The 61,416-nt window shown below is 45.7% G+C and overlaps 2 protein-coding genes across 2 annotated transcripts; one reads left to right on the plus strand and one right to left on the minus strand.

The window, feature by feature from the left end:
- Positions 1–25,924: 25,924 nt before the first annotated feature.
- Positions 25,925–26,329, minus strand: LOC138370805 (uncharacterized PPE family protein PPE62-like). The gene has a single exon (XM_069335411.1). It carries the CDS (start codon positions 26,327–26,329, stop codon positions 25,925–25,927), a length of 405 nt encoding a protein of 134 aa, XP_069191512.1.
- Positions 26,330–34,256: 7,927 nt separating this feature from the next.
- Positions 34,257–51,813, plus strand: LOC138370809 (collagen alpha-1(I) chain-like). The gene is made up of 3 exons (XM_069335416.1): positions 34,257–34,356; positions 49,334–50,865; positions 51,004–51,813. The coding sequence occupies exons 1-3, from the start codon at positions 34,257–34,259 to the stop codon at positions 51,811–51,813; spliced, it is 2,442 nt and encodes an 813-aa protein (XP_069191517.1).
- Positions 51,814–61,416: the final 9,603 nt, after the last annotated feature.

Raw genomic sequence — 61,416 nt, forward strand, 5'->3', positions numbered from 1 at the left:
CTTTATGCGGGATATTCAAACCCCCTGTAAATATAACTGATATAAACACGAGCGCACTAAATTTTGAAAAAGAAATTGAAAACATGCCCATGCACTCGGCCCCAGGTCCAGACTTATGGAATTCAATATTTATAAAGAAATGCAAAGTGCCGGTAGCACAGGCACTCAGTATAGTGTGGAGGAAGAGCTTGGACACGGGGGAGATACCAGATGCACTTAAAGTAGCAGACATAGCCCCTCTACACAAGGGAGGGAGCAAAGCATTGGCAAAAAATTATAGACCAGTTGCACTAACATCGCACATCATAAAAGTATTTGAGAGAGTGATTAGGAGTCAGGTCACCAATTTCATGGAGACCAATGACCTTCATAACCCAGGCCAACATGGATTTCGAGCGGGAAGATCGTGCCTCTCACAGCTACTTGAGCACTACGACAAAGTCACTGAGGCATTAGAAGAGAAACAGAATGCTGATGTGATATACACGGACTTCGCAAAGGCTTTCGATAAATGTGACCATGGCGTGATAGCACACAAAATGAAGTCAATGGGAATAACCGGTAAAGTAGGACGCTGGATACTCAGTTTTCTGTCAAACAGGACTCAGCGAGTAACTGTCAACCATATAAAATCTAGTCCAAGTGCAGTGAAAAGCTCTGTACCTCAGGGTACAGTCCTTGCACCACTGCTTTTCCTTATTCTCATATCAGATATAGACAAAAATACAAGTCACAGCTTCGTATCATCCTTTGCAGATGACACAAAAATCAGTATGAAAATTACCTCGGCTGAGGACATTGAAAAACTTCAAGCTGATATTAATAAAGTTTTCGACTGGGCATCAGAAAATAACATGATGTTTAACAGTGATAAATTCCAGGTACTCAGGTACGGTAAAAATGAGGACCTTAAACATAATACAGAGTACAAAACACAATCAAATGTACTCATAGTAGGAAAACAGCATGTAAAGGATTTGGGAATAATAATGTCTGACGACCTAACGTTTAAGGAGCATAACCAAGCAAATATTGCGACAGCCAGAAAAATGATAGGATGGATTACGAGAACTTTCAAATCCAGGGATCCCATCACAATGGTTGTACTCTTCAAGGCACTTGTGTTGTCCCGTCTTGAGTACTGCTCAGTACTCACTTCCCCCTTCAAAGCAGGAGAGATTGCTGAAATAGAGGGAATACAGAGAACATATACGGCACGCATAGACGCAATAAAGCACCTAAATTATTGGGATCGTCTCAAAGCCCTCCAAATGTACTCACTAGAAAGAAGACGAGAGAGATATCAAATAATATACACCTGGAAGATACTGGAGGGCCAAGTACCAAATCTACACAGTAAAATAACAACATACTGGAGTGAACGACATGGAAGAAAATGTAGAATAGAACCAATGAAGAGCAGAGGTGCCATAGGCACAATCAGAGAACACTGTATAAACATCAGAGGTCCGCGGTTGTTCAACGTCCTCCCAGCTAGCATAAGAAATATTGCCGGAACAACCGTGGACATTTTCAAGAGGAAACTAGATTTATTCCTCCAAGGAGTGCCGGACCAACCGGGCTGTGGTGGGTATGTGGGCCTGCGGGCCGCTCCAAGCAACAGCCTGGTGGACCAAACTCTCACAAGTCGAGCCTGGCCTCGGGCCGGGCTTGGGGAGTAGAAGAACTCCCAGAACCCCATCAACCAGGTAACCAGGTAGCCAGTCAACAGTAGGTCGCCTTATGTCTCCCAACATCAACTTCCTGGGTAACATAATTGAGGTGGGATCACTGGATTGTTTCCAGCGTAGATTAAACATGTTTATGAGCTTGGGAGGATATAAATCAGAGCTGCCTCGTATGGGCCAATAGGCTCTCTGCAGTTTCCTTCATTCTTAAGTTATAACTAGACTTATTGAATTCAACGTCAATCTCACCTTCTTAAATGATTGCATGTATAAGAAAGTTCATTATTTGAACACATATTAATATGAAATAGACGTATGGTCAGAGTGTGATATATATATATATATATATATATATATATATATATATATATATATATATATATATATATATATATATATATATATATATATATATATATTTCATTGAATATGACCGCATATTCTGTATTTATTATTTTCTGGTTTAGGGCTTCTATCCCTCTAACTATTTTCTTAGCATCAGGGCTTAATTGAAATAGGAGTTCTCCAAAACTCATTTTCGTACTTTTAAGGTGAAGAAAAGAAGTGATTTACTATAGAGTGTATTACACTTATTTGTATAATTTGCACGACGTTTCGAACCTCCATGGTTCATTCTCAAGTGAACAGATCTTACAATACTAGTTGATTTTATACCCGCATTAGGTCAGGTGATAATACAATGAAGGTGAAAACATGGGGGGATACATAAGTAAACAAAACAATTACAGCAATCAACGCAAAGAAAGGTAGTGTGCATTTCAATAAACTTCAAGGCGACTATGGCTTAGGATATGCCTACGGCAATGTTAAGACGCATAAACCAGGTAACCCACTACGCCCTATAATCAGCCAAATACCAACCCCAACTTATCACCTGGCAAAGAAACTCAATGAACTCCTAACTCCATACACTCCAAGTAAGTTTAGTCTACAATCATCAGCAGATTTCCTAGAATTGATCAAATCTACCCAGCCCGATGGAATCATCGCTTCCCTGGACGTTGAATCCCTTTTTACCAACGTCCCAGTCGACACAACCATAGGAATGATACTGGACAGAGTATACAGAGACGAGAGCACCCCCAAATTAGACATACCTGAGCCACACTTGAAACGTCTTCTTGAAGCATGTACAAAGGAAGCCCATTTCATCAGTCCACAAGGAGACATGTATTTACAAATAGACGGAGTAGCAATGGGCTCCCCCTTAGGAGTTTTATTTGCTAATTTTTATATGGGAACCATCGAAGATAGGGTCTTCAGTAGCAGACAAAAACCAACTGTATACTGCCGTTATGTAGATGACATATTCGTAATAGTAAAAGACTCAGATGAACTAATTGACCTAAAAAGACACCTAGAGAGAGAGTCAGTACTCCGATTTACACATGAAAATAGTGAAAATAACAGTCTGCCATTCTTGGATGTACTAATAACAAAAACAGGAACCTCTTTAAGCACCAACGTATATACCAAGCCCACCAACATAGGATTATGCCTGAACGGTAGAAGTGAGTGCCCCCAAAGATACAAAGCCAGTGTTCTCAATGCTTATATTCGTCGAGCGCTTACCCACTGCTCTGAATGGAGCAACGTGAGTAGACAGTTTGAAAGAGTAACTCAGGTATTGGTGAACAACGGATATAGCAACGCGGAAATAAACGCTGCTATAAGAAGACACTTGGACCGTTGGTATAATTCAGAACCTAGAACAGAAACCACAACACCCCCAATAAAATTATATTACAAATCAACCATGCACAGTGAACATATAAAAGAGGAAAGAATAATGAAAGAAATAATCCGTAAAGGAGTAAAAAGCACTACTCTTAACCAAAACATAAACCTGATAATATTCTACAAAACCAAGAAGACTTCCGAACTCCTTATCAAAAACAGCCCGAAGCCGACGGAGAACCCTCTACAGCAGTCAAGCGTTGTATACATGTACACTTGCCCCCACGAAGGATGTAACCTTCAATGTAAGTACATAGGTATGACGTCGACCAAGTTGACGAGGCGTTTGACATGCCATCTTCAATCTGGTGCCCCTAGGAATCACATGAGACAAGCCTATGACATTACTCTAACAAGAGAAATGTTGAACAAGAATACTTGCATAATAGACAAAACCCAAGATTCAAGAAGATTACAAATTCTTGAGGCAATTCACATAAGAATAGAGCGACCTACCATGAACACCCAAATCACGGAACTATTTACTCTACCCACCATGAGAGTAAGGACAAGACAAGAACATATCGATGCCAACACAGAAGACAATGTCCAACATAACAGGCCAATTATACTGGATTAATCTTTGTGTTTAGATAGGAGATGCCTCGTATGGGCCAATAAGCCTTCTGCAGCCCCTATGTTTATCCCTTATGTATCCCCCCATGTTTTCACCTTCATTGTATTATCACCTGACCTAATGCGGGTATAAAATCAACTAGTATTGTAAGATCTGTTCACTTGAGAATGAACCATGGAGGTTCGAAACGTCGTGCAAATTATACAAATAAGTGTAATACACTCTATAGTAAATCACTTCTTTTCTTCACCTTAAAAGTACGAAAATGAGTTTTGGAGTACTCCTATTTCAATTAAGCCCTGATGCTAAGAAAATAGTTAGAGGGATAGAAGCCCTAAACCAGAAAATAATAAATACAGAATATGCGGTCATATTCAATGAAACATGTTTGAAAGAAAACCTGCTGCCAGTATACACCAATATATATATATATATATATATATATATATATATATATATATATATATATATATATATATATATATATATATATATATATATATATATATATATATTCGTGATATACACACACACACACACACACACACACATATATATATATATATATATATATATATATATATATATATATATATATATATATATATGTCGTACCTAGTAGCCAGAACTCACTTCTCAGCCTACTATTCAAGGCCCGATTTGCCTAATAAGCCAAGTTTTCCTGAATTAATATATTTACTATAATTTTTTTCTTATGAAATGATAAAGCAACCCTTTTCTCTATGTATGAGGTCAATTTTTTTTTATTGGAGTTAAAATTAACGTAGATATATGACCGAACCTAACCAACCCTACCTAACCTAACCTAACCTATATTTATAGGTAAGGTTAGGTTAGGTAGCCAAAAAAAGCTAGGTTAGGTTAGGTTAGGTAGGTTAGGTAGACGAAAAAACATTAATTCATGAAAACTTGGCTTATTAGGCAAATCGGGCCTTGAATAGTAGGCTGAGAAGTGCGTTCTGGCTATTAGGTACGACATATATATATATATATATATATATATATATATATATGTCGTACCTAGCAGCCAGAACGCACTTCTCAGCCTACTATGCAAGGCCCGATTTGCCTAATAAGCCAAGTTTTCATGAATTAATTGTTTTTCGACTACCTAACCTACCTAACCTAACCTAACCTAACTTTTTCAGCTACCTAATCTAACCTAACATATTAAGATAGGTTAGGTTAGGTTAGGTAGGGTTGGTTAGGTTCGGTCATATATCTACGTTAATTTTAACTCCAATAAAAAAAATTGAGCTCATACATAATGAAATGTGTAGCTTTATCATTTCATAAGAAAAAAAATAGAGAAAATATATTAATTCATGAAAACTTGGCTCATTAGGCAAATCGGGCCTTGCATAGTAGGCTGAGAAGTGAGTTCTGGCTATTAGGTACGACATATATATATATATATATATATATATATATATATATATATATATATATATATATATATATATATATATATATATATATTTTACGTCTAATAGTAAATCCTGGCATAGAATTATTAAACAATTATATATGTGTCCTTGCGCAGGTCCTGTGGTTCTTCTAGACCAAGTAAGTCACGCCGCCAGGGACCACTACACTGTTCTTCATCTTCACAGGTAAGTGGCGCAGTGTTGTATAGGACCTGCCACTCCCGGTGAGTGGAGACGGACGGGGCCAGGCCTTGGACATTGTTGGCAACCCGCAAATAGTCTCACGCTCTAAGTCCTGTCGAGCATAAGAGTTAATAAATATTAAACAGGACAAGACGTCCTGTTTAATGTTTAATAAGGACAGGACATTTGATTAAACAGGACGTCTAGCATGGCCTGTAGCGTAGACCACTGTTGTGTGAGATGGAAGAGGCATTGTTTGAAGCAGTTTTGTGTCACTGACTCCAAATGGACAGGAGAAATTGACGACGGCGTGGGAATTTCCTCAATGAAGGAGTTCGATGATGTCATCAGTGACCAATGAGGGCGTGACGTGACGTGAGCAAAAGCTCTGTGATTGGTGGAAGACGTCACTTGCAAGTGTGAGGTCGGAGAGGTCACACGCAGCTCGTCGCTACTCAGGGAAAGGCACAGTTCTAGTGTCTTGGTGAAGGAAGTACCGTGAACTGTGACAGAGACAAGTCCTGGCAGGCAGAAGAGGGCGGTTACGGTGTCAGCCTCGAGGTATTAGGAGCGACAACAAGACACAAGTGAGGGCGAGTGGGCCTCGTAAACTTAGTTGTAAACCTTAAAGAAGTTTGTCGTATGTGAGGACCCGGTGACAGGTGAACCACGGTGGGCGCCTGTGTCTGAACCTCACACTCAAGTCAGGAAAGGAAAAATTCGACAGTGGCAGTCGAGAGAAGATTTATGGGCGACCTGTAAGATGGTAAACATCATGCGCCATCTTGTTTTCTAGAGACACGCGACATGGCAAAGTTTTGCGCTAAGTCTTTGGTTTGTTGTGTACAGTGAAAAGTGCTCAGTAATTTATAGTGATGCTTAGAGACCTTAATTAGTCATGTATATAGTGATTATGAAGTAATAATTGAGAATTGAGAGATAATAACATCATAGAGGTGAGAGCGACGTATGCTCACTCGGTGGTGGTTGGTGCTCAACTGATTGAGCCTGACTGTGGGAAGGAGGAATTGAATGTGGCCTCGCCCGGAAGCGGGGAAGTCCACTTCGCAGTTGGCGGGGACTGCCAGATACCGCCAGCAGAGACGTGTGGAGACGTTATAAAAGAGCTTTATTGAAGTTATTTTCTAGTTATTTGTGGTGGAAAATTATTTTTGTTATGTGTAGAATTGTGGAAGTTGAGAAGAGTTAATGGTTCAACTGCTGACCTGTAAGAGAATAATTCGCTAGGGGGCTGGAGATTTACCTGATTAAAAGGAGGATTAATCCGCAGTTGATCCACACGGATCGTTGGACATCTTTGATTGGTTGTTTGAAGATTCCATTATAATTGTATATAGGTGACACAGTGAATGGAGATGAGTGTTTACTTGTTCTTATTTATATGTATATAAAGGTTTGATGTTGATGATAATTACATGATCCACGGCCGGCAAGATTACTCAAGACGAGAGCAGCAACTTAGTGGGAGGATCCAAGGATGAATAACGAATGTGGAAGCAGTGATTCATAGAACTGTTATTATACCATGCTCTGAGATCATTGTTTAATTATTTATTGGATGAGTTATGTATGTTCATGGTTGGTAATGATTACAATGAGCAGAAGTTCGTAGTACTGGAGTAGGGAATTGGTTGTGTTAACTTGATATTTATATGTATGTGCTAAGATAATCCAAGTTATTGTGTGATTGACGTTGATGAGCCAGTTGTCTTGGCGACGTGGGGAGAGATGGCGACCTCGTCCGAGGCTCCGTTTGTTATTTATTGTTCCTTGTTTGTAGCTAATGTTTGTTAGAAGACCTTGTTTCCACTTGTCCCCTGTGAGGGCCTTATTGGGGGAAAGAGCGTTGATGACCTCAAGCTTCTGGTAACAAAGAGAGATTACTGGGGGACTCATTAGTAAAGTGAGGGGAAGAGTGAGTCACTTGTCGCTCATTTAAAGGGAATGAGCATGTGAGTAACCTGTGAGTAACTGAGCCAGTACCCTGGAAACACAAACCAAAACTGTCTCTATTTTCCGCTGGTTACAACTTGTAATAAAGTTGTTACATCTTGGCTTAACGTGTTTATTACGTATTAGTAAATTGTTACAACTTGGTATATTGGTTGTTATAACTGATTAGGAGGTGATAAAACTTGTTCGAACGTTGTACAATCGTCGTAGCTTCGGTGTGTTTCGCGGGTAGGACCCACCCTGGTGGCGTGATGCTTCTTCCCCATAGTTTGATGTCCGTCAGGGCGGTTCCCCATTGAGTTTGGTGGCAGAGTTGTGGTGTCAGAGGAGGTGGCAGAATGGTGGGTGTCTGCTAGTTTGTTTATTAATTATCAACCTTCTGAATAGTGTGGAAATATAGGGAAGAAGGAGCTGGAACAGGGAAGATCAAGTGGGCACCAATCATGACCTGATCGCCCCTATTAATCCAGCAGTAATTGGGGATTGGCAGGTCGTGTCACCTTCCTCTACCGTCACCTTCCTCTACCGTCACCCTCCTCTACCGTCACCCTCCTCTACCGTCACTATCCTCTACCGTCACCTTCCTCTACCGTCACCTTCCTCTACCGTCACCTTCCTCTACCGTCACCTTCCTCTACCGTCACCCTCCTCTACCGTCACCTTCCTCTACCGTCACCCTCCTCTACCGTCACCTTCCTCTACCGTCACCCTCCTCTACCGTCACCCTCCTCTACCGTCACCTTCCTCTACCGTCACCTTCCTCTACCGTCACCTTCCTCTACCGTCACCCTCCTCTACCGTCACCTTCCTCTACCGTCACCCTCCTCTACCGTCACCATTTTCTACCGTCACCCTCCTCTTCCATCACCTTCGTCTACCGTCACCCTCCTCTACCGTCACCTTCCACTACCGTCACCTTCCTCTACCGTCACCTTCCTCTACCGTCACCTTCCTCTACCGTCACCTTCCTCTACCGTCACCATTCTCTACCGTCACCCTCCTCTTCCATCACCTTCGTCTACCGTCACCCTCCTCTACCGTCACCCTCCTCTACCGTCACCCTCCTCTACCGTCACCTTCCTCTACCGTCACCCTCCTCTACCGTCACCTTCCTCTACCGTCACCTTCCTCTACCGTCACCTTCCTCTACCGTCACCATTCTCTACCGTCACCTTCCTCTACCGTCACCTTCCTCTACCGTCACCTTCCTCTACCGTCACCTTCCTCTACCGTCACCTTCCTCTACCGTCACCCTCCTCTTCCATCACCTTCGTCTACCGTCACCTTCCTCTACCGTCACCTTCCTCTACCGTCACCATTCTCTACCGTCACCTTCCTCTACCGTCACCATTCTCTACCGTCACCTTCCTCTACCGTCACCTTCCTCTACCGTCACCTTCCTCTACCGTCACCCTCCTCTACCGTCACCTTCCTCTACCGTCACCATTCTCTACCGTCACCCTCCTCTTCCATCACCTTCGTCTACCGTCACCCTCCTCTACCGTCACCCTCCTCTACCGTCACCTTCCTCTACCGTCACCTTCCTCTACCGTCACCTTCCTCTACCGTCACCTTCCTCTACCGTCACCTTCCTCTACCGTCACCTTCCTCTACCGTCACCCTCCTCTACCGTCACCTTCCTCTACCGTCACCTTCCTCTTCCGTCACCTTCCTCTACCGTCACCCTCCTCTACCGTCACCCTCCTCTACCGTCACCATTCTCTACCGTCACCTTCCTCTACCGTCACCTTCCTCTACCGTCACCTTCCTCTACCGTCACCTTCCTCTACCGTCACCTTCCTCTACCGTCACCTTCCTCTACCGTCACCTTCCTCTACCGTCACCCTCCTCTACCGTCACCCTCCTCTACCGTCACCATTCTCTACCGTCACCCTCCTCTTCCATCACCTTCGTCTACCGTCACCCTCCTCTACCGTCACCTTCCTCTACTGTCACCCTCCTCTTCCATCACCTTCGTCTACCGTCACCCTCCTCTACCGTCACCTTCCTCTACCGTCACCCTCCTCTACCCTCACCTTCGTCTACCGTCACCCTCCTCTTCCATCACCTTCGTCTACCGTCACCCTCCTCTACCGTCACCCTCCTCTTCCATCACCTTCGTCTACCGTCACCTTCCTCTACCGTCACCCTCCTCTACCGTCACCTTCCTCTACCGTCACCTTCCTCTACCGTCACCTTCCTCTACCGTCACCCTCCTCTACCGTCACCCTCCTCTACCGTCACCCTCCTCTACCCTCACCTTCCTCTACCGTCACCCTCCTCTACCGTCACCTTCCTCTACCGTCACCCTCCTCTACCGTCACCTTACTCTACCGTCACCCTCCTCTACCGTCACCCTCCTCTACCGTCACCATTCTCTACCGTCACCTTCGTCTACCGTCACCTTCGTCTACCGTCACCCTCCTCTACCGTCACCTTCCTCTACCGTCACCCTCCTCTACCCTCACCCTCCTCTACCGTCACCTTCCTCTACCGTCACCTTCCTCTACTGTCACCCTCCTCTACCGTCACCTTCCTCTACCGTCACCTTCCTCTACTGTCACCCTCCTCTACCGTCACCTTCCTCTACCGTCACCTTCCTCTACCGTCACCTTCCTCTACCGTCACCCTCCTCTACCGTCACCTTCCTCTACTGTCACCCTCCTCTACCGTCACCTTCCTCTACCGTCACCTTCCTCTACCGTCACCCTCCTCTACCGTCACCTTCCTCTACCGTCACCTTCCTCTTCCGTCACCTTCCTCTACCGTCACCCTCCTCTACCGTTACCTTCCTCTACCGGTACCCTCCTCTACCGTCACCTTCCTCTACCGTCACCCTCCTCTACCGTCACCTTCCTCTACCGTCACCTTCCTCTACCGTCACCCTCCTCTTCCGTCACCTTCCTCTACCGTCACCTTCCTCTACCGTCACCTTCCTCTACCGTCACCTTCCTCTACCGTCACCCTCCTCTACCGTCACCTTCCTCTACCGTCACCCTCCTCTACCGTCACCTTCCTCTACCGTCACCCTCCTCTACCGTCACCTTTCTCTACCGTCACCTTCCTCTACCGTCACCTTCCTCTACCGTCACCCTCCTCTACCGTCACCTTCCTCTACCGTCACCCTCCTCTACCGTCACCTTCCTCTACCGTCACCTTCCTCTACCGTCACCTTCCTCTACCGTCACCTTCCTCTACCGTCACCCTCCTCTACCGTCACCTTCCTCTACCGTCACCCTCCTCTACCGTCACCTTCCCCTACCGTCACCCTCCTCTACCGTCACCTTCCTCTACCGTCACCTTCCTCTACCCTCACCTTCCGGTAGATCTACACTTAACTATCCACCACTGAGGATAGTTAGAAGTGCTGAGAACTATACCAGACTATCCCCCACCTGGCCCAGAGATAAAATTTGCTCCAAACAATCCCACTGGGACTCGACTCCATTTATACCTATCCTTAGTTTCCTTTGAAATAACTAAGTCCTAATTCATCTCAGGACAACCTCACCCACTACCCTGCACCTCTGTCATTCGAGTGAGTCTTCAGAAAGGTACACTATCAAAGGCTTTGCTGAGGTGAAATGTATAGCATTTCTGTCTACTGTCAGCTGCTTATAATATAGAGAAGAAAGATATTTTTTCTCAACGGCGAGTCCTTTGTAAACCATGTTGTGAATATCTGATTAAACTTATGGTTTCCAAGCAGTAAACGGAAAGTTTTTGCAATTATGTATAATATATATTTTGCAAAACGCGTATTATTATTTGTCAGATAGTTTGGTGCTGGTGATCTGTCTCCTCCATCTTGGAAAACGGGACCACGTTTGTAACCCTCCATGATTCGGTACTCTGTTCGGTTTTGTTGATGTATACAGTATGCAAGATAAGGGATAAGCTCGTCTCTACGGTCTTTAAGGACTCTGGGAAACATTTCGTCTTATTCTGCAGGGTTATCTTGAGGTTATCTTGAGATGATTTCGAGGTTTTAGTGTCCCCGCGGCCCGGTCCTCGACCAGGCCTCCACCCCCTGGAAGCAGCCCGTGATAGCTGACTTACACCCAGGTACCTATTTACTGCTAGGTAACAGGGCCATAGGGTGAAAGAAACACTGCCCATTCTTTCTCGCTGGCGCCCGGGATCGAACCCGGGACCACAGGATCACAAGTCCAACGTGCTGTCCGCTCGGCTGACCGGCTCCCTTTTGGGTTGTTGGGCATTAAACACATAAAGAATATTTGTTTATTAACTTCCTCCCTGGTTCACAACTAATCTAAATAGGGAAGCAAATATAATCAGATTTGCCACCATATTTCCAATCTAGTTTTCTCGTTTGGTATATTTCTAAGCATACATTTATACAGTTTGGATCCATTTGCTTTGGCATTTCAACCACTGCAGATACAACCACTGCCACCACTACAGATACAACCACTGCCACCACTATAGATACAACCTCTGCCACCACTATAGATACAACCTCTGCCACCACTATAGATACAACCTCTGCCACCACTACAGATACAACCTCTGCCACCACTATAGATACAACCTCTGCCACCACTACAGATACAACCTCTGCCACCACTGCAGATACAACCACTGCCACCACTATAGATACAACCACTGCCACCACTATAGATACAACCTCTGCCACCACTATAGATACAACCTCTGCCACCACTATAGATACAACCTCTGCCACCACTACAGATACAACCTCTGCCACCACTATAGATACAACCACTGCCACCACTACAGATACAACCTCTGCCACCACTGCAGATACAACCACTGCCACCACTACAGATACAACCTCTGCCACCACTATAGATACAACCACTGTCACCACTTCAGATACAACCTCTGCCACCACTGCAGATACAACCTCTGCCACCACTACAGATACAACCTCTGCCACCACTACAGATACAGCCTCTGCCACCACTACAGATACAACCTCTCCTACCACTACAGATACAACCTCTGCCACCACTACAGATACAACCTCTGCCACCACTACAGATTCAACCTCTGCCACCACTACAGATACAACCTCTGCCACCACTACAGATTCAACCTCTGCCACCACTACAGATACAACCTCTGCCAGCACTACAGATACAACCTCTGCCACCACTACAGATACAACCTCTGCCACCACTACAGATTCAACCTCTGCCACCACTACAGATACAACCTCTGCCACCACTACAGATTTAACCTCTGCCACCACTACAGATACAACCTCTGCCACCACTACAGATTCAACCTCTGCCACCACTACAGATACAACCTCTGCCACCACTACAGATACAACCTCTGCCACCACTACAGATACAACCTCTGCCACCACTACAGATACAACCTCTGCCACCACTACAGATTCAACCTCTGCCACCACTACAGATACAACCTCTGCCACCACTACAGATTTAACCTCTGCCACCACTACAGATACAACCTCTGCCACCACTACAGATTCAACCTCTGCCACCACTACAGATACAACCTCTGCCACCACTACAGATACAACCTCTGCCACCACTACAGATACAACCTCTGCCACCACTACAGATACAACCTCTGCCACCACTACAGATACAACCTCTGCCACCGCTACAGATACAACCTCTGCCACCACTACAGATTCAACCTCTGCCACCACTACAGATACAACCTCTGCCACCACTACAGATACAACCTCTGCCACCACTACAGATACAACCTCTGCCACCACTACAGATACAACCTCTGCCACCACTACAGATACAACCTCTGCCACCACTACAGATTCAACCTCTGCCACCACTACAGATTCAACCTCTGCCACCACTGCAGATACAACCTCTGCCACCACTACAGATTCAACCTCTGCCACCACTACAGATACAACCTCTGCCACCACTACAGATACAACCTCTGCCAGCACTACAGATACAACCTCTGCCACCACTACAGATTCAACCTCTGCCACCACTACAGATACAACCTCTGCCACCACTACAGATTCAACCTCTGCCACCACTACAGATACAACCTCTGCCACCACTACAGATTCAACCTCTGCCACCACTACAGATACAACCTCTGCCACCACTACAGATACAACCTCTGCCACCACTACAGATTCAACCTCTGCCACCACTACAGATACAACCTCTGCCACCACTACAGATACAACCTCTGCCACCACTACAGATACAACCTCTGCCACCACTACAGATACAACCTCTGCCACCACTACAGATACAACCTCTGCCACCACTACAGATACAACCTCTGCCACCACTACAGATACAACCTCTGCCACCACTACAGATACAACCTCTGCCACCACTACAGATACAACCTCTGCCACCACTACAGATACAACCACACTCGAATACTTCATTTAGTGGAGACATAAAATAAAAAGTAAGAATAAACATATCAAGAAGGTGCATAAAAAATACAAGAATATACATCCTAAGTAAAAAAAATAATGAGAAAATCCTAGCTAAAATATTTCAGTTCAATTTTCACTGGGTCTATTTTTTAAACAAATATTTTTCAGAAGACTAAAATGTCTTTTAAAAGTATCTGAAGATGTAGCACCGGGAAACACGATTTGCAGGCAGGAATGAGGGTCGTAACAATGCTTCCCGATTCATCAGCCTCCGGATGCTGCTCCTTCAGGCGCCACCACAACGCTGTTAACCGGGGTCAGAGCCAAGAGCCTACTAGGTGCACTATACCGCTTACTCGGCAGCCCCCGTCACGTCAGGGTCAGCCCACGCCGAGCATCTACTGGCCAGCGTTTTGGGAGTCCTGGCGAGACCATTGGGGCGGCAATTTTCACTCCCAAACTACAGACCCGCGCTGCTCTTCCAGCGACGTCCTTCTGCCCACATCCATCGACGGAGTCTTCGGTCTGTACTATCACGCTGCCTCACACACGGCCACAGGATGGTGTGTCTGCCGGCAAGTGGCAGCCAATGAAGGCAACCGGGCTGGTCTTGACACAGCGTCCTTGCGTGTAGTGCTCCCAACAGCAAGCACCAGACTAAGTACCAAGTGTGAGCATCTTCTTGGGCCCCGCTAGTGACCAATGACCATCACTAGGGGCCGGGCGCCAACCGTCACAGGCTGGTCGTATACGGGGGCCCATGCATCTTCTTTCTTCCTTCTTCTTTCTTCTCTCTTCTTTCTTCTTCCTTCTCTTCTTTCTTCTTCCTTCTTTCTCGTTCATCCAGTGGGGTTGTCGACAGGACAACCTGGGGGTCCAATGGGGGTCACCTGGAGTTGGTAACTGGCAACATGGGGTCCACTGGGGTCGTCTTAATAATGACAGACAACCAGAGTCCACCGTAGTCAGCTTGGGGTCCACTGGGATTATGACAGACAACATGGGGTCCACTGGGGTCCGTTGTTGATGGACCGATGGTAATAGACCGGACTGGGGTCGTTGTTCTTCCGCAACCAGTGGGGTCGTCGACAGGACAACTTGGGAACCGCTGGGGTCCTGATGATGGTGGGACATCGTCATCTGGGGTCCAATTTTGGGTACCCCGGTGATATTGGGGTCTACTGAGAACAGCCTGAGAGGCGGAACCTCCATGAGTGCAGACAGGGGTCGTACTTGAGGCGTGACTGAAGGTGTCACTCTTGAAGCCTCTGTGTAGGGAACGACCCGAGGTTCGTCCCGGGGTCCGTCTGGACCTGTAGTGCCCCACCCCTGGTCCACAGCTGGTCGGTGGACGTCTGCATGAGGGATGACCTTGAGAGAGAGTACTGCTCCGCCCTGGTGGTCGCGGAGGTTGTTGGTAGTCAACACTCTCGTCCTCCCCTGGGAGTCTTCACACATAACTCCTCCACGCCATCCTGAGAAAGGAGTGTAAGAGCCACAGTATGCTGTCCAGGACCAGGTGTCAATAGTTAAATGTGCTAAAACGAACATAGTCTTCCCCAAGCCAAGTATAGTCGAGCACTGGACTGACTGATCTTTAAATCCTAACATAATGAAAATTAACTCCACAAAACCTACACCTCTAACTTTTAACTTCTCCTTGCCACCCCCTCCCCATCCTGACCCCTTCCAAGTCCTATACAGTCGTATTAGCTTGGCGCTTTTCCCTGATAATTCCCTCCCTCTGCCACCACCATAGGAACAACCACCACTGCCACCACCATAGGAACAACCACCACTGCCACCACCATAGGAACAACCACCACTGCCACCACCACAGGAACAACCACCACTGCCACCACCATAGGAACAACCACCACTGCCACCACCATAGGAACAACCACCACTGCCACCACCACCACAGGAACAACCACCACTGCCACCACCACAGGAACAACCACCACTGCCACCACCACCACAGGAACAACCACCACTGCCACCACCACCACAGGAACAACCACCACTGCCACCACCACAGGAACAACCACCACTGCCACCACCACCACAGGAACAACCACCACTGCCACCACCACCACAGGAACAACCACCACTGCCACCACCACCACAGGAACAACCACCACTGCCACCACCACCACAGCAACAACCACCACCACCACAGGAACAACCACCACTGCCACCACCACCACAGGAACAACCACCACTGCCACCACCATAGGAACAACCACCACTGCCACCACCATAGGAACAACCACCACTGCCACCACCACAGGAACAACCACCACTGCCACCACCACAGGAACAACCACCACTGCCACCACCATAGGAACAACCACCACTGCCACCACCAGAGGAACAACCACCACTGCCACCACCACAGGAACAACCACCACTGCCACCACCACCATAGGAACAACCACCACTGCCACCACCACAGGAACAACCACCACTGCCACCACCATAGGAACAACCACCACTGCCACCACCACAGGAACAACCACCACTGCCACCACCATAGGAACAACCACCACTGCCACCACCACTGCCACCACCACAGGAACAACCACCACTGCCACCACCACCACAGGAACAACCACCACTGCCACCACCACAGGAACAACCACCACTGCCACCACCATAGGAACAACCACCACTGCCACCACCACAGGAACAACCACCACTGCCACCACCACCACAGGAACAACCACCACTGCCACCACCACAGGAACAACCACCACTGCCACCACCACAGGAACAACCACCACCACTGCCACCACCACCACAGGAACAGCCACCACTGCCACCACCACTGCCACCACCACCACAGGAACAACCACCACTGCCACCATCACCACAGGAACAACCACCACAGGAACAACCACCACTGCCACCACCACAGGAACAACCACCACTGCCACCACCATAGGAACAACCACCACTGCCACCACCACAGGAACAACCACCACTGCCACCACCATAGGAACAACCACCACTGCCACCACCACAGGAACAACCACCACTGCCACCACCACCACAGGAACAACCACCACTGCCACCACCACAGGAACAACCACCACTGCCACCACCACCACAGGAACAACCACCACTGCCACCACCACAGGAACAACCACCACTGCCACCACCACAGGAACAACCACCACTGCCACCACCATAGGAACAACCACCACTGCCACCACCACAGGAACAACCACCACTGCCACCACCATAGGAACAACCACCACTGCCACCACCACAGGAACAACCACCACTGCCACCACCATAGGAACAACCACCACTGCCACCACCACAGGAACAACCACCACTGCCACCACCACCACAGGAACAACCACCACTGCCACCATCACCACAGGAACAACCACCACTGCCACCACCACCACAGGAACAACCACCACTGCCACCATCACCACAGGAACAACCACCACAGGAACAACCACCACTGCCACCACCACAGGAACAACCACCACTGCCACCACCATAGGAACAACCACCACTGCCACCACCACAGGAACAACCACCACTGCCACCACCATAGGAACAACCACCACTGCCACCACCACAGGAACAACCACCACTGCCACCACCACCACAGGAACAACCACCACTGCCACCACCACAGGAACAACCACCACTGCCACCACCACCACAGGAACAACCACCACTGCCACCACCACAGGAACAACCACCACTGCCACCACCACAGGAACAACCACCACTGCCACCACCATAGGAACAACCACCACTGCCACCACCACAGGAACAACCACCACTGCCACCACCATAGGAACAACCACCACTGCCACCACCACAGGAACAACCACCACTGCCACCACCATAGGAACAACCACCACTGCCACCACCACAGGAACAACCACCACTGCCACCACCATAGGAACAACCACCACTGCCACCACCACAGGAACAACCACCACTGCCACCACCATAGGAACAACCACCACTGCCACCACCACCTTAAGAACAACCACCACTGCCACCACCACCTTAGGAACAACCACCACTGCCACCACCACCTTAAGAACAACCACCACTGCCACCACCACCTTAGGAACAACCACCACTGCCACCACCACCATTGCACAACTGTGACCATATTATGACAAAGATTACACAGACTTCGTAATGGGTTTGAAACCAATTGATCACGACTGACATTTATAAACCTCTATTATTAGGCACCCCGGGAAGAGCAATGGTATATTGCCTCGTGTCTTGGGGCTATATGTATACACTCTCTTTTTGGGGATGCCTTTAGTGGGCTTTTTTATATATATTTCAACTTTCAATTCGTACGTGCATTCTGATTGGAATCTGAGTAAATTGTTGAACCGGTTGTATGCTGTACAAAGTAAAGATTATGTTCGAATTTGTCTATCTCTAGTGACAGTTATATGAGCTGATTGAACAAAAGCGCTTTTGTGTTACGGTGTCAGGGGAAAAATATCTCAACACTTGACATAGAAATCTGTTCACAATTAAATAAATACCTTAGTGGCAGGTATTTATAGTCATATCTATAGACCTCAAGTGGCATTTTGCTAAATTTATTAAGAAAAATTAATTTGTATTTGAGAGGTATTTGTCTTTTGTTAACATTTAACAATGTTTAAATTGTGTTGATTCAACTCTGATAAATCATAAAGTACAAATCTTCCGACACACTTCACTTCCATATCTGAGTTTTGCTCCTATATAATTTTTTTTTTAAGCTTTATGTAACTTATAATTTAAACTAAACTTATACATTTAAACTAACCAATTGACAGGTTTAGGACCAGTAACGCATTACCGTAGTTATATAGCAACAATCTCACCACTTTACATAATATTTGATAAACAATGCAAGTATTTGGGTCATAAATGTGTAAATTTTGCATTTTTATGAAGTATAATTATCGCCTGTTTAAAATTAAGCAACTCATACTTGTTTAATCACATATTAGTTTACACGAAAGTAAAGCAAATAATGAGAGTTTCAACGAAACGCAACATTTACCGACAAGCAAAAAAAAAAAAAAAAGGAAAATAATCTGCGGGAGAGTAAATTTACAACTTTCCACTTGAAGAAGAACAAAAAATAAATCATTTTCGTGCCAAGATGTATAGATCTAACACTTCCGGTCATAGCCAAAATCACGAGTCTCCGAAGAAAACTTCATACAAAATTGTACTAAAATCAATAAACAATTTTGTAAACTAAACAAAAACTAGTTTACTCTTAAGCTTCCAACATTTGCTATACAATTAAATATAGCAATGTGGGGAGGCTTTTAAAATTTTATAATTTATATATAGATTTTAGATAATCGTGGAACAGCTGTTCACAGATAATTATAGATCATAATTATACATCATAGATCATAATCATTGGAGATAATAATCGTTATGAACAAATTTAATAAAATGTATTGTTATGATTAAATCTAAATTTGAAGAATTGTGAAAGTTTTATGTTGTGTGATATTTGTTGGTTCACTCAGAATGTTGGAAGCAGACTTAGGGCTAAACATGATTTTAAGTGGCTTTATTTAATTCGTGGGAGTTCGACGTGCTTTAAACAATTCAGGAATATACACACATATATTTATATTGTGTCTTCACAATTGTTTAACTCTATTTATATGATGCAGGTGAGTGAATGAGTGGGTGAGTGAGTGAGTGAGACTCACACAGAATAAGAGGAATGACAGCGTGAACAAAAAATGATTGTCGTGTGTTTTATTTCGAATTTTTCAAACAATATATATTGTGTAACACTCTGAGAGACGAGAGGAAAATTATCTCCCTTGCCAGTCCTAATACAACCGTACCAAAACCGGCTATCATATGCCGACAGTTATAATACAACGATATTTTATATTGTCCCACCCATCCTTCTTTTTCCACTCACAAAGGGAAAACCAAATCTTCCCAAGGACCACACTCTCGAAAACTGGACATTATTTACACAGGTGTTCCGGGTCAGTTCATCCTCTTCCGCCTCCTCCTGGGTTCAAGTGGAGCCGCACCTCTTCTTCCAAGGATATCCTTCCTCCAGCACCTCCTCACCTTCCTCTCATCCTGCCCCTTCCTCACGATTCTCTCCTCCACCACCTCCATCCATACTTGTGCTCCACTTCGCCCCACCCATCACCGCTCATAGTAGCAATCTTGTTGACTCTCTTTTCGTTTTTCCTGTACTCCTGAAGTGTCTCCTATCTCTCTCTCTCTCTCTCTCTCTCTCTCTCTCTCTCTCTCTCTCTCTCTCTCTTTCTCTCTCTCTCTCTCTTTCTCTCTCTCTCTCTCTCTCTCTCTCTCTCTCTCTCTCTCTCTCTCTCTCTCTCTCTCTCTCTCTCTCTCTCTCTCTCTCTCTCTCTCTCTCTCTCTCCACCTCAGTCACACCACTTAAAGCTGGCCGGGGCTTCGGCCTTGTGAGGCGAGAGAAGCCAGGTCTGAAGGGGAAGACCGCCGGAAAAGAAGAAAAACCGTTGATGATAGAGGGGAAGATGAGCGGTTTACGAGAGCTACGCACGGGAAATTCTTGTCGTTATAATGGGTAATTAAGGGAGGCAAAAATGTGAAGGTGATGGATTGTAAAGTAGAGTGAAGCAAACAGCGCTCAGGGGGTAGACTCTTGGTCCTGAGCTGAGTACCACGGTGAACCGTGTCTCAGAATATTCGGAGGTAAACTCCACATTGAAACTTTAGTTAACTCGTCTGTGTGTCAGAGGTAAGATGCACAACTGTAGATCAATGAAAAGTAGCAGATTCTTTGTTAGACTGAGTGGGGTGGGGCCCATGTGAGTGAAGGAGAGTAAGGGAGAGTACCTGTGAGTGTGGGAGAGTGAGGAAGACTTCATGCGAATGGGTGAAGAATGAGAAGGTGAGTGAGGGAGGTGTTAAGGTGAACCAAGATAGCCAGAAGAGCTTAGAGGAATGAGGAAGAGCATCAGATGAGGTACCATATTGGCATCTAAAGTCAGTTTCTGCTCAGTTATCCTCACACGATGAACGGCTGCTCCTCTCTTCCAGCCTTCACACCAGCTGCCATCGGCTCCTACAAGAAACATGACATTTTTTGCTGTTACTGAACTTTGAAGGAGAAGGCGTTTGAGAAGCCGCCAGCTTCCTGTTATCTTTCCCCAGGGGGGGGGAGAGGGTGAGGGGTTACAGGGTTTGACGTGGGAAAGCTTAGTATATCAAGCAAGTATTCGCATCCTGACAGCTGGGTGCGGCGCCTGACACCTGGGTAGACAGCGCTTCGGATTCGAAGTCCTGTGGTTCCGGGCTCGAACCCCCGTGAAGGCAGAGTCAAATAGGCAAAATGTTTCTTTCACCCCTGATGCCCCTGTTACCTAGCAGTAAATAGGTACCTGGGAGTTAGACAGCTGTTACGGGCTGCTTCCTGGAGGTGTGTAACAAAAAGGAGGCCTGGTCGAGGACCGGGCCCCGGGGACGCTAAGCCCCGAAATCATCTCAAGATAACCTCAAGAAGATCCTGCAGTATGTTTGTCATACGCGGGATGAAAGTTGAGTCTACTATAGCTTGCCCAAACAAACTTCAGGTTAATATCTTAAAACATCCAACATGTAGAAGACTTGTCCGGTCTATACATGCAATTCTTAATGAAATAGATCTTAGGTCTTATGCAGACGAGGAGTCACAATAACGTGGCGGAAATATGTTGACCAGACCACACACTAGAAAGTGAAGGGACGACGACGTTTCGGTCCGTCCTGGACCATTCTCAAGACTATTGTGAATGGTCACAATCGACTTGAGGATATTAACCTGACAGTCAATGTGAGAATGGTCCAGGACGGACCATAACGTCGTCGTCCCTTCACTTTCTAGTGTGTGGTCTGGTCAACATTTTAGTTCTCAATATAACACAATTGGGGCCAGAGTGGGAACGGTTTTGAGCCCTGGACACCAACCGGCGGAGGTTATAATGAAGCAGATCAACTTTACCAATGCAGTGTAAGTGCCTGTCATCGTAGCATCAACAGATTACACAGAAGAATGATGACATCAAAAGCTGTCAATCCATCAGCGGCGGCGAAATAAAAAACAAACACTCATAGAGGGGAAACATTGGACCAAATTTTCTCTCTGAAAATCGTGGCAGGAGTGTGAAGGGGAAAGTGTTGAGGAAGTGAGCCACCTGGACACTAACAGCCTTAGTGAAGCCCTCCAGCAGGGAGTCGTCCAGATGTGTACCACCACCACACACACCACCTTCACACCCCGCACCTCCCGTGCTGGGGTGGCCCTCCACTCCACACTGGTGACACAGGTGCCAGGGTGTTCTCCACCACTCCACACTAGTGACACAGGTGCCTGGGTGTTCTCCACCACTCCACACTGGTGACACAGGTGCCTGGGTGTTCTCCATCACTCCACACTGGTGGCACAGGTGCCAGGGTGTTCCCCCACCACTCCACACTGGTGACACAGGTGCCAGGGTGTTCTCCACCACTCCACACTGGTGACACAGGTGCCAGGGTGTTCTCCACCACTCCACACTGGTGACACAGGTGCCAGGGTGTTCTCCATCACTCCACACTGGTGACACAGGTGCCAGGGTGTTCTCCACCACTCCACACTGGTGACACAGGTGCCAGGGTGTTCTCCACCACTCCACACTGGTGACACAGGTGCCAGGGTGTTCTCCATCACTCCACACTGGTGACACAGGTGCCAGGGTGTTCCCCACCACTCCACACTGGTAGGGAGAACCGGACTAGTGCCAGTAAAAGAAGAACAGTAACCGGTTGTGTTCCATTACGGGACGAGTTGTTTTTACCGTCTGTTTAGAAGCTCGTCTGACGCGTCCCTGTAGTATAATTTGGGGCAATATTTTATGTTGGCCCCCATATATATATATATATATATATATATATATATATATATATATATATATATATATATATATATATATATATATATATATATATATATATATACGTCAATATACGTCATAAAGACTGCTACCAAAATATACAAATATATATATATATATATATATATATATATATATATATATATATATATATATATATATATATATATATATATTTTGGTAGCAGTCTTTCCTGTAGACATATATTATTAAATAAGACCGAAAAAGTAAGATTAATAATTCTAACACGAATTTTCTCAATATTTCTTACGTTTCTTTTCACTGTCGATGGTAATTGAAAAATCAATTCTCCAAAATTCATTTTTATTTCTAGTCTGACGCGACACTTGAACGCGTTTCATAATAGCTTATTACATTTTCAAAGACTTTAGTTTACACACACACAACTATAACCTGCAAACACTAAACAGAGTTTAAACAGCTTTCATTTTATACCTGCATTTGGGTGAGGTGATATGTTACAACAGTTTTGGATGAGGAGAAAACAAACTTTCAACACAAGACAGAACACGAAGCAATGGGTATAATATTGGGTAAGTTAAAGGGAAGAATGGAAGTGACTGCAAAGGGCCTATTGGCCCATATTGGCCCATATTCCACGACCGAGAGACGGCTTCCTGAACCTTGCTGGAATCAACCTCACTGAGGACCAAGTCACTCTCCTAAATCTGGGTATAAACTGTCACGTTATGTCCAGACCAAGTGAGATGACCCGGAAAGTGGAGTTGGAGATCCTGTTGAACGACATATTCGACCTCGAGACACAAAAGAAGGTCAACACCAAGGACATCTTACAAGCAGAACTTATCGCAGAAGGAGGAAAGAATTGAGGCAACTACAGAAGCACCATACTGACCCTCGAGCTCAAAACGGCAGCTAAGAGCCTTCGTGAGAACAAGGAGATAGTCGTCAGTCGCCAATATACGTCATTCTTAAAAAAGACGAATATCTGGCGAAAATGAACCTCATACTCTCTGACCAAACTAAATTCCAAAGGGTAACGAAGAACACTACAGCCGAATTGTAAGCAAAGGTCAACAAATTGATCGAAACTGTGAACGCCAAGAAATCCGGACTCCACCTGCCAAAGATTATTGGGGAATATAAACCTGGATACGCGTATGGAAATGTCAAGACACACTAGCCTGGAAACCCACTTCGGCCAATCATCAGCCAGATACACCCACGTACAGACTGGCGAAGTCTGTTTTCCTTACATTTTTCTTAACTTGAGAAGGAAGTTGAAAAATTTACTTTACAAGTTACTTATGTACAGGTTTATTTGGCCTGACGCTAAAAGTTGCCTTTTGTTAACTCTTGTTAACATTGTCAAAGGCAGAATGGGAATGATTACAGTGTCTCTTGCTGCATGATGACTACCCGAGGATGAGGTGTGGGTGAATGGGATGAGGTGGAGGTTAATGATGAGGTGGAGGTTAATGATGAGGTGGAGGTTAATGATGAGGTGGAGGTGAATGAGATGATGTGGAGGTTAATGATGAGGTGGAGGTGAATGAGATGAGGTGGAGGTGAATGAGATGAGGTGGAGGTAAATTAGATAACTTTATAATTGGCAAGATTTATAATAGGTATTAAATTCTGTATCCATTCTGTCGATTTCCATCGAATACTCGAGTTAATGTACACTTAATCATCTCACCTTTGTGTCACCTCTATTAATCGATATTTTAACTTATGGATCTATGTCTGGTCAGGTGTAATTGTGGTATGTAATCCCAAACTCTTATGTCATCTGTCTGTATTTCCTTGATAATGTGTTGAAACTTGAAGAGGTTTGGAATTTTCTTTTCATTTTCCTAGTGAATACTTACGAATATACGAATATATATACACACACATAACACACATACATACATATATATATATATTTGTTCTTTCTTCGCGCGCCTCTTAAGGTCCTATAAGTTTTCTCAAGATCTTTTTCACATAATATACCGTTTTCTAACGAGGTTGTTAGTGAGCGTTTTATGAAAAAAGTTGGAATTTGGTTTGGGTGGACGTCCTTTCACATGGTTTTGCAGACTTAAGTAAATGTGACGAGAATATTAATTGTTTTTAGGTGGCATTTATTTATTTACTACTTTTTTCATTAAAAATCCTATGGAACTATTAAGTGTTGATGCACTTAATAGAGTTTGGTACTTGCAATGCACTCATTGTAAATTGTTCTTCACAATCAACTTGTAATTATTACTCACAATCGATTTGCAATTAAGGGCATTCAACTGATGAGGGTTTTTAATGCCTCCTCTGCAAGTCAACCAGCCCTCATTTCAAGTCCAGTCCATCCAGCGGTCGACCCCAAAGACGCATTCATCAGTGTTAACATGCAGTTTATTCAGAATAGGAATTTTCTCAAATATTAATTAATATTATTATATATGTGTAGAGTGTGCATATTTAGGCACTGGTTAGGTTAGGTGGTTAGGTTCTGTTGGCGATTATTTGTATTTATAATACGTGGGTGAAGCATTGATAGGGTTGTGGTTCGAACAAATGTCGTCAGCGAAGCACTTATTCCGGAAGTGTTTTGACGCTAACAGTTGTGAGTCGTGTGTAAACAATTTTTCATTCTTAAACAGTGGGTTTGGCGGGTGCATGGAATGGACTTTGGGTCTTTGTTTATGAGGACGGGCTGTGCAAGGTAATTAAGATCATTCGACTTCGGGAGGCTTATTAGGTCCATTTAACTTCTGGAGGGTTATTAAGATCATTCAGCTTCTGGGGGTTATTTAAGCTATTCAACCTCTGGAGGGTTAAGACCATTCAACTTGTGGAGGGTTATGAAGGCCCTTCAACCTCAGGAGGGTTATTAAGGCCACACCAAAAGCTTCCTGACCATCCAGCAAGTACAATTCTAGTGTGCACAGTCTCCAAGACACCTCTCAGTGTATATACACCGAAAAAAATTATTACATATCTGGGTGTATCTACTTCTGCGGTGCCCTCATGAACGCTATGTTGCCATACACCATGTTGCCATACGCCAGGTTGCCATACGCCATGTTGCCATACGCCATGTTGCCATACACCATGTTGCCATACGCCATGTTGCCATACACCATGTTGCCATACGCCATGTTGCCATACACCATGTTGCCATATGCCAGGTTGCCATACGCCATGTTGCCATACACCATGTTGCTATACGCCATGTTGCCATACACCATGTTGCCATACGCCAGGTTGCCATACGCCATGTTGCCATACACCATGTTGCCATACGCCATGTTGCCATACACCATGTTGCCATACACCATGTGTCCATACGCCATGTTGCCATACGCCATGTTGCCATACACCATGTTGCCATACGCCATGTTGCCATACGCCATGTTGCCATACTAGAAAGCATGCATCGGTCTCAGGAGACTATGGAGACGCGCTCTGGTTGTCGGTCTGGAGTGGCCTCTCCAGGGCGCAAAACCAGGGTAGGTTGGTACTGGGGAGAAGCTGTTACCCATGCAGCAGGTCCAGCCATACTATACTCACCATAATAATTATAAGTTGCCGTGTAGTGGTCTGGCTTTGCACTCTATCAGTCTTGATTGACGTTTTCTCTCCATCAGCCTCGATAGATTAAGAGGGTTGCTTGAGTTTGTACGTTTGTTGTCAGACAAAACCATCGCATTTTGTACGGAGTGGCAGATCGAAAAAACGGTCTGATAAAGGGATAGAGGGCGGCTAGGCTAATAGTAGTTTAGGTTAGTGTTACTGGTGTGGGTTTAATACCTAGCCACTGCCTGGATAATGTAATCCACAATCTATTCTATCCTACACGTATCCTTTAATCCAAAAAGGATTTCATGATTGAAAATAGAGTCAATAATGTAGTGAATTTAACTTCTACGTTATCTCAACAGATAACAGTACTTCAACACATGCAGGGAATACTACACAAGTAATAACTTCTGCTAGAACAATAACACGGGCTGATAACAGTATTTCAACACACATAGACCCTGAACAGGTATAATCAACCCCCCCCCCACCCATCCTGCTAGAACAATAACGTGAACTAATACCCCGCCACATTGTTCCCGTGAACAAAACAAACACGCCGGGCGCACCAGCACAATACAAATGGCTCCGCAAGGAAAGAAGAAAGTCAGGAGTCACGCTCAGTACGGAACGCTGCCCTTTTCTTCTTTAATATTTAAGGACAATAATAGGAGGAGAAAACTGGCCAGTTCAGGGCTAACTGCTATTGATGGCCGCTGGAGGGAGAGTATTGTGCTCTGCTTCCTCAAGGAGCAACGCATACTGCCAGCCGTTCCTCATATTAAAGAAATCTTTTACTTGAAAGATTGCGGGAATACAAGTCAAGAGTTTCACCTGGGGAATACATTATTATTATTATTTCGTGTAGTCTCGTAGGGGGGTCTCGTTGCCTGGTGGATAGCGCGCAGGACTCGTAATTCTGTGGCGCGGGTTCGATTCCCGCACGAGGCAGAAACAAATGGACAAAGTTTCTTTCACCCTGAATGCCCCTGTTACCTAGCAGTAAATAGGTACTTGGGAGTTAGTCAGCTGTCACGGGCTGCTTCCTGGGGGTGGAGGCCTGGTTGAGGACCGGGCCGCGGGGACACTAAAGCCCCGAAATCATCTCAAGATAACCTCAAGATAGTTAGAAGGAGACTTAGGGGGGGGGGGTGACGCTACTGTGTGGCCGAGAGGGGTTTGTTGGGGGTTAATAGTGTGATATCTGGGTACTGATAACTCCAGTGTCAGGGGTGATAACTCCAGTGTCAGGGGTGATAACTCCAGTGTCAGGGGTGATAACTTCAGTGTCAGGGGTGATAACTCCAGTGTCAGGGGTGATAACTCCAGTGTCAGGGGTGATAACTTCAGTGTCAGGTGTGATAACTCCAATGTCAGGTTTGATAACTTCAGAGTCAGGTGTGATAACATCAATGTCAACTCCAGTACCTATTGTCATATCACCAGTGTCAGCACCAACCACACCACCAACCACACCACCAACCACATCACCATCAACAACACCAACCACACTAGCAACAACACCACCAACCACAACACTAGCAACCACATCACCATCAACCACACAATCAACCACACCACCAACCACACCACCAACCACACAACCAACCACATCACCAACCACACCGTCAACCACATCACAAACAACAACACCAACCACACTAGCAACAACACCACCAACCACAACACTAGCAACCACATCACCATCAACCACACAATCAACCACACAATCAACCACACCACCAACCACATCACCACCCACATCACCAACCACATCAACAACACCACCAACCACACCAACAATACAACCACACCACCAACCACATCACCATCAACAGCACCACCACCCACACCACCAACCACACTAGCAACCACATCACCAACAACACCACCAACCACACCACCAACAACACTACCTACCACTCCATCAACCACACCACCAACCATACCACCAACCACATCACCAACCACACCACCAACCACACCACCACTGTCGGAAAACCCGACACCGTTTAATAATATTACATGCAATCGGCAGATAATATTTCTGCTGTGTTGTATAAACAAGTTACCCATAGAAAGTGTAGCTTGTATTGGAGTTTTCCGTCAATAGAAAACGGGATATCATTTCCACATAGTACGATAAATTCATAAATTCACCAGCTATTATGTTGGGAATTATTCTTAAATACATTAGTCTTTGGACTTTTTACATCATAAAACCATCTCATCTGAATTAACTTAATTTTCAGTATCAATATAAAGTAAATGTGACCCTTCTATCAGTTACTGATATCTACAAAGTAAGCCAGTAGCATCAGTGGTGAGGAAGTGGGCAGCCATTGTTGTAAAGACCAGAGTCGTTGGAGCGAGTACAGCTCCTATAAATTCTCTTGGACGAAGTGTTATGGAGACCAAAGTTCTGCCATCATCAAAACGCTGTCAACAACCACAAGGGAAGTGTTTTTCTGAAACCCGTTTATCTAATCATTTTTGGCCATTAATGTTAGGTAGATATTGGGCGAACAGGTGAGAACACAAATAATCGACCCAATAAAGGTAATTAAGCCTTGGTCCTTATCTTATCTATTATACAGTGTTTTCTCTGATATAGCTGTCATATATTAGGATTCCGGCTTTACAGCTAGCGCCCTTTGACAGGAACAAGAAGAGGAAGCAAGACTTGATACATCAGTTACTGGGTGATGGAAGCTAGCCTCAAACGAGGATAATTTGGTGTCTACATCCTAGTTATATCTGGTGGACTAAGGCTGCTGTACAATAAGATAAGGAACCTCCTCAATGTATACCAATATATGTAGTTTAATACTGTAGTTTGATTGGCTGCATATATATAAATTTAATATAAACCCCCTCTAATGTGTAAGGATCGATTTGTGAGATTATTGCAGAAATACAGTCCACTTAACATCATACAAATTGTTATCGAAATATATAAATTAACGTAAATATAAATTCTATATAAAATCATGTAAATTAAATATAAATCTCACAGGTCGGTTCCCACAACCACCCACACCGACCACATCAGCAACAACACCACCACCCACACCACCACCCACACCGCCAACCACATCACCAACACACCACCAACCACACTACCAACAACACTACCTACCACACTACCAACAACACTACCTACCACACCACCAACCACACCACCAACCACATCACCAACCACATCACCAACCACATCACACCCTGTACCACTGCCTGTCATGTTAACCTATGGTATTAACCAACCCTTACTCCTAATTAGACCACTATTAATATCTCTCCGTAACTGCAGAATAAAACAGAGATGGCAGCGGGTGGTTGAGAGATGGCAGCGGGTGGTTGAGAGATGGCAGCTCGTGGCAGCATCTTTCACTCTCCCATGCCAGGATTTATCAAGCATTCACGCTACCACTTACGAAGCCTCTGCATCTTTCAGTATACATGGCAGCTTTGTTTACATACATTAAATAGTCTACGAACTTTGGAACAAAACAAATTCAAGGTTGTTGTTTATTGAAACAACTTCATAAGTGTTTCGGATCTCATATATAGTTGAATAACTGTAAACAAAGTCGTTGAAAGATGCACAGGCTTCGTAATTGGTTGCGTCAATTGTTTATGAATCGAGGCTCTGGTGTTTGCTGAGTTACAACAATTTTTATTAAGAGGTGAAGTATCTTCGTTCGCAGATTTATGGCTTCGAGAATACGTGGTTTCCGACTGATAATGATAGTAATAATTAGTAATATAAATATATATATATATATATATATATATATATATATATATATATATATATATATATATATATATATATATATATATATATATATATATATTATTAAATATGACCGAAAAAGTAAGATTAATAATTCTAACACGAATTTTCTCAATCTTTCTTACATTTCTTTTCACTGTTGGAGGTAAATCAAAAATCAATTCTCCAAAATTCATTTTTATTTCTAGTCTGACGCGACACGAGCGCGTTTCGTAAAACTTATTACATTTTCAAAGACTTTAGTTCACAAATACACAACTGAATAGAACTTACGCATCTCCGATTTTATATCTACATTTGAGTGAGGTGGAAGGGGTGATGTGGCATTAACACAAGACAGAACAAGATGTGGCATTAATAGGGTATTAATTTCATCAACACAAGACAGAACAAGAGTATTAAAAGGGTATTAATTTCATCAACACAAGACAACACGAAACAATGGATATTGAATAGAAGTGTTTGTAGAAAGCCTATTGGTCCATATTTCTTGATGCTTCTATATTGGAGCGGAGTCTTGAGGTGGGTAGAATATAGTTGATATACCACAACTATATTCTATCACGTGTTTATTTTCGTGATACACACACACATATATATATATATATATATATATATATATATATATATATATATATATATATATATATATATATATATATATATATATATATATCGTGACGGTTAACGTTGTTAATCGTGCAGTATCTGTAATGCCAGTCACAAAATATTATAAAAAATGAAAAAAATAAACTGCAAAAGGTGTATTCACAGTGTGGTAAACTGTAGGATAAAGCAGAGGGAAAAAACATTTAAAAAATACTTTACTTTGATAAAAATATGAATTTAAACAAATTAATTACAAAAAATATCCAGACACCATTACCTACCACTACCCCTTTTGTTATTCAGTTCATTAAAGACGATATTTCGATGCTCGTGAGATACGCTGTTCAATAGCATCTGATCCCCCGTTTTGGGACCCTGTTGGAAGATTTAATTTAAATTCGGAAAAAGTTTTTTTTATATACATTTAAATAATTTTTACATTCGTATTTCATTATTTTTGTACACACGCATTTGCGTTAATAATTATTAAGTTCATGAGGTGAATGTGGAATTTTCCTGAGGTGAGTGACAGGTTCTGGGGAGACACTTGGAGACCTGAGGACAGTGTCCCCAAGGATACACTCACTGATACTTCACAAAGTGTCACCTGAGGAGACACTTGGGGACCTGAGGAGAGTGCCAGGCATCATGGAGACACTTGGGGACCTGAGGAGAGTGCCAGGCATCATGGAGACACTTGGGGACCTGAGGAGAGTGTCAGGCATCATGGAGACATTTGGGGACCTGAGGAGAGTGCCAGGCATCATGGAGACACTTGGGGACCTGAGGAGAGTGCCAGGCATCATGGAGACACTTGGGGACCTGAGGAGAGTGCCAGGCATCATGGAGACACTTGGGGACCTGAGGAGAGTGCCAGGCATCATGGAGACACTTGGGGACCTGAGGAGAGTGCCAGGCATCATGGAGACACTTGGGGACCTGAGGAGAGTGCCAGGCATCGTGGAGACACTTGGGGACCTGAGGAGAGTGCCAGGCATCATGGAGACACTTGGGGACCTGAGGAGAGTGCCAGGCATCATGGAGACACTTGGGGACCTGAGGAGAGTGCCAGGCATCATGGAGACACTTGGGGACCTGAGGAGAGTGCCAGGCATCATGGAGACACTTGGAGACCTGAGGAGAGTGCCAGGCATCATGGAGACACTTGGGGACCTGAGGAGAGTGCCAGGCATCATGGAGACACTTGGGGACCTGAGGAGAGTGCCAGGCATCGTGGAGACACTTGGGGACCTGAGGAGAGTGCCAGGCATCGTGGAGACACTTGGGGACATGAGGAGAGTGCCAAGCATCATAGAGACACTTGGGGACATGAGGAGAGTGCCAAGCATCGTGGAGACACTTGGGGACATGAGGAGAGTGCCAAGCATCGTGGAGACACTTGGGGACATGAGGAGAGTGCCAAGCATCATAGAGACACTTGGGGACATGAGGAGAGTGCCAAGCATCATTGAGACACTTGGGGACCTGAGGAGAGTGCCAAGCATCATGGAGACACTTGGGGACATGAGGAGAGTGCCAAGCATCATAGAGACACTTGGGGACATGAGGAGAGTGCCAAGCATCATTGAGACACTTGGGGACCTGAGGAGAGTGCCAAGCATCGTGGAGACACTTGGGGACATGAGGAGAGTACCAAGCATCGTGGAGACACTTAGAGACCCGAGGAGAGTGCCAAGCATCATAGAGACACTTGGGGACCTGAGGAGAGTGCCAAGCATCATAGAGACACTTGGGGACCTGAGGAGAGTGCCAAGCATCATGGAGACACTTGGGGACCTGAGGAGAGTGCCAAGCATCGTGGAGACACTCGAGGACCTGAGGAGAGTGCCAAGCATCATGGAGACACTTGGGGACCTGAGGAGAGTGACAAGCATCGTGGAGACACTCGAGGACCTGAGGAGAGTGCCAAGCATCGTGGAGACACTCGAGGACCTGAGGAGAGTGCCAGGCATCATGGAGACACTCGAGGACCTGAGGAGAGTGCCAAGCATCGTGGAGACACTCGAGGACCTGAGGAGAGTGCCAAGCATCGTGGAGACACTTGGGGACCCGAGGAGAGTGCCAAGCATCATGGAGACACTTGGGGACCTGAGGAGAGTGCCAAGCATCGTGGAGACACTTGGGGACATGAGGAGAGTGCCAAGCATCATGGAGACACTTGGGGACCTGAGGAGAGTGACAAGCATCGTGGAGACACTCGAGGACCTGAGGAGAGTGCCAAGCATCATGGAGACACTTGGGGACCTGAGGAGAGTGACAAGCATCGTGGAGACACTCGAGGACCTGAGGAGAGTGCCAAGCATCGTGGAGACACTTGGGGACCCGAGGAGAGTGCCAAGCATCGTGGAGACACTTGGGGACCTGAGGAGAGTGCCAAGCATCGTGGAGACACTTGGGGACATGAGGAGAGTGCCAAGCATCATGGAGACACTTGGGGACCTGAGGAGAGTGACAAGCATCGTGGAGACACTCGAGGACCTGAGGAGAGTGCCAAGCATCGTGGAGACACTCGAGGACCTGAGGAGAGTGCCAAGCATCGTGGAGACACTTGGGGACCCGAGGAGAGTGCCAAGCATCGTGGAGACACTTGGAGACCCGAGGAGAGTGCCAAGCATCGTGGAGACACTGTTATCTTTCCAATAATTTAGGTGTCCTGGACCAGCCATAAGTCACTATAATGACTAAAGGTGATGGAAAATTAAGTTTTAATACAAGGGTTTCAGGGTAAAGCTGACAGCTTAATCAGCAGGAGTTTCGGTAATAATTGCAAGAAAGAATAATAATTTGGGTCCTGTAGAGAGAGAGAGGGAGAGAGAGAGAGAGAGAGAGAGAGAGAGAGAGAGAGAGAGAGAGAGAGAGAGAGAGAGAGAGAGAGAGAGAGAGAGAGAGAGGAGAGAGAGAGAGAGAGAGAGAGAGAGAGAGAGAGAGAGAGAGAGAGAGAGAGAGAGAGAGAGAGAGAGAGAGAGAGAGAGAGAGAGAGAGAGAGAGAGAGAGAGAGAGAGAGAGAGAGAGAGAGAGAGAGAGAGAGAGAGAGAGAGAGAGAGAGAGAGAGAGAGAGAGAGAGAGAGAGAGAGGAGTACAATGTGGGGTTGTAAGTGCATGTATAACATGTGTTACATTTAATCGCCTGCGTAAGTTATTAATATAGCCCATTGTATCTGGCTGGCTTGCCAACCTGCACGCCCGCGGGCTCGCGTACACACACGCACCTGCCTCGCCAAGTGGCAGCTGTAAATGATAAGTGCTGAGTGGAGATGACAACAAAGTGTCAAGTGACTTGAATACTGCACTGAGACTGGGGTAAACCTTTGGTGTACTAGGACTGTGGTAAAGTCATGGTGTACTGGGACTATGGTAAAGTCATGGTGTACTGGGACTGTGGTAAAGTCATGGTGTACTGGGACTATGGTAAAGTCATGGTGTACTGGGACTCAGGTAAACTCTTGGTGTACTGGGACTCTGGTAAACTCTTGGTGTACTGGCGACTTCAGGCAAGAGCTCTTGTATGATGCCAAGCTGCCAAATGTATTTGTAACTTTCTCTCGTGTAAAAATAATGTACTGGGATTTCGTGTTAATTATAAATATATAATTCCTGAAGACAGTAAATCACGATAATATGGGTGAAAATTAGACGTCCCCCAAACCGTATTTTCAGACGTGCTGGTGACCTGTTCTGAAGCTTTGTATTTGATTCAAACACGCTTGAAGCTTGAGAATATAAGCTCAGGTCAAGGGATTTCTACCTCTACAAATATTTACGTTTTCACCTGTAATTTTTGTTTAATATGTTTGACGTTTGTTGGGCCAATTTTCGGGAAAAAACATGCGTTCAATGGGAGACTTAACAGATGAAGGATGAAAGTCTGTTAATGCTCCAGACGAAGGCTTCATTAGCGCTACAGGGGAGTGATGGAGCCCACAGTACACTGAACTTGAGATCCGTCCTCAGGTTGTGCTCGCCCGAGCGTCGGCCCACCTCAAAGACGCATTCATCAACACTTACGTATTGTACAGTCAAAATACGAAGTTTCTCAAATATATATTTAAATTATATATTAGGATATTGAGCATAGGTTAGATGTTTAGGTCCTGTTAGGAGATAGCTGAGGTGAGGATAGGTGGTAGGAGGTAGAGAGAGAGAGAGAGAGAGAGAGAGAGAGAGAGAGAGAGAGAGAGAGAGAGAGAGAGAGAGAGAGAGAGAGAGAGAGGTAGTGGAAGAGGGAGTGAGTGAATTACCAGGATAAAACGCCAAGCCATTACGACTATATAGCACTAGGAAGGGGTCAGGATAAGGATTTGGGATGGAACGGGGGGGGGGGGGGGAGAAGGAATGGTGCCTCAAATGGTGAACGGTCGGGGATTGAACGGCGACCTGCATGAAGCGAGACCGTCCCAGTTATTAGGTTAGGTGTTTAGGTCCTGTTGCGCATTGTTTGTATTTGAATTACGTGGATGAAGCACTCAACTGAGGAGCGATTCGAACAAGAACAGAAAGTGAAGCAGTGTTTGAGAAAGTTCGAATGTCAGTAGTTGGGTGTCGATTATACAGTTTCCCCTAGTCATAGACATTGGATTAGCGACCTTTTGGCCCTTGTTTATGATCACGGGCTGGAGAAGGTAAGGAAGTTACCTCTCGAATGCAGGCTCCTGAGGTGGAAAACGCGACCACTTCTTGTAGAAAACTCGACCACTTCTCGTAGAAAACTCGACCACTTCTCGTAGAAAACTCGACCACTTCTCGTAGAAAACTCGAACACTTCTCGTAGAAAACTCGACCACTTCTCGTAGAAAACTCGACCACTTCTCGTAGAAAACTCGACCACTTCTCGTAAAAAATTCGACCACTTCTCGTAGAAAACTCGACCACTTCTCGTAGAAAACTCGACTAATTCTCTTAGAAAACTCGACCACTTCTCGTAAAAAACTCGACCAATTCTCTTAGAAAACTTGACCACTTCTCGTAGAAAACTCGACCAATTCTCTTAGAAAACTCGACCCCTTCATATATTACAACGCGCGGTGCGTTAAACTCACAAGCTAAACATACCTACGAACACTAAACCTGTTCTCTTCATTCGTCACTCCTTAAAAAATACAACTACTTTGCCAAACCAGAAACGTACAAACCCAATCAACCCGCCTAACCTATCGAGACCAATGAATAGAAAGCGTCAGTGTTACGATGCTCTAATTGTTTACAAATACATTGTTATATTCTGTAGTGTTTGTTATATTAAATATATCGTTTACACTCTGCATTGTTAAGGGATTAATCGATGCCATTAAATACGACGTATTATATGAGCGAGAGAGAGAGAGAGAGAGAGAGAGAGAGAGAGAGAGAGAGAGAGAGAGAGAGAGAGAGAGAGAGAGAGAGAGAGAGAGAGAGAGAGAGAGAAAGAGAGATAGTAAGTCTGGTAATTTTGGTTGAGCTGGTCCCAATGGCTGAATGAGATGGTTGGATAATTAACTTGTTAGTTCGTCTTTAACTATTCAGAAAAGCGGGGGGGGGGGGGGGGGGGGGGCGGGGAGGCGGGGGATTCAAACCTATATTTTTTTCTCTTTTGGCAGGATTCTCAGTTGCTAATGGAGACATAATTTTTGTTTTCGATATTAAGATAAATTGCAAAGACATGCCTTCAGGGAGGAGCGCGCTATGCTTTTAGGGAAGGGCGTTTATGAAAGACCATTTTGGAAAGGACATTTTAAGAAATGGCTTTTGGAAATGACATTTTATTAAAGGCGTTTTGGAAAGGGCATTTTGGAAAGAGTGTTTTAGAAATAGCATTTGTGAAGCGCCTTTCATTTAGTGAAAGGCTCTTTAGAAACGGCATTTTGGGAAAAGTATCTTATCAAGGGCCTTATGAGAAAGGGCATTTAAGATAAGCCACTATGGAAAGGGCCTTTTCGTCGGTGTTTGTGTGTATATTTAAATGTTTGGTCTTATTACAGACGTGTACAATATATATTGGGGCATATATTGGCCTCTCCATACGGCCTCTCTTTTTTGGCGCTACCCTCTGTGCCCTGAGGAAAAAAGATGGAGGAATCAGACCGATAGCTGTGGGCAATTCACTCCGGCGTCTCGTCGCTAAGGCTGCTGCTAGAGCAGTTAGTCAGGCAGCAGCCGACATGCAGAAGCCAAAACAGCTTGGGTTTGGCATTCCCCAAGGGTGTGAGGCAGCGGCTCATGCAGCTAGAGCCTACATTGCCAACATTACGGATGAAAAAGCCCTGATAAAACTGGACTTCAAAAATGCTTTCAATCTGGTTAGAAGGGATGCAGTACTCAGTGCGGTTTATCGCCTTTTTCCTTCCCTCTACCCGTTTGTAAACTCATGCTACAGCAAGAATCTAACTCTGCTTTTTGGGGAACATGAAATTGAATCACAAGAAGGTGTCCAACAGGGTGACCCCCTTGCTCCTTTTGTTTTCTGCCTAGTCATCAAGGAAGTCACGATAACCTGTCCAGTGAGCTCAACATTTGGTTTTTGGATGATGGTACTCTAGCCGGCTCCCCAGCCTCACTCTTGGACGACATAAGAATAATTCAGGAGCAAGGAGCAAGCCTAGGCCTTACCCTGAACTCTTCCAAGTGCGAAATAACCTCCACCAACCAGCACATAATAGAGCAAATAAAGGTTGTTTTGCCTGACATTCATACAACCAACCCTGAGGACAGCACTCTCCTAGGTGCTCCTCTTGGAAGGAATGCCAACGACGAGGTCCTTGGTAAGAAGATCACTGACCTGAAGAGGATGAACGAGAGGATTGAAGACATCGATGCTCATGATGCACTTTACCTCATCACCAGATGCTTGTCCCTCCCCAGGCTGACCTACTTTCTAAGATGATCACCATCTTTCAACAATATTATTTTAGAAGAGTACGACAGCTTGCTGAAATCAACACTAGAAAAAGCCCTCAATCTTTCCCTCAGCGACTCACAGAGGAAACAGGCCTCCCTTCCTGGTCAGACTCGGGGGCCTTGGCGTGCGCACAGCAACATAAATTGCTGTACCAGCGTTCCTGTCCTCTTCAGTGGGGTCTGACAACTTGGTGAAGGAAATCCTACCTGAGCACCTAGTTCAACAGGCAGGGGTACATGATCCCAGCTTCACAGACTGCACAACCTAATGGGTCTCTCTCGCAGGACCAGCACCCCAACCACCGCCTTCTGAAGCCCATAAGCAATCCAGCTGGGATCGCCCCATTGTCGACCAAGAAGCTGCGACTTTGCTAGAAACTGCGACAACACCAATTGACACAGCCCGACTAAGAGCTGAAGCAGCTCCCCATGCAGGTGATTTCCTATTAGCAACCAAAATGTCAGCAACCGGCACCCGTCTTACACTGCAGGCCCTCCGAATTGCCGTGACTCTCCGCCTCGCTTCCCCAATCTACACCGAATACAGGTGTATTTGCGGCGAGGCAGAGGCCGACAGGTACGGACGGCATGGCCTTCTCTGCCAAAGGACAGGAGGAAGGCATGCAAGACTCGACGAGGTCAATGACATTATTAAGAGAAGCCTTACCACAGCCGGTTGTCCAGCAGAGAGAGAGCCCCGTTACCTAATGTCCCGCCACTCTGATGACCCTGTCGGTCGCCCAGACGGAATCACGGTGAATCCCTGGAAGAATGGTAGACAGCTGGTGTGGTGACACTTGCGTTTCAACTTTAGCCTATACCTATGTTGACTTTTTTCAGCGCCTTAGTATGGTAATCCAGAGAGGAAATGCTCACTGCATCCATGGTTCCTGCCCGCCATCTGAGGAGCTGGAGGAGCTGTTCAACTTGTAACAAGCAGCCTTGTACCCTGCATGAGTAATTCTCATGAGTCTTCAATGAGTAATCATGAGTAATTCTCATGAGTCTTCAATGAGTAATCATGAGTAATTCTGATGAGTCTTCAATGAGTAATCATGAGTAATTCTCATGAGTCTTCAATGAGTAATCATGAGTAATTCTCATGAGTCTTCAATGAGTAATCATGAGCAATTCTCATGAGTCTTCAATGAGTAATCATGAGTAATTCTCATAAATCTTCAATGAGTAATCATGAGTAATTCTCATGAGTCTTCAATGAGTAATCATGAGTCTTCAATGAGTAATCATGAGTAATTCTCATGAGTCTTCAATGAGTAATCATGAGTAATTCTCATGAGTCTTCAATGAGTAATCATGAGTAATTCTCATGAGTCTTCAATGAGTAATCATGAGTAGTTCTCATGATCCTTTAAGTTATATGTGAAGTCGCTGGGAAGCATTGAAGGTAGTGGAAGATCAGTTATAGTCACGACTGTCCGCGGCTGTGAGTTAAGGCCTGGGTACTCACCTAGCTGTGCTTAGCAGGGGTTGAGCTTTGGCTCCTTGGTCCCGGCTGTCGATTGTCAATCAACTGGTTGTTACTCTCCGGTGACCGCCTCACCAACTTTCATGTTTTTCATTTCCGTTTCTTTTTTTCACCCTTCCCTGTCTCGTATCTCCCTTATCCTGTCTCGTATCTCCCTTATCCTGTCTCGTATCACCCTTATCCTGTCTCGTATCTCCCTTATCCTGTCTCGTATCTCCCTTATCCTGTCTCGTATCTCCCTTATCCTGTGTCGAATCTCCCTTATCCTGTGTCGTATCTACCGTCCCTGTCTCGTATCTCTCTATCCTGTGTCGTATCTCCCTTCTCTGTGTTGTATCTCCCTTTGCTGTGTCGTGCCTCCTTTTCTTGTGTCATTTCTCCGTTCACTGTGCCGTATATATATATATGTCTGTGTCGTGTATCCTTTTCTGTGTCATATATCCCATTCTGTGTCGTATATCCCTTTGTGTGTCGTATAGCCCTTTCTGTGTCGTATATCCCTTTCCGTGTCGTATATCCCTTTCCGTGTCGTATATCCCTTTCTGTGTCGTATATCCCTTTCTGTGTCGTATATTCCTTTCTGTGTCGTATATCCATTTCTGTGTCGTATATTCCTTTCTGTGTCGTATATCCATTTCTGTGTCGTATATACCTTTTTGTGTGTTGTGTCCCTTGTCTGTTCCTTATATCACTTCTCTGCTCCAATCTCCCCGGCCTGTCTTTTATGTTTCGTTCCTTGCGTTTTGACTTTCTTTTTCTGCTTCGTCTTCCTTTCGTCTTATTTTGTTCCCCTTCCTCTCACTCATCTCCCCCCAGACCATCTTTACTCTGCCTGACTTCCATCCCACAGCAGGTTTCCCACTCTTCCCCCATTCCTCTCTCTCTGTCTCTCTCTCTCTCTCTCTCTCTCTCTCTCTCTCTCTCTCTCTCTCTCTCTCTCTCTCTCTCTCTCTCTCTCTCTCTCTCTCTCTCTCTCTCTCTCTCTCTGTCTCTCTCTGTCTCTCTCTCTCTCTCTCTCTCTCTCTCTCTCTCTCTCTCTCTCTCTCTCTCTCTCTCTCTCTCTCTCTCTCTCTCTCTCTCTCTCTCTCTCTCTCTCTCTCTCTCCCTCTCTCTCTCTCTCTCTCTCTCTCTCTCTCTCTCTCTCTCTCTCTCTCTCTCTCTCTCTCTCTCTCTCTCTCTCTCTCTGCCAAGCTGATCCCTCCCAGCTGTGTATGTTACTACTTCTCCAAAGCTCTATGTACTCGGCCAACCCTGACGTATAACCTTTTTTGGTCGCGAGTTTCTCCTCCCATGGCTCTCGGTCTTGCACCCTTTGCGCCTTCCTACACCCTTCGCCCTTGCGACTCACTCCTCCCTTCACCTCTGTACCTGTCCTGTCTCCTACGTCACCTTTGCGCATCCTCCTCCCATGTATCTGTCCCCCCTGCTTTCACCCTTTCATGTGTCTTCTCTTTTAGTCATTTGCGTCTTACAACTCCTCCCTTCACCCTTCTGCCTGTCTCTCCCCTCCGCTCATCCTGCTCCTTTCACCCTTGTCTCCGTCAGCCTTCAAGTCAATTATTCTTCATTTAGATTAAAATTCAAAATTCCTCCTCCGTTCTCTTCACTCCTGCATACAGCCATTTGCCATCTAAATGCTACTCTTCTTTTTTATCATTAGTCTTTCCTTTCATCAATGTCGTACACTTACCCTTCTCCCCATCTTATTATTCTTTCTTTAACACTGCACCTTTCCCTCCTAATGGCTTTTCGTATCTTTCTAACGAGCTGTGATTGGTGTACTTGAAGCGATAAGGAGAACATTTGTCACAAATAACACACATGTCCCGACTTGATCTGGGTCCAGACCAGGACCGAAACGTCGCCACGTGAGGGTCCAGACCAGGACAAAAACGTTGTCACGTGAGGGTCCAGACCATGACCGAAACGTCGCCACGTGAGGGTCCAGATCAGGACTTAAACGTCGTCACGTGAGGGTTCAGACTAGGACTGAAACGTCGTCACGTGAGGGTCCAGACCAGGACCGAAACGTCGTCACGTGCGGGTCCAGACCAGGACCGAAACGTCATCATATGAGGAGTCTAGAACAGGCCTGAAACGTCGTCTCATTCATTTCATTTTATATGTTCTTGTTGGATACACAATTTATACATTTTATTTTATTCTTGTTATTTGTGTAAAACACACAAATGCACACACTTTCATTAAGGGTGTATATATACACACACACACACACACACACACACACACACACACACACACGCACACACACACACACACACACACACACACACACACACACACACGCACGCACACACACACACACACACACACACACACACACACACACACACACACACACACACACACACACACACACACACACATGGGGCCTCGTAGCCTGGTGGATAGCGCGCAGGACTCGTAATTCTGTGGCGCGGGTTCGATTCCCGCACGAGGCAGAAACAAATGGGCAAAGTTTCTTTCACCCTAAGTGCCCCTGTTACCTAGCAGTAAATAGGTACCTGGGAGTTAGTCAGCTGTCACGGGCTGCTTCCTGGGGTGTGTGTGTGTGGGGTGAAATTAAAAAAAAAAAAAAAAAAAAAAAAGTAGTTAGTAAACAGTTGATTGACAGTTGAGAGGCGGGCCGAAAGAGCAAAGCTCAACCCCCGCAAACACAACTAGTAAACACACACACATGCAGAATAGTCAAAATAGTTCTTGTTAATGGAACGGGGGCTGAGGAAATATTACTGTAAGAGGTAACCTGAGTAAGGCACAGAGCCAGGGACGACACTGCCTTTATTCTTCATGAGGGTGAGGCCAACCCGCTCCATATAACTCGACGGAATACCTTTTAACACGAGGGAATAGAACGCGAACATAAAACTCGACAAAAGGAAACTAAATGTTAGATTTTCAAATTAATATAAAACGTTAGTAATATTGAATGTAATTGACTCAACTAATCGTCTTGAAGTCAACAAACTGAGCCATGAGTGGTGATGAGAGTAAACAAACTTCAGGCAGCTGCAGCAAACGTAAATCTTGCACATAAAATACGAAAAATAATCCCACATTAGAAAAAAGTAAATCATGAATGTAAATCGCGTGATGGTTCCAAGCTTGTGTTGGCCGTGTGTGTGAATGAGTTTGGGAGGATGTAAATACGAGCTGTCTTGTGTGGACCAATTGGCCTGCAGTTTACGTATTATAAGAACCTAATAACACATGCATTAAGTATATGTAATTACAGTTTTTGCAAGTACTTGTCACTGTTGCCTTACGAGGAGAGAATTACCCTACGGCAGACATTAAGCAGATTTCCCAATCTTCTAAAAAAATACATATAATAGTCTTTGGAAAAAAAAAGTAGTTTAATCTTGATTTAAACAACAAATAAGTGAAGCACCAAAAGATATTGGTCGCAGTTGGTCCTTTGCCTTGACTCAAATTGTTCAGTGAATTAGTGGTTATATCTTGAGATAATTTCGGGGCTTAGTGTACCAGCGGCCCGGTCCTCGACCAGGCCTCCACCCCCACGAAGCAGCCCGTGACAGCTGACTAACTCCCAGGTACCTATTTACTGCTTGGTAACAGGAGCATCAGGGTTCTATAGCGATTGTTTTTGCCAAATTACTGACTGATAAAAAATATAGCAAATAAAGAACCAAAATATCTTTGATTTTGTGTTAATCAAAATCGCGCAACAGACGCAATAGCTCACAGGAACATGTCAGCCGCACAATGTTGAAATTGCGAACTCTGAATGAGTGAAAGGTCAACGAGTCATGATTAATAGAGATCTTAAACCTAACATTCAATGCATAAATGTAGTAAATAAGGCAAATATGTTACTGGGAATTATTTTTAGAAGCCAAATCAACAAGACATTCATCTTTATCTTGCTCTAGTTAGGCCCTATTTAGATTATTCAGTTAAATTTTAGTTTCCGCCATGTAGAATGGACGTAAATGCCGTGGAGAAGAATGACAAAGTTAATCCCAGAAATTAGATAGTTCTCTTATTATGATAATTAAAAAAGTTACATTATCTAAAAAGACAGAGAGTCAGCGATGGAATGATAGAAGCATATAAATGGATGAAAATATATATATCTAAGAGAATATAATAGATAAGATTTTAAACATACCAACACAACATTCACCCCGAAACTATGGATGTAAAAAGGATAAGTTTGGGTTCAAGAAAGTACTGGGTAAATACTGGGTTGGAAACTGGGAAATATAAATAGACTTAGGAGTCGCTGGTTTCAAGCGTAGGTTAGGCATATATATGAATGAGTTTGAGTGGATATAAATAGGAGCTGCCTCGTGTGGACCAATATAGGCCTTCTGAAGCTTCATTTATTCTTATGACGTTAACATGGGAAGCCTGAATCATTATAATATTTCCCTATCATTGAAGTTAGCTCCAGTATGTTGGGGCCAGAAGGCTAATCTCACCATTTGTATGATCACAGATAATGTAATGTTATCATGACATGTTTATTTACAACATGGTCAACAGATACCAATATTCATTAAAGGTTTTATTCAGATTTATCAGCATGAGAGCACTAGCGCACCGAGTAGGCTTACTGAAAGGCATAGTGAACTCACTGAAGCTGGCACAAGGCGTCTAAGGCTTCACCAAGAATGGTTCAGAATGAAAGAGCAAAGAAGTAGCCTTTGGAAAAGTTATCAGCTGCAAGAAAACCATCCATCTACCCATATCGTCGTAACCAGTCTCGCCAAACCACCCAAACCTCAATCACCAAGCCACCCCTCTCATTGCCAATCACCAAGCCCCAACAAGCAAGACTTAATTGTAAAACATAATTTCGTAGGCAATAAATCCGGGAAAGTTTCAGCAGGCAAGTCATACAGCAAGAAGAGGTGATCAGCACGAGCGAGAAAATCCTAGAGAGGAATTCTCCTGCAAGAAAAAATCCTACTGCCAGATGGAGAAGAGGGCTTAGGAAGTTTGCAGTTTTCAATGAGATGAGTCGGGCCAAGACGAACGCATTTAAAGTTTATGAGGGAGGACCTGATTTGTTCGTGGACTGACGTGGTTGATGGGGTGTCGGAGGTGGGCTTAAATATGCTTTCTAAATGTGCTTTCAGGGTTAAGCGCCAGGTCCTGATCCTCGCCTTACCAGCACTCGGTTGTCGAATACAGTATTACACGACCTCCAGTTAGTTGTCATGCCTTGTTGGAAGTTGTCATACAAGACTATTTTGCTATATCCTGGGCTGAGAAGGATTCCTCTATATGTATAATATATTTCTAGATCCATCATCAACACGAATCCCACTACTGTCATGCTGAAGAGTGAGGAGAGTGCTTAACATTAAATCTTAAATTAATGTTCCTCTGTCATCAGCTATGATGCGTTATCAGTGTTGATGATGGGTATCTATATCTCCTGCAATTACTCTAAGTTGGAGTAATTAGACAGAAAATAAACGGACCCCGATAAAAGTCAAAGGTTCAGAGATTAAACGCAATATTATGTACATGATCAAGTTATTTCTATATTTCACTAGTTGTAAAAGTTTAAAAGTCTCTGGTAGACAACCTGTATACCCATATAGTAACACGAGAAAGCTTGTCTATTTCTCATCCAGTACAACTCTGCTACAAGATAGTGAACTCGTTGATCTGAAGAGACCGGAACCTAACAGGGCGTTGCGTTTTCTTTAAAAATTGGTGGCTTCGGGGAGATGTCTCGGGATGGATGACGTCCCACGACTAATGGACGCGGCCACTGAAGCATTCAACTGCTCTGAAGAAGACATCAAACAGGTGGGCCACGTCTTGTGTCTGTAACATGTCAGGAACGTTGTGATTTGTGGGGATTCTTTGGCTTCTTTGTGGCGTTCCGTGTTTGTCTTGTGGTCGAACTGAAGAATGGTTGCAGGTGAACATTTGGTGAAGGATTTAAAGTTTAGAGACTGAGTTTTGTGGCCTCGAGGATACCACTCTTGTTTGGATACAACTTTTCGTGCTGTACTTTCTCAGGCATAAACTAAATTTATTATATGTTATGGTTTTGTGTATAGTTAGGCTTAGTTTAGGATAAATTCTTTTCGTTCTGTTAACAATTATTTGTGCCTTTACAAGCACAAATAAGTACTAGCAATAAGTACAATTATTTGTACTTATATGTACAAATAATTGCACTCTAAATAAGTACACGTCCCTTGTACATGAAGAGACTTGTGCTTCGAATATCATCCCATATTCAGGTTGTGCTCATCCAAGCAAAGGCCAACTCCAGACAGGTATTCGAAAATTTTCACATCGTATTACCTAAAAACTAAATTCTCTCTCTCTCTCTCTCTGTATATATATACAGAGAGAGAGAGAGAGAATGTACTTTCGTATATTAAATACATCTTCAGAAGGAATGATGTATATCATTCCTTCTGAAGATGTATTTAATATACGAAAGTACTTAAGGAAATTCCTGTTTCATTTTCCTCCGTGGTCTGACATTGTCACATTCTTAATCACGTGTTTATTTTCGTGATATACACACACACACACACATATATATATATATATATATATATATATATATATATATATATATATATATATATATATATATATATATATATATATATATATATATATATATATATATATATATATATATATATATATCCAGGGTTCCTGCCCGCCATCTGAGGAGCTGGAGGAACTCGACAACCTATGACAACCATCTTTGTAACCCATATGTAACTCCTTTTTTGTAACAAAGTTCAAATAAAGTAAATATATATGTGTACATACAAAAGAATGGGGTGGTAGGAGAAGATAATATTAGTGTTCAGTGAGAAACCACAAGGTCTCCTCTGAATACTTTTTATTTTCTTCTCCGAGACTATGGGTCCCCACATTGGCACCAGAGGTGGTACCCTCACAAACTTTTATATATATATATATATATATATATATATATATATATATATATATATATATATATATATATATATATATATATATATATATGTACATCATTCCTTCTGAAGATGTATTTAATATACGAAAGTACTTAAGGAAATTCCTGTTTCATTTTCCTCCGTGGTCTGACATTGTCACATTCTTAATCACGTGTTTATTTTCGTGATATACACACACACACACACATATATATATATATATATATATATATATATATATATATATATATATATATATATATATATATATATATATATATATATATATATATATATATGTATAATGTTAAAACGTGTATGGTTAGGTTAGGTTAGGTTAGGTTAGGTTAGGTTAGGTCTAGGATTCGATAGGTTAGGTTAGGCGTTTCGGTTCTGGTAGAAATGATTAGCATTTGCAGTAAGTGGGTGAAGCGTGTAGAAGTGTGAGTGTGAGGCGGGAAGTGTGCAGCACTGGTCAACAAAAGCTGGGACGTCTTGAGCTGAGAGTCCGGTGTACAGCCCTCCGTCCTCATCAACAAAGGCCAAATGCTCGTTAATCCAGCCACCAAATCCCCCCAAAGTTTATGAGTTAAAAACATATGACACACGACTCACAACTGATGACCTGCACAGAAGTGCTTCGCTTACTTCCTCACTTGTTCCTCACTTGTTCCTCACTTCTTCCTTACTTCGCATTTAATGCGCTCACCAACATACTACAAATACAAATAATTACCAACAGAACCTAACCTAACCTAGCCTAACCTAGACTTGGCAATATGTAAAATTTTAATATATAATAACATTATATTTATTAACAAAATACTGATTTGTAATACCCAGTACGTTTAAACTGGTGTTAGCGACTTTTGAGGTCAGTTTGAGCTTGTACGAGCATAGCCCGAGGCCGGACTGATGTAAAGATGTTTTCATTCACGAACAAGGGTAACCGTTGCAGGATTCGTGAGCATTTGGTGGAGTTTTTAAGGATTGGCTGAGGTCATGGAGTGTTTCCTCCTCCTCAGTGCTCGAGCTCGCATTGTAATGGTCTGTGGCTTGTGTTTCACAGTCATTATTGTCTCACGATAATTATTGTCTCACGATAATTATTGTCTCACGATAATGCTACTTTTGCCCTCATTACCTTCACCGGCTCCTTTACCTCGTGTTATGAAATATTTTTCGCTGCTTTTTCACAACAAAAATTCTCATCCTTTTTCACGGGACAGTTTTTCAGCTGCCATTATTGATTCTTTTCCACAACTACAGCTTTTAAACCAATTAAAATCTCTCTGTGAGAAACAATGAACTATGCAGGGAACAAGTAGTGGAAGCAACGTGGTTGAAAACAAATATCAAGTATTTCTCTCGTCAGAGATATGTGACAGTTTGGGGTGTCTCTGAGTTACAACCGTATGGTCCCGGGTTCAAGTCCTGCTGTAGGACAGAGACGTTCGGCATGCGTCCGTTCACCTGATGCCTGTTTTAAAGCAGTAGTTGTAAATAGGTACCTGTGTGTTAGGCAGGTGTTTAGGGTTGTTCCCTGGGGAAGGACAGTAGTTAACCTACGAAATCCTCGATTGACTTAACAGGCTTGTTATCCCCGACAATGGGGGTAACCATTGAATACTTTGTCCGTGAGTATTGTCTTGCAGAATGTTGCTTTATCAGAGGAATCACTGAATGCAAAATGTTGCATCTGTATCACGAATATATATTTCTTAGCAGTTGATGATTAAAATAAATAATAACATGATTCTCGTCCTAACTGAGTATATACTTCTAGTATCAGAATGTCCCTAGTAATTGTTACGGCAAGACTGCAATCTTCACTCGTACAGTTTTGTGGAGTCTATCGCCTTAAGATATATTTGGCTTGATCCGAAGTCTTGACCTTAACTAAAATGTTGCTTTTAAACAATTTACGAACATGTTGAAAAGGTTCGCGGCACGCAACAACGACCTTCCCAGTTATCATAGTAAGTGGCACAGTAATCATTTAATGGTCAAGGTAAATAAAATATTTTGAAAATTTCACACTCGTGGTCCAGTTACAAATTTACCGGTCTCCTCAGGCAAGGTGCACATTCTGTGGCTTAGTTTTATATTACACTTTGAATGGGGTTCTATACATTTAATGTTCGTTGTCCTCGGTGTGTATCTGACAAGGCGGGACCCTAGAGCCGCAGCTCAACCCCCGACAAGCACAACTAGTTCAACCAGTGAAGTATTAGCCGTGAATCATCCCCTCGCTGCTTTTTCTCCCTCATGTGTTGCGGAAGGAAATTCCTGTCTGCTACTTCTATTAGCTTTGCTCTCCATGGTTCTTTTATCCCCTCGTGGATCTGTTCCTTCCCAGTCAATTTTTAAATGATTGAAATCTCCTATAACTAGCAACTTGACTGTCAGAGGAATATTATAACCACCAATTTGATGATACGTAATCATTGTTTACCTCTTGTTATCTTTTCTGGGTCTTCAGTAGCTCTGTTGGATTGCAAATCACAGCTTTAATCACTTGTTCTCCTTCCATTGGCATGATTTCTGTGACAGAGGTTGTATAACAGGACTCGGATTCACGAAACAGTTACGCAAGTACTTACGAATGTGTACATCTTTCCATAATCTTTGACAGCTTTGATTACATATAATAAACAGTTTACAAGCATGAAAAGTTCCCAATCAACTGTTATTATTGATATAAACAGCCTCCTGGTGCTTCCGAGCTCATTAACTGTTTAATAATTGTAAATAAAGCTGGCGAAGATTAAGAAAAGGTGTACAGGTTCGTAAGTGCTTGCGTAACTGCTTCGTGAATCTGGCCCCTGGTAACGTAGCGAGCTCAGAGTTCGTCCCCCTTGGATCAGTATACCAACCCCGCTCCTCTTGCTTCAGCGTCAGGGGGGGTCTAAAGGTCCATAATACCCGCGGCTCCGGTGAACCGCACATAGGGCTTTCAACAGCCGCAATCCGGATATAAGAGCCTTCAGTGATAAGAAAGATTAGTGTTGGCGAATCAGGAAAATATTGTTTTTTGGAAGAGAAACACGTTACTATTTTATTGAATCATTTTGATTTGTTGCGTTATGATTTTTTTTATATCCAGCTAATCAGTGGAGAGTGGAACCCCGAGGGCAGCGGAACCCCGAGGGCAGCGGAACCCCGAGGGCAGCGGAACCCCGAGGGCAGCGGAACCCCGAGGGCAGCAGAGCCCCGAGGGCAGCAGAGCCCCGAGGGCAGCAGAGCCCCGAGGGCAGCAGAGCCCCGAGGGCAGCAGAGCCCCGAGGGCAGCAGAGGCCCCGAGGGCAGCAGAGCCCCGAGGGCAGCAGAGCCCCGAGGGCAGCAGAGCCCCGAGGGCAGCAGAGCCCCGAGAGCAGTGGAACCCCGAGGGCAGCAGAGCCCCGAGGGCAGCAGAGCCCCGAGGGCAGCAGAGCCCCGAGGGCAGCAGAGCCCCGAGGGCAGCAGAGCCCCGAGGGCAGCAGAGGCCCCGAGGGCAGCAGAGCCCCGAGGGCAGCAGAGCCCCGAGGGCAGCAGAGCCCCGAGGGCAGCAGAGCCCCGAGAGCAATGGAACCCCGAGGGCAGCAGAGCCCCGAGGGCAGCAGAGCCCCGAGGGCAGTGGAACCCCGAGGGCAGCAGAGCCCCGAGGGCAGTGGAACCCCGAGGGCAGCAGAGCCCCGAAGGCAGCAGAGCCCCGAGGGCAGCAGAGGCCCCGAGGGCAGCAGAGCCCCGAAGGCAGTGGAACCCCGAGGGCAGCAGAGCCCCGAGGGCAGTGGAACCCCGAGGGCAGCAGAGCCCCGAGGGCAGCAGAGCCCCGAGGGCAGTAGAACCCCGAGGGCAGCAGAGCCCCGAGGGCAGTGGAACCCCGAGGGCAGCGGAACCCCGAGGGCAGCAGAGCCCCGAGGGCAGCAGAGCCTCGAGGGCAGTGGAACCCCGAGGGCAGCAGAGCCCCGAGGGCAGCAGAGCCCCGAGGGCAGCAGAGCCCCGAGAGCAGTGGAACCCCGAGGGCAGCAGAGCCCCGAGGGCAGCAGAGCCCCGAGGGCAGCAGAGCCCCGAGGGCAGCAGAGCCCCGAGAGCAGTGGAACCCCGAGGGCAGCAGAGCCCCGAGGGCAGCAGAGCCCCGAGGGCAGCAGAGCCCCGAGGGCAGCAGAGCCCCGAGGGCAGCAGAGCCCCGAGGGCAGCAGAGGCCCCGAGGGCAGCAGAGCCCCGAGGGCAGCAGAGCCCCGAGGGCAGCAGAGCCCCGAGGGCAGCAGAGCCCCGAGAGCAATGGAACCCCGAGGGCAGCAGAGCCCCGAGGGCAGCAGAGCCCCGAGGGCAGTGGAACCCCGAGGGCAGCAGAGCCCCGAGGGCAGTGGAACCCCGAGGGCAGCAGAGCCCCGAAGGCAGCAGAGCCCCGAGGGCAGCAGAGGCCCCGAGGGCAGCAGAGCCCCGAAGGCAGTGGAACCCCGAGGGCAGCAGAGCCCCGAGGGCAGTGGAACCCCGAGGGCAGCAGAGCCCCGAGGGCAGCAGAGCCCCGAGGGCAGTAGAACCCCGAGGGCAGCAGAGCCCCGAGGGCAGTGGAACCCCGAGGGCAGCGGAACCCCGAGGGCAGCAGAGCCCCGAGGGCAGCAGAGCCTCGAGGGCAGCAGAGCCCCGAGGGCAGTAGAACCCCGAGGGCAGCAGAGGCCCCGAGGGCAGCAGAGCCCCGAGGGCAGCGGAACCCCAAGGGCAGCAGAGCCCCGAGGGCAGTAGAACCCCGAGGGCAGCGGAACCCCGAGGGCAGCGGAACCCCGAGGGCAGTGGAACCCCGAGGGCAGCAGAGCCCCGAGGGCAGTGGAACCCCGAGGGCAGCGGAACCCCGAGGGCAGAGGAACCCCGAGGGCAGTGGAACCCCGAGGGCAGTGGAAACCCGAGGGCAGTGGAACCCCGAGGGCAGCAGAGCCCCGAGGGCAGCGGAACCCCGAGGGCAGCGGAACCCCGAGGGCAGCGGAACCCCGAGGGCAGTGGAACCCCGAGGGCAGCAGAGCCCCGAGGGCAGTGGAACCCCGAGGGCAGCGGAACCCCGAGGGCAGAGGAACCCCGAGGGCAGTGGAACCCCGAGGGCAGTGGAAACCCGAGGGCAGTGGAACCCCGAGGGCAGCAGAGCCCCGAGGGCAGCGGAACCCCGAGGGCAGCGGAACCCCGAGGGCAGCGGAACCCCGAGGGCAGTGGAACCCCGAGGGCAGTGGAACCTCGAGGGCAGTGGAACCCCGAGGGCAGCGGAACCACGAGGGCAGCGGAACCCCGAGGGCAACGGAACCCCGAGGGCAGAGGAACCCCGAGGGCAGTGGAACCCCGAGGGCAGTGGAAACCCGAGGGCAGTGGAACCCCGAGGGCAGCAGAGCCCCGATAGCAGTGGAACCCCGAGGGCAGTGGAACCCCGAGGGCAGCAGAGCCCTGAGGGCAGTGGAACCCCGAGGGCAGTGGAACCCCGAGGGCAGCAGAGCCCCGAGTGCAGTGGAACCCCGAGGGCAGCGGAACCCCGAGGGCAGCGGAACCCCGAGGGCAGTGGAACCCCGAGGGCAGCAGAGCCCTGAGGGCAGTGGAACCCCGAGGGCAGCGGAACCCTGAGGGCAGCGGAACCCCGAGTGCAGCGGAACCCCGAGGGCAGCGGAACCCCGAGGGCAGCGGAACCCTGAGGGCAGCGGAACCCCGAGGGCAGCGGAACCACGAGGGCAGCGGAACCCCGAGGGCAGCGGAACCACGAGGGCAGCGGAAAATGGAACGAGCTCCGTCACATCCCAGCAATATCTTCCAGATATTATCAGTAATATTTCCCTTGTAGTTCTATCTTCACAAGCTGTGTTTGTAATCAGCTTACCTTATTATACTAAATCCTTCGGGTGCTCCGAGGCTCGTTAGCGACTTCGTTGTTTCATTATGTAAGTCATTAGCGGCGGTAGAAGATGTTTTCAACGTTCCCTTCGTTGGTGAATATAACATTGTTGAATCCCCTTCATTACGGAACAGAGCATAATAAGCCAGTAGTTTTTATGTCGATTGTCTGAAACCTTGGCAGAGAGCTGCCTGAATCCCGGGTGTTGACATGTCCAGCAGAGGCCGCAGCCTGCAGACCCGAGGCCAAGCGACAGGCAGAGCGTGCAGGGTAACTCTGACAGAGTTATGGTTTAAACCAGGACATACTGCAGTACCTTGCTTGAGGAGGAGGCGATTAATATTGTCTTTACTCTCTCTCTCTCTCTCTATTAATATTGTCTTTACTCTCTCTCTCTCTCTCTCTCTCTCTCTCTCTCTCTCTCTCTCTCTCTCTTTCCCTTCCCCGCCCAACCACTTGGGCTGGACGGCAGCGCGACAGTTTTGTTTATGCAGGTCGGCGTTCAATCCCCAACCGTCCAAGTGGTTGGATACCATTCCTTTCCCCCCTGTCCGATCCCCAATCCTTATCCCGACCCTCTTCCAAGTGCTATATGGTAACAATAGCTTGGCACTTTCTCCTGATAGTTCCCTTCCGGAACTGCCTTCTTGAAGACAGTTCAGTTCAATTCAGATTCCTGCCTTTCCTTACTTCCTTCCTTCCTTCCTTGCTTGCTTCCTTCCTTCCTTCCTGCCTTTCCTTCCTTCCTTCCTTCCTTCCTTCCTTCCTTCCTTCCTTCCTTCCTTCCTTCCTTCCTTCCTTCCTTCCTTCCTTCCTTCCTTCCTTCCTTCCTTCCTTCCTTCCTTCCTTCCTTCCTTCCTTCCTTCCTTCCTTCCTTCCCGACCTTGTAGCCCCAGCCTGCTGCACTGAGTGCAGCTCACGTTCCCTCTCGTGTCCTCCATATCTCTCTCTCTCCTCCTCTGCTTCTCACGTACTCATTCCTCACTCCTTCCTGTCCTCAGCACATGTCGTCCCTAAATCTATCCCCTCCATCCTTACTTCCCTCTAAATCGCCTTCCTTTACTCACTAGTTGCGTCAGTTGAATGGACTTAGTTGGGTCAGATGAGTCGTCCAGAGCGGACGTGTCTGTCAGAGCCGTTTGGGCTTGCTGTATTAGGTCGATGGGACAAGGTCACGTTCAGGAAATTTATATAAATGATTTCTTTAGAGGTAGATGGCGTGGAGAAGCCGGTGCAGCTGCTCGAGGAGAAGAATGTGAAGCTCAAGAACTATCTTCAGGTGAAAGTGGAGGAACGAACGTGATCAGGAAGAGGACCGGCACCGGCAACATGTACTCCAAAGGATCGAGGTAAAAGGAAAAGTGATGAGGAATGTGTAGTGTTTGAAGGTGATAACTCCCTTCACTGTCGTAGAAGGTTGATAGTGAGTGAGAGTGATGGCGGACAAATAATAGATAAGACAAATAAGGGCCTTAAAGGGTATTACGAAAAAAGGTTATGGGGGCACCCTGGAAACACAAACCGAAACTGTCTCTATTTTCTGCTTGTTACAACTAGTAATAAAGTTGTTACATCTTGGCTTAACGTGTTTATAACGTATTAGAACGTTATTACAACTTGCTATATTGATTGTTATAACTGGTTAGGAGGTGTTAAAACTTGTTCGAACATTGTACCAACGTCGTAGTTTCGGTGTGTGTTTGGCGGGCAGTAACTTTGCCTAAGGCGAGAGTGGCAGCCCTGACTAACGCAGTACATGCAGCCATTACTTATGGTTAAAGCAGGTGTGTGCAGCAGCGGTCCGCGATTTTTCCGTCAGGGAGAAAATTGTAAAATCGTTCCGGGAAAAAGGAGACAAAACGTCTGGGGCAAAAATATAATTTTGAGTCTCTAAGTTTTCTCGATTTTCTAAGAGTCATTCAATTATAAACATAACACTTGCCTGAAGGATGGACCTTCGCCCTAAAGGAGAGGAACATGCGGTATTTAGATTATGGTGTTAACTTTCCCGGCACCATACTATTGAATTGGCGTAAATTCTTCAGAAACTGCTGAGAGAAAATTGACAAATTAAATCCTGGGGGATTAGAGACCTCACTAAAGTAGAGAGATTAAAAAACTTGAAATTGTCTAAAAAAAAAGTAAAAGAATTGTGGATGACATGACTGAAAATGTAGACGATAAGTCACAATAACGGGGCTGAGGATATGATGACCAGACCACACACCAGAAGATGACAAGACGACGACGTTTCGGTCCGTCCTGGACCATTATCAAGTCGATCCATTGTCACAAGTGGATCTATTGTCACAAGTGGATCCATTGCCACAAGTCGACCCATTGTCACAAGTCGACCCATTGTCACAAGTCGACCCATTGTCACAAGTGGATCCATTGTCACAAGTCGATCTATTGTCACAATAGACTTGATAATGGTCCAGGACGGACCGAAACGTCGTCGTCTCGTCATCTTCTGGTGTGTGGTTTAGTTCTCAGACATGACTGAAGTATAAAAATGGATGCATGAGAGTTATTAAGAGGAATATTAATTAATGGGAAACATGTAAACTCTAAACAGAACACGAAAACAGAGGATACAAAATGACAGGTCGAGGTTAATATTAGACCTGGGTAAATACTGGTTTGACAAAAGGGTTGTTGATTTGTGGAACAGGTTACTGGGTGATATAATGGGCTTGGCATCACTCAATTGAAGGTTAGGCCTATCTATGAGAGAGCTTGGTGGTGAATGAATAGGTGGGATGCTTGGGACCAAATTGGTTATTACTCTTTTTTTCGAAATTCTCATGTTCTTTGTTCTTCCCCTCTCTGCCCGCAACATGTCTCCTCCTACCGTCCGGTATATTAATTTTCCTTCTCTGTTTTGTTGCCTTCATGCTGTATTTGTTTAACTTTTCCTCTTCTCTTCTCGCCTCTTCTTTTACCATCCCTTCTTTTGTCTTCATTTCCCCATTCGCTCCATCCCTTTCAACCCCCCTTCATGCTCTTCAAAACCCTTGTTCGCACTTTCATTCTCATCTCCCTAAGGTCATCCTCCCCTCTCTTACGTTCCGTTCCGCTCATGTCAGCCGGGGCGACGCTGAACCTCTCTCAGGGCCGCCCTTCAGCACCTCGCGCCAAGGTCCAGGTAACACTGGAGTATGATGACTGGTCTAATGTTACTGTTAACACCCTTGTAGCTCATTCAACTCCGTCACTGTCCTTTCAAACACCCGTCTACTGTTATAGTTGGCGAAAACACAGACACACACACACCGTGATGTGGTGGAGGCTGACTCTATACACAGTTTCAAATGTAGATATGATAGAGCCCAGCAGGCTCAGGAACCTGTACATTAGTTGATTGACGGCTGAGAGACGGGACCAAAGAGCCAGAGCCCAACCCCCACAAGCACAATTAGGGGAGTACACACACACACACACACACACACACACACACACACACACACACACACACACACACACACACACACACACACAATACAGCAAACAACAATACAACTCTTCCCATTTGAGCGTAGCTACACACCCCAGTGCTAATCCACCCCATGCTATCCAGCTCACACCTGCTTCTCAGGTCACTCCTTCCCAAAATCAGCTCTCCCTGCCCCTGCTTATCTCCTCAACACCTCCCTTGACCCCTCTGACCCCACTGCAGTCAAATTCATCCCACATTCCAAGGACCCCCTCATCACCTCAACCCCCAAAACCCGTCAAGCCCTCATCCCCTCAACCCCCAAAACCCACCCAGCCCTCATCCCCTCAACCCCAAGAACCCACCCAGCCCTCATCCCCTCAACACCCAAAACCTACCCAGCCCTCATCCCCTCTCCTTCCATGTGACCCCCCACCCTTGCGAGGGGGGTGGGAGGTTCCCCCCACCCCCTCTATCCTTCCCCCTCTCAACCTCTATCTGACTCCGAACCTTACGCTATCTTCCAACTCCTCTATGCCCTCCCTAATCTTCAGACCCAGTATGCCCTTCCTACTCCAGACCTACCTACCCAGGCCCTACCCCAGACCCTCCTACCTACCTTCCTAGAAGCCCAGCCCCCATTAGCCCCCCAAGCACCCCTCCTGACCTCTTTCACCCCCCATACACCCCCCAGACCCCCCCCCCAGACACCCCCCGGATCCCCCCGGACATCCCCCGGATCCTCCCCACCTCCAGTCATCCCCCAGGCACTCCCCAGATCCCCCAGATCCCCCCTGCCCCCAGTCACCCCCCAGACACCCTCCAGATCCCCCCAGACCCCCAGAGAAAGGGAGAACTCTGGTACAAGAGTTTCCATGAAGAATCTCAAGGTTTGGTACACCAACGCTGATGGGGTATCTAATAAAGCAGAAGAGATAAAAGAAAGAGTGAGTGAAGCAGATCCTGACATAGTTGCAATTGTGGAAACTAAAATTAATGACATGATCTCAGATGCAATCTTTCCTGAAGGGTACCAGGTGATACGAAAAGAGAGGACACAGAGACAGGGAGGGGGAGTAGCACTCCTAATAAAGCGGAAATGGAAGTTTGATGACCTGGGAAATCGAGTTACCAATGAGTGCACAAGCTTCATACATGGAACTCTGACAGTAGATGGGAGGAAGATTGTGATCTTGGTAATCTACAATCCCCCACCAAACAGTAGAAGACCCAGGCAGGAGTATGATGACAACAACAAGGCATGTATAGATGAACTGCAGAAGGCAGCAACGCCAGCCCACAGAATGAGAGCAAAGCTGCTGATCATGGGGGACCTAAATCGTAGAGAGATAAATTGGGAATCAAGGAATCCCCATGGAGGGGACGAAACGTGGGGAGCAAATTTAGTAGATGTTATAGACAGGAATTTCCTAACACAACATGTGAAGGAAGACACAAGGGAAAGAGGAGATGCACCGAGCCTATTAGACCTGATTTTCACCCAGATCGTAGAAGATATCGAGAATTTAGAGCATGAAATACGTCTAGGGGCCAGTGACCATTGTGTCCTAGTCTTTGACTACATGATGGAATTCAAACTTATGACCATGGGACAAGAGATCTGGGAAAGGAGAGTTGACTACAGGAAAGGGGACTATAAGAGGATAAGGGACTATCTGGGTGAAGTGCAGTGGGAGGAAGAAATTAGAGGAAAAACAGTCCAAGATATGATGGACCTAGTCATACAGAAATGCCAGGAGGCCGAAGAGAGATTTATACCAACAGTAAAGGGGAAAAATAAGATTGAATATAATAACCCATGGTTTAATAGACAGTGTCAGGAAGCAAAAATGGCCAGCAGGCGGGAGTGGAGGAAGTACAGAAGACAAAGGACAGAGGACAACAGGATCAGATACAACAGAGCTAGGAACGATTACATTAACATAAGACGAACATCGGAAAGGGACTATGAGAACGATATTGCAATCAATGCGAAAAAACAACCTAATTTACTACACAGTCATATAAGAAGAAAAATGTTGGTGAACGACCAAGTGACACGACTAAGGAAGACAGAGGGGGCATATACTGAAAGTGACAAGGAAATCTGTGAGGCACTGAATGCCAGTTTCCATGGAGTGTTCACTACCGAGCCTGAGCAGCTCCCATTGTTGGAAGGGGTTACCCTAGATGAAAGACTATCAGATATAGAGGTGACAGCAGAGGAGGTAATGAAACAGTTGACAACTCTAGATGCAACTAAAGCAGTTGGACCAGACATAGTATCACCGTGGATACTAAAAGAAGCAGCGCAGGCCCTCAGCGTGCCTCTGGCAATGATCTTTAATGAGTCACTTATGTCGGGAGAATTGCCCAGTTGCTGGAAGAAGGCAAATGACGTGCCGATCTTCAAGAAAGGTGATAGGGAGGAAGCACTTAACTATAGACCTGTATCACTGACAAGCATCCCCTGTAAAATACTGGAAAGAATAATTAGGCTACGACTGGTTGCACATCTGGAGAACATTAGGTTTGTGAACAAACATCAACATGCCTTTGGACTGGGAAATCGTGCCTTACAAACCTTCTGGAATTCTATGATAAAATAACGAGGATAAGACAGGACAGAGATGATTGGGCAGACTGCATATTTCTGGACTGCCAAAAAGCCTTTGATACAGTACCGCACATGAGACTGCTGTTCAAGCTCGAGAGGCAGGTGGGGGTGGGGGGGGAAAGGTCCTAGCATGGATAAGGAACTACCTAACAGGAAGGAGCCAAAGAGTTACGGTAAGGGGCGAGAAGTCGGACTGGCGAACAGTAACAAGTGGAGTACCACAAGGATCGGTGCTGGGACCAATTCTATTTCTTGTATATGTTAATGACATATTTACAGGCGTAGAGTCCTACATGTCGATGTTTGCGGATGACGCAAAGTTGATGAGAAGAGTTGTGACAGATGAGGATTGCAGGATCCTCCAAGAGGACCTGAACAGGTTGCAGAGATGGTCAGAGAAATGGCTACTGGAATTCAACATGAGCAAATGTAAAGTTATGGAAATGAGACTAGGAGATAGGAGACCAAAGGGACAGTACACAATGAAGGGGAACAGCCTACCTGTGACGACGCGCGAAAGAGACCTGGGGGTGGACGTAACACCTAATCTATCTCCTGAGGCACATATAAATAGGATAACGACAGCAGCGTACTCTACACTGGCAAAAGTTAGAACATCTTTCAGAAACCTAAGTAAGGAGGCATTTAGGGCGCTTTACACTGCCTACGTGAGGCCAGTCTTAGAGTATGCCGCCTCATCATGGAGTCCCCATCTGAAGAAGCATATAATGAAACTGGAAAAGGTTCAGAGGTTTGCAACGAGACTCGTCCCAGAGCTACGAGGGATGGGGTATGAGGAGCGCCTGAGGGAACTGTGCCTAACGACACTAGAAAGAAGAAGGGAGAGGGGGACATGATAGGAACGTATAAGATACTCAGAGGGATTGACAGAATGGACATAGACGAAATGTTCACACGGAATAGTAACAGAACGAGGGGACATGGATGGAAGCTTGAAACTCAGATGAGTCATAGGGATGTTAGGAAGTTTTCTTTTAGCGTGAGAGTAGTGGGAAAATGGAATGCACTTCAGGAACAGGTTGTGGAAGCAAATACTATTTATAATTTTAAAATCAGGTATGATAGGGAAATGGGACAGGAGTCATTGCTGTAAACAACCGATGCTCGAAAGGTGGGATCCAAGAGTCAATGCTCGATCCTGCAGACACAACAAGGTGAGTACACACATACACACACACACACACACACACACACACACACACACACACACACACACACACACACACATACACACACACACACACACACACACACACACACACACACACACACACACACACACACACATCAATTAACTCCTGCTCATAATTAAGACAAATAACAGCGGAGGTAATCTGGGCTTCAAGCTGGCCAGCTTCTTAAATTGATGAGACAATTTTCTTCAGATGATTCGTAAGTTTAGTTCCTGTCTTTCTGTTCATTTTCATCCCCTTTTTAAGCAGACTCTTTGACACACCTTGCATTATAACGAATTGTTGCAGTTCTTTCTTTTTACCATATATATAAGCATCTGGAACTAATCCACAAGGGCCGTGACGAGGATTCGAACCTACGTCTGAGAGCACCCCAGACGCTGCCTTAATCGACTGAGCTACGACACGGTAAAAAGAGTTGAAACCAGAAATTCTACTGAACTTACTTGTATCTTGCAGCCTCATTGATGCATCACGCTATTGTGATTTCTGTGTGCAAAGCATCCGGAACTTATCACTGTTGGAAATTATGTTTTTGGTTTACGACTATATTGAAATCTGATTTTAATTTTTAAGTAGCTTCTACAATGTTGTAATTTTCATGCTGATATTGATATCGTCTGCAAAGGATAACACGAAGCTGGGATTTGTATTTTGTCTGTGATGTTAGGATGAAGAAGAGTAGTGACACAGTGACTGCCTTGGGGGGCACAGAGCTCCTCACTCTGTCGGACTTAATTTTGTTTGATTTAATGTTATTTTTTGCCTTTTTTCAAGAAACTGGATATCCGTCTTTCTCCCTAAATCTGTTACTCCCTTAAACAATATCATGACCTGTCGCTCTATGGTAATGTTTATCAAATATCTTTGTAAAGTTCGTGAATTCAACATCTGCAATTTGGTTTTCGTCTCATGCTTACCTGATATTGTCATAGTGGTTGAGTAACTGCGACGAGCAGAGCCTTGCACCTCTAACTTCCTGTTGACACGGACGGTGTGCTTGATCTACTTCGTCACACGGAAGATTTAACTTCTAATCACGTTTTCGAAACTTTAAGAGTGCGTGATGTTTGTTTGTGTGTGTTTTTGAGGGTGTGCATTTGTGCATGCGTGAAGGCGTGTTCTCGTGTGTATATGTGCGTATTTATGAACACACATACATACTGGTGCAGGAGGTGGTATAAATACACTGGAATTCTGGATATTTGGTCAGTCACGTCAGTCTAACAATTAAAAGCAACAAAGAAAGACAGGAAAGCAATTCCTTCTTTATCACACGCAAAAAGCTTTACAAACTATTATATATACAAATCCTCCTCCTAAAATGGTAGTACATATAGTAACAGTTCGGTCGAACGTGCGACTCTGTACTCTTGGACCCAAAAAAGATCTCGTTCTGTACCATTCATTTTCTAAAGTCTGAGAAAAAGCTAAAAACCAAAGATTCGTAGGCCTTGTATTGCACATTTATGTATTATTAGACCTAAGATAGCGTGTATTAGATCTATAATTGGTTGGATAGGTTAGGGCAGCTTTTGTTACATTTCCAATTTAATCATTTCTATTTGAGCTAATTCAGTAATACAAAACGCGAACTTTTGGAGTTCCATAATGGTATGTTTGACCAAATAGTTGCTATAGATACTATCATGTGTGGAGGATGGGGTGCATAGAAAACAGGAAAATAGGAAAATCGATTTAGGCGGTAAAGCTCAGTGAAGATCAAAGGTCTAAGAAGGTCACTGCGCGTCAAAAATTTCTCTGCCATTTCCTTGTCTTAGAATTAATGTGAAAATGTAATTTTAACCTCATGGGAAGAACAGGTGTCTAAGGGAAGAGTGAGAAGAGAATGAAGAGAGAACAGGAAACGGAGAAGGTTCGAGAATGAGGAACAGAAGGATAAGGTGACTTAAGGAAGAACAAGAGACCATTGAAGGTAAGGACAAGAGATAAAAGCAGAGAATAAGACGCAGGGAAAGAAGATAACTGTTGATAAAGGAAGGAACTGGATATGAGAAAAGGAAGAGGAGGAGGCGGCGGCAAGATCTTAAGAGGGGGAAGACTATAAGAT

The sequence above is a fragment of the Procambarus clarkii genome, chromosome 4 (genome assembly GCF_040958095.1).
Source record: "Procambarus clarkii isolate CNS0578487 chromosome 4, FALCON_Pclarkii_2.0, whole genome shotgun sequence".
Classification (NCBI taxonomy): domain Eukaryota; kingdom Metazoa; phylum Arthropoda; class Malacostraca; order Decapoda; family Cambaridae; genus Procambarus; species Procambarus clarkii.

Bases quoted from the DNA above. Each gene is read 5' to 3' on its own strand.
- LOC138370809 (XM_069335416.1), top strand. From the start codon at position 34,257: ATGGTGTACTGGGACTATGGTAAAGTCATGGTGTACTGGGACTGTGGT. The intron at 34,357-49,333 runs GTAAACTCTTGG...TTTTATATCCAG, and splicing joins CATGGTGTACTGGGACTCAG to CTAATCAGTGGAGAGTGGAA. The intron at 50,866-51,003 runs GTAGAACCCCGA...CCCCGAGGGCAG, and splicing joins GCAGCAGAGCCCCGAGGGCA to TGGAACCCCGAGGGCAGCAG.
- LOC138370805 (XM_069335411.1), bottom strand. From the start codon at position 26,329: ATGGCGTATGGCAACATGGCGTATGGCAACATGGTGTATGGCAACATG.